At 34.1% G+C, this 72089-nt stretch overlaps 2 protein-coding genes and 4 long non-coding RNA genes across 7 annotated transcripts in view; 5 read left to right on the top strand and 1 right to left on the bottom strand.

The window, feature by feature from the left end:
- LOC147076570 (uncharacterized) overlaps window positions 1–4102 on the top strand; it is a 5517-nt gene extending 1415 nt beyond the window's left edge. Inside the window, exons 2-4 of the long non-coding RNA XR_015069652.1 lie at window positions 413–529; window positions 1348–1511; window positions 2520–4102. This is a non-coding gene — a long non-coding RNA (uncharacterized LOC147076570). The remainder of the gene's footprint in view (window positions 1–412; window positions 530–1347; window positions 1512–2519) is intronic.
- A 9025-nt stretch (window positions 4103–13127) lies between these two features.
- LOC147076569 (uncharacterized) lies at window positions 13128–19253 on the top strand. Its single transcript, XR_015069651.1, has 3 exons — window positions 13128–13348; window positions 13768–13891; window positions 16982–19253. It is a non-coding gene; the product is annotated as an uncharacterized LOC147076569 (long non-coding RNA).
- A 3727-nt stretch (window positions 19254–22980) lies between these two features.
- LOC147076568 (uncharacterized) lies at window positions 22981–32602 on the top strand. The gene is made up of 3 exons (XR_015069320.1): window positions 22981–23232; window positions 28190–28345; window positions 30617–32602. It is a non-coding gene; the product is annotated as an uncharacterized LOC147076568 (long non-coding RNA).
- A 1184-nt stretch (window positions 32603–33786) lies between these two features.
- Window positions 33787–50156, top strand: LOC147076567 (uncharacterized). Of its 2 annotated transcripts, none has more exons than XR_015069319.1 (3): window positions 33787–34007; window positions 35360–35506; window positions 39036–41164. XR_015069319.1 is itself a non-coding variant. In XM_085940336.1 (3 exons), the coding sequence occupies exons 1-3, from the start codon at window positions 33873–33875 to the stop codon at window positions 49747–49749; spliced, it is 423 nt and encodes a 140-aa protein (XP_085796462.1). In that variant the 5' UTR covers window positions 33787–33872; the 3' UTR covers window positions 49750–50156. The 2 variants fall into 2 exon arrangements, 1 of the variants encoding a protein (XP_085796462.1); XM_085940336.1 differs by lacking the exon at window positions 39036–41164 and adding an exon at window positions 49609–50156.
- LOC147076566 (uncharacterized) lies at window positions 49192–51512 on the bottom strand. The gene is made up of 3 exons (XM_085940335.1): window positions 50994–51512; window positions 50016–50112; window positions 49192–49574 (listed from the first exon to the last, which is right to left on the bottom strand). The coding sequence occupies exons 1-3, from the start codon at window positions 50996–50998 to the stop codon at window positions 49227–49229; spliced, it is 450 nt and encodes a 149-aa protein (XP_085796461.1). The 5' UTR covers window positions 50999–51512; the 3' UTR covers window positions 49192–49226.
- An 806-nt stretch (window positions 51513–52318) lies between these two features.
- LOC147076565 (uncharacterized) lies at window positions 52319–59977 on the top strand. Its single transcript, XR_015069318.1, has 4 exons — window positions 52319–52551; window positions 52971–53090; window positions 56354–56473; window positions 57723–59977. It is a non-coding gene; the product is annotated as an uncharacterized LOC147076565 (long non-coding RNA).
- The last annotated feature ends 12112 nt before the right edge of the window (window positions 59978–72089 follow it).

The following is a 72089-nucleotide window of genomic DNA, read 5'->3' as shown; positions in this document are numbered from 1 at the left end:
AGGTTGCCTTATTGGTAAAGTGAATTTCCGGATTGGGTAAATATGGCCGCTGCATTAGTGGTTACCTGTCTATTCCAAGACGTTGGCCATGACTCTTTATAAAGGTTTATACCAAAGTGAGGCGTTTTCAGATAATCTTTGTAATTCGCAGGATGTGGACCATCACAGTTGGTATTTGTGGGGACTTTTTGCAAACTAAGGTAGTTAGGAATGTATCTAAGTACATATAAAAAAACTTCTTCGTCATTAACATTTTCTAAAAATTACCGAGCGCTTCGGTTCATAGACTTTTCTATTCCGACCACTGCCTCCGTGATATTCTCACAAGTGTTTTACCCGGAAACTCGTCAAAATCAAAATAATATTTATTTTTCTGTTAAAAATACGATCTGTCTTCTGTTTGTTTTTCTAGGTTACCACCAGAAACGTTATGGCTAAATCGAATTTGTGTTTGTCAGAAGGAGAGGAAATTTACTCCGACATACACATTGATGAACATGACATTAAAAAGGAACTCGAAGAATACAACGTAAGGTTTACATTTAAGTACTTTTATTGCAAAATTTTCAAATTACAAGTACTGATATGATAGGTAATAATATGCATCTTCCTATAATCTATGACAGCGATGGGGAACCCTTTTATGCGTACGCGATAAGATATTCGTAGTAACGCTCCAGTGAAAAATCTATTTAAATACGATTATCATACATTTACAATTATTGTCACCTATGATCACCTAAAAACATTTCCTGGTGACAAACCATTTAAACCAAATGTTCATATTATTACAATGACGACCGTCCGGCCGACTCAAGTTCAATATTGCAAGTGTGATGAAGATAAATGAAAATATATTTTAATAATTTCATTTCATCTAAAATTCTTTTGCTTGCCATACGTTCGCCACCGTTGTTCTGGATCAGTGGTGCCCAACCTTTAGTCTATCTCGAGCAAATTAAAAATTTAAAAATTTTAGGCGAGCTACACAGAACGATGACCTTTTTTTGAAAAAATCAGCACAATAGGTGAAAGAAAACACAATAATATTGCACTACTACTGTTTAATACTACTTGTAATCTACTACAAATTAAAAAAATACAGTACAAACACTTTATCCTAAGCAGGACTTTAATATTTCAAAAATTTCCTTTACAAGTGGAATTTTTATTTCATTCACAAGTGTCCAAAAATAAGTTTGTGATACTCTTGTTTTTAATTGTAGATCAGATTGAAATCGAAAACGACATTTTTATTCAACACACTTGCAATCTTTTGTGTTATTTCAGAAGTATTCATATCATCGGATGGACTTAAAATGAATGAAACTATTGATTGAATTTCAGAAAATCTAATTAAACCATTAAAACGGTACGCGAGAAACGTGTTGCTTACGGGTTTTGAACCGCTGGTCTAGATAAATATACCTCACTATTTGCCATTTGATGGATATCGTTTCTTTGAACCAACTCATTCGTTAATGGGGGTTTATATTAGTATGATGCGGAAGGTAAGATAACAATTTTGAAAGTTACTATCAATGAGTAACAATGACATTGAGTAAGCAATTTGATGGAAAGAGGTGTGTTATTTTTGGAACGCGCCTTGGAAGAGAACGTTCTGCGTACGATTCGCATTGTCTTTTTAACTATGTAGGTGAATATAGTACTTTACTTATGAACGTATGTGTCACATCCCCAGTTTTTTCCAGAACTTTTGTAGTAGAACAGAGTAAAGTAGCAAAACTGCTCTACTATACCTGAGTTGGTATAGTATTTTCACGTTTACGTGCATATAATAAGTTGAGTCAAGTTATCAACCGTCAATTTTTTGTTTTTTGCTTGATTAACTACTGGTCAACCTCATCCAATATTTTTTAACGCGATAATAAACAAAACAGAAAATAGCCGTACACGAGGCGTCATTATAAACAGTGAGTACCACTGTGTCTTAGAAATCAACAGAAGGGGAATGCCACTAGCAAAGGTACCTACTCTTCCATTGTGCAATTTTTCTCTACTGTACCAAAATGTAGTACCAACTTTTACTCTACTCCCTTAGGGAATGGGGTGTTGGTTGAGTTAAAACAATAGTTAATTCACGCTAAACTACACTACGGCCAACTCAAATCGATATTCTGAAGGACGCCAAACACACTTAGGTACATGCAGAGTGAAACAAAAGGCTTCTTCACTTTGATCATTCGGATCAAAATCTTTTTTTTACTATGAAATGTGAACCATACGTAAATAGTCAAGGCCAATCGAGATCAAATTGAAATCTGAATTAGAGCGTACAACAAACAGGATAACGACATCCACGTTCTCTATTATGAAAACGACATGTATCTTAAAACGAAAGTTTTTCAAATTATTTTCGCATCGTTTAGCTCAACTAGGAATCTGCGTAACTTCAGTAGATAATTAACAGCATACATGTAATGCGGATGAAAGTTTAAAAGACGATTTCGCTGTGTAGATCGTGTGGTGCTAATTATTATATTATAAATGATTTTTAGGATAACGCAGCAAATCTCAAATCGTCCTCTATGTCGGAAGAAGAGAAAATTGATGACATCATACAAATCGACGAACAAGATGTTAAAAAAGAACTCGAGGAATACAACAAAAGGTTAAAAAAAACACGTGGCACTATTAAACCAAATGTTTCTAAATCATTTCCCGAATTAGTGGCTGTTATAGAGTTGGAAAAAAAATATTTTCATGTTAATAATTTTGTGTGCGGTATATGTGATAATTTTTTTGCATCGTTAGACTTGCTCGAGTTTCACAAAGTGTTGCATAAAAATGTTTTCCATAAAGTCACTAATAAGGATGTAAAACAATGTAAACGTAGTAAAAGCAATTTCTCTTGTCAAACGCCATTTTAAAGCGATGAATCTAATTATTCTAGTGACACGAAAATATTTAAATTGCTGAATACCGGAGAAAAGGTATTTCAATGTAATCAATGTGGTTATTCTTGTAAAACATCTTTCCATATAAAATCACACAAGATGACTCATTCTGGTATAAAGCCATTTAAGTGTGATCAATGTGATTATTCATGTACAAGATCTGGTAACATGAAACGACACAAAAAGAAACATACTGGTAGAAAGCCAATTAAATGTGATCAATGTGAATCCTCATGTTTATCTGGTAACATGAAACGACACAAAATGACACATACTGGTATAAAACATTTAAATGTGATCAATGTGATTATTCTTGTAAAACATCGTTCTACATGAAATCACATATTATGATGATTCATTCTAGTATAAAACCATTTAACTGTGATCAGTGTAATTACTCTTGTAAAAAATCTGGTTATATGAAAAATCACAAAATGACACATTCTGGTATAAAGCCATTTAAATGTGATCAATGTGTATACGCATGTATAACATCTGGTAACATGAAATTACATAAAATGACACATTCCGGTAAAAAGCTATTTAAATGTGATCAATGTTCCTACTCGTGTAAACCATCTAGTCACATGAAATTACACAAAATGATACATTCTGGTGGAAAGCCATTTAAATGTGAACAATGTAATTATTCATCGTTAACATCTTATAACTTGAATATACACAAAATTACGCATTCTAATGAAAAGCCATTTAAATGTGATCAATGTTCCTATGCGTGTAAAAGATCAAGTCAGATGAAATTACACGAAATGACGCACACTGGTATAAAGTCATCCAAATGTCATCAGTGTGATTACTCTTGTACATTTTCCCGTTATCTGAGAGTACACAAAATGACACATTCTGGTGAAAAGTAATTGAGATGTGATCAATATGATTACTTATGTAGTAGATCTCGGATCACATTACATTTAATGATACATACCGGTATAATGCTGTTTGAATGTCATCAATTTAGTGATATGTATAACATCTGGTAATACGAAATTTCACTAAATAACACATTCTGATGACAATCCATTTAAATGTGATATTTTAGTGCTTATTCTTGTAGAAAATCTTTTAATATGAAATCACACAAAATGACTCATCCTATTGAAAAATAATTAAACATGTTAATTGTAATTAAATCCTCTTGTATAACATCCCGTCACTAAATTTACCGAACATGAAACCTTAAATCTACTCATCGCGGTGAATGTAATTTTTCATTTAATCACATCTAGTCCCATGAAATCACACGTAATGAATTATTCTTGTGATAAACCATTTAACTACGGAGCATGCTAAAGATCATGTATAAGATCTAGATATACAAACTTACATAACATGAAATACTGGCGAAAACCCATTTAAATGTGACAATTTATCAAACTATTTTTTATTCAACGAAAAAAACATAATAATGTTACGTAAACATAAACAACATAACGTATGTAATAACAACATAACATACGTTATGTTGTTACATTATTACATACGTAACATAAACAACATAACAAGTATGGAAATAGCTGCGAATCAGTCAGCTGTATACAAACGCAAGTTTGTTAGTAGAATTTTATTGTTCTGTTGTTATTCCCGTCGAATTTATTATTGTCGGCAATTTGCAATTCCTTACGTAAACAAACGATTAAACGTCAGAGTGACAGTTGTTACTTTAAAAATATGTATAAACAACGAGAAATAACAAGTATATGGCGCCCCTATGCTATACTCTTGATCTATCTAGCCCCAACAGGATGTTACATATAATAATAATTTGATACAAATTGGATATCTCTATTGCGTAATGCTTACAATATAATATAATTATTATGGCAATACTATCATCTTTTGTCTATGGTAAAGCCCGTCATAGCGTCCCAATGTCAGAACTGTCAAAAGAATATCAACTGCTACCTGCACGGTTTTGATCTGCTACGATAATCCAACGTAGGTACGCTTTCGATTCGAAAGATGAACGTAAAACGCGAGCCGGGTGAATTCGAACTTGATGCAGAATGGCAGGTGCCCTTAAACCATCAAATTAACCCTGTGACCAATAATTATATAAAGCAAGAGATTACCGACGGTTCCAGCATTGCTTTTGAGGTTAGTTTTAGGATGTTCATGCTTTGATTATTTTTTTAAACTTAAATGTCAATTGTTTCTAATGAAGCAACTGCATCGTCTGTTAACCTGATAACCGCGAATGCTGCCAAAAGTTTAATGTTAATTATATTCACTCCTCCATTCTACACACTTAACAATAATATGCCGACCCTATGCAACTCATGGAATACCTAGCCCCACGTGGCGTCACCGGCACAGTTGCCTGATATAATAATAATTTTATACCCACAAATTGAATATCTCTGTTGCGTAATGATTATAATATATATGGCAATACTATCAGCATTTTTATCTATGGATAAAGCCCGTCAAAGTGTGCCATTGTCAGAACTGTCAAAAGAGTATCATCTGCCACCTGCACGTTTTTAGTCTGCTACGATAATCCAACGTACGCTTTCCATTCGAAAGATGGACGTGAAACGCGAGCCGGATGAATTCGAATTTAATGCAGAATGGCAGGTGCCCTTAAACCATCAAATTAACCATGTGACCAATAATTATATAAAGCAAGAGATTGCCGACGGTTCCAGTTTTGCTTTTGAGGTTAGTTTTATAAAGCTTATGTATTTTATAGCGCCTGTGCACGTCTATGGATTTACTTGCAGCAATAGTGGGTATTTTAAGTGCTGACTGTCTCTCCAATTTCATTCTTCAAGAATAAGCGAGACGCTGTCATTGTTTGGTACCATTTGACAGTCATAAAAATCGGTTGTCATTAAAATGACTCGCTGAGCGGTTTAGTTTGTTTTTTGCCGGCAGGTTCGCTACTATCGTTCTACTGCGCAGACGCAGATATCGAGCAATTCCAACTGTCGCGTGAAAATTCAGAAGCTTCTGAACTTTTTGATTCATGCATGCAATTTTGCAACTGCCGAATACTACAACATGTTTACACGTACATTTTCTTGTTATGGCCGTGATAATACGTACTGTCAGCAGTAAATCCATACACGTGTAAACGGGTTATGTAGGTATTCATTGGTTTTTGCTTATGTTTGCGGACATTGTCATTAATTTCGTACACGTATTTATTTATCTGTAAGCGTTGCAAAATTACGCGGACCTAGGTTAACTATATTAAACGTAGGTATCCAAATCGTTAAATAAATCCACCATCTACCTCATGGAATTACAAATAATTGGCTTGTGAATTCTTTTTTTTCTATACGAAAAGCTCAAAAAGTTAATCATATTATTTTGACATTAATTGAAATATTTTATATGCTAATATTTCAGTTCTTATTATTGGAATTTTGATAATAGCTGATATATATACTGGATTATTTTTTACTTGTTACTGTTTTAATGGTTAGGTACGAGGGTGGGTCAATAATTCCTTAGAAAAAAGCATTAAAACAGGTTTTTTTTTTGTATTTTTTTTTTATTTCTCAACATAATTTCCTTGGAGCTCAATACACTTGGTTAGACGTTTCTCAATTTTTTTTCAACCGTCAGAAAAATAAGTTTTCGGAAGGTCCTCAAAATAAGCATTTGTCCGATCGATGACTTCTTCATTTGAAAAAAAAACGTTGTCCACTTAGCCATTTTTTTAAGTTTGGGAAAAGGAAAAAGTCACTGGGGGCTAAATCTGGCGAATACGGTGGGTAGTCGACCAATTCGAACTTCAATTCTTCAATTTTAGCCATTGATCGTAAACATGTGTGAACACGGGCATTGTCCTGATGAAAGAGGATTTTTTTCCTGTTTAAATGAGGCCGTTTTTCTTCAATTTTGTTTTTTAGCTGGTCCAATAAAGATGCATAATAATCCCCTGTTATTGTTTTTCCTTTTTCCAAATAGTCAACGAAAATAATTTCACGTGCATCCCAAAATACAGTAGCCATAACCTTACCAGCTGATTTTAAGGTTTTCGCCTTCTTTGGACATGGTTTGCCTTCGCAATCCACTGCTTTGACTGTTCTTTCGTCTCGGGAGTATAGTGGTGTATCCATGTTTCATCTACAGTCACAAAGCGACGAAAAAATTCATCCGGATTGCGTTGCATGAGCGACAACAGGGCTTTAGAGGCCACCACCCTACTGCGTTTATTGTCGACTGTGAGCAAACGCGGCACCCATCTTGCAGAAATTTTTTTCATGCCCAATTTGTCATGTAAAATAGAAATGACGCTACTTTTTGAGATCCCTGTAACCTCAATTATCTCACTCAACTTTAATCTTCGGTCACTTAACACCATATCGTGGATTTTATTGATCATTTCTGGTGTAGTCACCTCTACAGGACGTCCTGAGCGTGGTTCATCCTTTATTGATGTACGACCACGTTTAAATTCATTTAACCAGTTATAAATAGTTGCAAGTGAAGGAGCAGATATGCCGTGAACTAAATCCAACTCATTTTTTATTTCCTTTGCTGTTAACCCTTTTATATTAAAATGTTTAATAACAACTCTAAACTCAATTTTCTCCATTTTCCATTTTTCCATTTTCCACAAGCAAATTTTTTTTTTTAAATGTACGAGAAACACACAACAACCCGACCAATCTGATTGAAACTTCGCAGCATACTGAATCGGTAGTGCCGCTGCATGAAAACAAACCGATTGCAGTACTAGTCGCGCCACCTGTCGGCTTTTCTAAGGACTTATTGACCCACCCTCGTATATGTAATGTGTACCTATCTATCGATTGCGCGAAGACAAACATATTATTACTGCACTGATCCAATTCATCTAAATGCAGTAAACGATATTATTTGACAGATTCCAACCATTTGGTCAAGGCTGCTCTCGTGGTGCAATGTGTAAGGCACTGGTTTTCTATCCGAGAGCTATGTGTTCGATACCTACCCGGTGAGGACACCATTTGTGTTGTTTGTGATTACTGAAAATTACTAACAACTACCTTGTACGAAAAAACAATGACATACCTACAGTTATTAATAATGATTACAGAAACATAATATATATATTTGGATAGCATTGTTTGGGGTTTTAAGATAACAGTGTCCTATCTACAATAACATAGTTTTGAGATAAACGCAAATAAAGATTTTATTACCATGTAATTCATTAAAAAATAAAGAACACTTTTCTCAACTCTAACTTGTAAACGGATATATGTACAGCATCGAGCTTAAGAAACCGTGTTGCAGCTGGGAAATATTGGTTCTCCGATGAATATACTGATTATTATAAATCATATAAAAGTGAGTTATATTCCATAAAGTAAGCTAGATTTAATGAAATAATAATAAGTTTTTGTTTTTTTCAGAACCATCAAAGAAGAGACATGGTAAATATAAAATCGGAACCCGAATTTCAGCGAGTGGACATCAAGAAAGAGTTTATTGAAGATACAATGCCCCCGTTTAATTATAAAGTTCCTCAACCAAGTTGTTGCTATTCAGAATATAGCCTAGGAAAACAGGTAATACTATTATTTGAACTATATACCTATACATACAAGTTTAGGTACCTACCTACTTAACTGTTCCTATTCATCTTAGTGCAGTCTTCGCAACTTCAGTAGATAATCAACAGCATACATATAATGCGGATGAAAGTTTAAAAATGGTTATGCTGTCTAGATCGTGCTGTGCTAATAATTATATTATAAATGCTTTTTTAGGATAACGCAGCAATTCTCAGGTCGTCGGAAAAAGAGAAAATTGATGGCATCATACAAATTGACGATCAAGATATTAAAAAAGAACTCGAAGATTATAACAAAAGGTTTAAAAAAACACGTGGCACTGTTAAACGAAATGTTTCTAAATCATTCCCCGAATTAGTGGCTGTTATAGAGTTGGAAAAAAAATATTTTCATGTTAATAATTTTGTGTGTGGTATATGTGATAATTTTTTTGCATCGTTAGATTTGCTCTAGTTTCACAAAGTGTTGCATAAAAATATAAACCATAAAATCACTAATAAGGATGTAAAACAGAGTAAACGTAGTAAAAGCAATTTCTTTTGTCAAACGCCATTTAAAAGCGATGAATCTAATTATTCTATTGAAATGAAAAAACTGACACATACCGAAGAAAAGCTATTTAAATGTTACCAATGTGATTATTCTTGTAAAAGATCTGGTTTACTGAAATTACATAGAATGACACATTCTGGGGAAAAACAATTTAAATGTGGTCAATGTAATTACTGTTGTAAAAAATCTGCTCATATGAAATTACATATAATGAACCACACTGGTATGAAGCCATTTAAATGTGATCTATGTGATTATTCTTGTAAAACATCTAGTCATTTGAAATTACATATAATGACACATACTGGTATAAATCCATTTAAATGTCATCAGTGTGATTACTCTTGTAAACAATCTGGTAACATGAAAAAACATATAATGACGCACACTGGTATTAAGCCATTTAAATGTCATCAGTGTTATTACTCTTGTTTAACATCCCATGATCTAAAAGTTCACAAAATTACACATTCCGATGAAAAGCCATTTAAATGTGATCAATGTAATTACTCTTCTAAAAGATCGGGTACCATGAAAATACATATAATGACACACACTGGTATGAAGCCATTTAAATGTGATCTATGTGATTATTCTTGTAAAACATCTAGTCATTTGAAATTACATATAATGACACATACTGGTATAAAGCCATTCAAATGTAATCAATGTGATTACTCGTGTATAAAATCAGAAAACATGAAATCCCACAAAATGACTCATTCTGAAGAGAAGCCATTTAAATGTGATCAATGTGGTTACTCGTGTATAAAATCTAGTCGGATGAAGTCACACAAAACGACTCATTCAAGTGAAAAATAATTACGTGTTATGTTAAATGCAATTAAATCCTCTTGTATAACATCCCTTTACTGAATTTACTGAAAATGAAACGCATCCCGGTGAAAAACCTCTTAAATTTTTCAATATTATTTTTCATTCAACCATGAAATCACACTAAATGATTTATCTTTGTGAAAGACCATTGATTTACAGTGAAAATCTAGTTATACAAATTTACATAACATGACCTGCTGGCGAAGACCTATTTAAATCGGACAATTTAATATATTTAACTATTTTTTTTATTCTACGAATGGGACACAAGATTTGAGAATAGAACTTTCTATATATTGAAATAAACATAATTTGAAAATACCTCATGCATATAAACACTAGAAAAATCATTTTGTACTCAAACCGATAGCCAACATTATATAACGCAATTCGATAAGCGTTTTATGTAACAACCACTAGTTAAAAACGTCGTAATTAACTAAGATGCCCGTGGCTGATTGGAAAAGCATACTGGCGGGAACCCAGGAGATACAGAATCAAGTCCCGCGGGTGTAGTATTTTTTGTTTGAGAAATAATGAAATACATATTATAACAATATACGAAAATGAACTAAATGCACATATTTACATGTATTTGTATTATCAAAATGATTTTATAAATTATGTATTTGCTGATATACCTATACAATATACGTAACAAAATTATTATACGAAAATAACTAATTAATGTGATAGATGAGCTTGTTTCAATGAAAATAAAAGTATCACATTTAGCTTTATATTTGAAAGAGCAAGTTGTCCGTCAAGACTAGGGCTTCTAATTAACCTGAGGAAAAATACTACCCGGTTAGCGATTATTTTACGAATAATGAACCGGGTAACCAGTTATAACCTTCGTATTTTAAAAAAAATGAATTTTCAAATATTGTCGATATTATTTTTTTGCTCCTTTTTTTCTTTGACTCTACAATTAGACGTGCATTTTAGCCACCTCTCGATCAATGAGATATAACACAATATGTTATCCCCTTGCTGAATATACGTCCATGTCCATGCTCTGGATCCAAACACAAATGTTGAAAAAAGATCATGTGACACGTTATCACTCGCTCATGCGGGTACATAATATAAATAATTTTAATTATATTATTTTATTGTTGTAGACCTAAATATAATATTGTTAAGTAAAAATAATAAAGTTTTGAATGATTTGAAGTAAGTATTATTTTTGACATTTGATATTGATAGCATTTATGTGCTTATAAATGGATGGAACTCTAATAATAATGTTGACAATTGTTTGATAATGATTGCCCAAAAGAAGACCATTTTCATGACAAATGGGACATTGAGGATTTAGCTGGGATGATAAAATACACGATGTGTTGTTTAATTTATAACAAATACATAAAGTTACAGAATGAAAAGGTAGAGTAAGGTAGATCTCTGCATTCTGATGCTAGAGAGTGGATAGTTGATCACAGCCTACTTCAAATTGGACATGCCTGGAAAATTAAGTCGTTATAAACATTGCCTACTAATTGTTCATTTTTTTAAATAAAATTGTTTGGAATTTTAATGATCAATAATTCACAGTAAGTCAGCAATTAATACTATAAAAAATAATTATTAACAAGTGGCTCTCGTGGTGCAGTGCGTACCCGTGGATACTTGGTTCGATTCCCGGTAAGGACACAATATTAAATTGTATTTTTCTCATAGCCTTTGTGTTTGTGATTGTTTATAATAATATAAATAAAAGTTATGTTATAAATAACATCCATCATAATCAATGGGAAGGATGAAATTGTTTATGTTGAGACAGATCAACATGATTTGGTTTCCTGATTAAGTTTTTGGATTTCATTGTTATAGTTATTGGACACCCGGTCGATATCTGAACGCATACCAAGAGCTAATCAAGTGAAATTTTGTAAATAAGCTCTTTTATACAAACCATTAAATTTCACAAACTTTCATTAATACCAAATAAATTTAAGCAATCACAGTAACTGTACAGGGTGTCAAGTTATTAAAAAAACATTAAAATCTGTTCAAATAATAATCGGACACACTAACTTACCTTTAGGGATAATTTTCGAGCTGATAAGTAAATCTCAATGAATATATTATATATTTTGTAGTCCCTCGCACGTCCCTGAGAAGTTTCTTCCCGAAATACACAAAACTTGTAAGTAATTAATAAAAAAAATACCACCAAAAGTTCACTGCTCCTTAAAGGAAGTGATAATACAAACACGTGTTTTCGCGATTTTGTTGTGACTTCAACTAAGAATGACATTTTGTAAGTAGTCCCAACTAGCGATGGAAAAAATAAACTGCAGTCATATAAAGACGAAATGACCGTATCGATCTGTCTTATTAATACTTACAGACATGTTTAGGTAATCTTATTATGGGAGTTTAAAGTTGAGGTGTCCCATAAATAAACCTGGCCAAATACTGTAGCAGTCACCCTACGTTGTATGTAAGTAGGTACTATAAATAATATGAAGACCTGAGAATGCAAACTGAACAAAGACCAAATAGTGATTTTTACAGGAGAGCCTATAAGTTGATTTAAAAAATATGTCTGATCCTATCGTTCAAAAAGTAAGTGGTTTTGAACATCTTATAATAAAAATAATTAAATATTTGCAGAAAAATATATTTTTATCAATTAAAATTGTGTTTGGTCTTTATCCTGTTTTCAATATCATTTTTTTTTAATTTTATTTTTACTGGAGAGCCTATAAACTGATTTAAAAAATATTTGTGATCATATCTTTCAAAAAGTTAATGTAACGTGAAATTTAAAATAGTTTTGAATATTATAATAATAAAAATAATTAAAGATTTGCAGATACATATTTTTTTATCAATTAAATTGTGTTTGGTCTTTATCCTGCTTAAAATGATTTTGACACGCGTTTAAGTTTATCCTATATTCTTCCACACTCGAGATCGTTTGCTTGTGACTCTACACCCGTTAGGTAGGTACCTATTTCAGTTCCAATTATTAATTCTGTCTTACATTATATTACTAGGTACATACCTACAATATTTTTGTAATAACTAAATTTCGTAGGTAGGTAGGCACCTTCATTTATTTTTAGGCGTACCTATGGCTTATTTATTTGTTGTGAAACAATAAATTCGTAATTATCAATCTTTGTTCTCGTAAAATAATATGTCTTAATATTTTGAAATGCCAGAATATATACATTTTTTTTAACGTTGGGAAAAAGTGCCATTTAGCTTGTGCCTACAAACATAACTGCCGTATTTTTGTGAATGCCAGTGGGCAACACTGCCCCTAACCATAGATACTACACGTTAAATATCGACACGCTTTTGTTCTGTTACGATAATATTTCTTAGTATAAGTAATTTTACGCTTTCAATTAGAAAAATATGGACGTGAAAACCGAACCGGATAAATTCGAATCTGATACAGAAAGGCAGATGCCCGTATACCATCGATATAATCTAAAAACAAATACGTATATAGAGCAAAAGAATTCCGACGGTCCCAGTTGCTCTTTTGAGGTTAGTTTGTTTTTTTAACTATAGTCTTAATTGTTGTTGGCATTTTTTTGCATAGGTATTGTCAAACCAAATTCTTGTAATTTACCTAGTGCCATGATATATAATAATGCATGTAGGACGAATCCACAGATACAAGTGTAGGTAAGTAACTACGGAACTGTTTTTAGTCATCTGAGTGCAGCGAGGCGAACCGATATTTGACAGGTTCCAACCATTTTGTCAGTAATTGCAGCTGGGAAGGAATGCTTTCGCGATGAAAAGTCTACATGTGAGGCAATAAATGGCCCACGCGAAATTATGTTTAACGTCAAAAAAGTTCGACTTTCTCTCACATAATATCTCTCTATCTAAAACTGGTCAAAATGAATATGTATATATTTTTTTATAAATACGATCTGTCTTATGTTTGTTTTCTTTAGGGTAACGCCGCTAGCACCGTTTCGGCTAAATTGAACTTATGTACGTCAGGAGCAGAGGCAATTTACTCCGCCATACACATCGATGAAATTGACATTAAAAAGGAACTCGAAGAATACAACGAAGGTTTACAAATAAATATTTTTATTGAACAATTTTAGTATTGTAAGTAGATACTGATATGATAATATGCATCTTCCTATAATCTATAGCAGCGATGGCGAACCTCTTTATGCATACCTACGCTCTAAGATATTTGTAATAACACACTAGTCAAAATCTATTTAAACACGATTGTCATGCATATACAATTAAAACCTATGACGACCCAAACACATTGTCTGGTGACAGACCATTTAAATCAAATGTTTGTTTATTTCCTTACAATGACGACCGTCCGGCAGACTCAAGTTTATTATTGCAAGTCTGATGAAGAGTAGGTAGCCAATGTCCTCTAGTAGTAAATGATAAATTAATATTTAAATTGATTTCATCTTAAATTCTTTGCGTACCAGATAATTAGTACTCCTCACCACCTGCCATTTGATGGATATCGTTTCTTTGAATCAGCTCTTTTGTTAATGGGGGTTTAAAAAAGTGTGATGCGGAAGGTAAGATAAAATTTTTGAAAGTTACTCTTATTGAGTAACAATGTTTCGTTTGAAATTTGATGGAGAGGTGTGATATTTTTGGAACGCCCCTTAGCAAAAGCGTTCGCGTTGTGTTTCTTTAACTATGTAGGTAAATATATTACTTTTCTGGTGTACGTATGTGTCACATCCCTAGCTTGTTCCTGAACTATATATTATGTATTAGATCAGAGTACTACTGCATTACTGCATTACTGCTCTACTATACCTGAGTTGGTAAAGTATTTTCACGTGTACATGCATTTAGTCAAGTTAACTTATCAACTGTCAATTTTCTGTTTCCCGCTTATTGTTTCGTCCACCTCATCCAATTCTTTTAAACGCGTGACAATAAATAAAACAGAAAATAGCTGTACACGTGGCGTCAACATAAACACAGTAGGTACGACGGTGTCTTCGAAATCAATAGAAGGGGAATGCCGGTACGGTGTCTTCGAAATCAATAGAAGGGGAATGCCGGTAGCAAATGTACCTACTCTTCCATTGTGCAATTTTTCTCTACTGTACCAAAATCTACTCCCCCAGGGAATGGGATGTTGGCTGAGTTAAAACAATAGTTAATTCACGCTAAAGTAAACTACGGCCAACTCAAATTGATATTCTGAAGGATGCCAAAAACACTTAAGCATATACGGAGTGAAATTAAAGAGCTACTCTCCAGTGTCCTTAAAATTCACTTTGAACATCCGGATCAGATTTTTTTATGAAAAGTCAACCATTGGTACAGTGCCAATCGAGATCAAATTGAAATCTGGATTCGAGCGAACAACTAACAGGATAACGACACTCACGTTCTCTATTATGAAAACGACATGTATCTTAAAACAAAGTTTTTATAATTGAAGATCTTGGCATAAAAACAGCAAATGTCACAAAACACTTTTTTTTCAGGAGATGGTAAAAACATAATATCTTGGTTGTCAAAAAAAAAATATTAATTTGACAATGAGAAATTATAGAGAAACCGTATATATGCACTATATGAATGTAAAAAAAATATTAAATTTATTTCGGTTAAATAGATATTTAAAAAAGAATGAGTGTGACATTTGCTGTTTTTACACAATTTTTGGACATTTGTAGTTTTTATTGCAAAATTGAAAAGATCGAAATGTAAATAGTATGACTAAAACTATAATTTTATTAAATAAAATAAAGAATATATATTTCTGTTATTTTTTAATCATAATACAACTTTTAATAAGGTTTGGACATATTATTTACCTATTAACAAACGACTTCAATGTTTCTAAAAAATCAAGAATTAAATATTTGAAGAAATGTTTTAATCAAGTGCGGGCTAATACTGATTAGCTTCATATTATTATTATTGATTTTATTTAATAAAACACATTTTTTAGTATCTACTTATTCCACTTTTAATAAATAAATCTGGACCGGTTTCGTCCGCCTATGTTTTTTTGCCAACTGTTTTCAACACTCAACAGTTGAAAATGTCCCTCTAAGGAGGACGAAACCTATCCAGATTTATTTATTAAAAGTGGAATAAGTACAAAAAAGTGTGTTTTATTAAATTAAATCATTAACACAATGGATTTCCACCATGAAATGATAGTTAACACGAAAAAAGAAAACCGATTAGCCTCATCTGACACCTTCACTATCAGCAAAATAAACGATACATTTATTGGGTTTTGTAAATATTTAGCTAATTTTAAAATATTTTTTTATTTAGCTCCTTTCAATGGAACTAATCCACCATATTATGTTGTTTTAAATGCAATCGTGACTTGCATTTGATTTTTATTCACTACATTGAATCTATCCCACAGCCTAGAGAGAAACTGAAATGTTCGCAAAGCACTTCTCCCGTTTTCGCAAAGCACTTCTTCTTTTTACCGAAAAATGCCAAAGTTTTAACCTATATTTCGTATTAAAAAAATTTTTTCTCCGGTCTCTTTAGATTTTATAATGAAGGGCCCAGAATTTTCCTTATTGGATCCAACTGAACAATAATGAAAGTCACCGTTATTTGGTAAAAACGTTGCATGGTTTTGTTATTTCTTCTCTTTCGAGACGTTTCAGATGTCTATGCTAGTAATATTCATGATAAAATATAAAAACAATCATAATAAAACGTTATAAAAAGCAATAATTAAACGAATTAAGGATAATTTGACAGCTCAGACACTAAATTGTATGGAATGTATACTAACATTACTAACGCCGCCTGGTGATAAAAGTGTAGAACTACTGGACCTTTGCTGTTTTTACACAAAAATGCCTGGACTATTGCGGTTTTTAGAAAAGTGGCATATTTTTGAGAGCAGATTTGAGGAACTTATGATTTTTTTTTAAAAATACATCTTTGCACAGTTGTATGTAATCATACACAGGGAATATAGAAATGCAATAAAGTGAAAATGGAAAAAAGTGGACATTTGATGTTTTTATGCCAAGATCTTCAATTATTTTCGCATCGTTTAGCTCAATTAAGGAATCTGCGAAACTTCTGGCATACATGTAATGCGGATGAAAGTTTAAAAGATGGTTACGCTGTCAAGATCGTGTGGTGCTAATAATTATATTATAAATGCTTTTTTAGGATAACGCAGCAAATCTCAAATCGTCGGAAGAAGAGAAAATTGATCACATCATACAAATTGACGAACAAGATGTTAAAAAAGAACTCGAGGATTACAACAAAAAAACACGTGGCACTATTGAACGAAATGTATCTAAATCATTCCCTGAATTAGTGGCTGTTATAGAGTTGGAAAAAAAATATTTTCATGTTAATAATTTTGTGTGCGGTATATGTAATAATTTTTTTGCATCATTAGACTTGCTCGAGTTTCACAAAGTGTTGTATAGAAATATAATCCATAAAATCATTAATAAGGATGTTAAACAATGTAAACGTAGTAAATGTAAAGTCTCTTGTCACACTCCATTTAAAAGCGATGAATCTAATAATTCTATTGACACGAAAAAAATTAAATTGCTGCATATCGAAGAAAAGCCATTTCAATGTGATCATTGTGATTACTCGTCTATTACATCTAGTCACATGAAACGACACAAAATGACACATTCTGGTATAAAGCCATTTAAATGTGATGAATGTGATTACTTTTGTACAACATCTAGTAACATGAAATCACACAAAAACAAACATTCTGATGTAAAGCCAATTAAATGTGCCCATTGTGATTATTTTTGTAAAACGTCGGCCCACATGAAATCACATATGATGACTCATTCTAAAGTAAAACCATTTATATGTGATCAGTGTAATTACTCTTGTAAAACATCTGGTTACATGAAAGAACACAAAATGACACATTCTGGTATAAAGCCATTTAAATGTGATCAATGTGAATACGCATGTTATTCATCTAGTAACATCAAATTACATAAAATGACACATTCTAGTAAAAAGCCATTTAAATGTGATCAATGTGATTACTCATGTATTACATATAGTAACATGAAGCGACACAAAATGATACATACTGGGATAAAGCCATTAAAATGTGATCAATGTGATTTCTCATGTATAACATCTGGTAACATGAAACGACACAAAATGACTCATTCTGGTATAAAGCCATTTAAATGTGATCAATATGATTTCTCATGTATAAAATCTAGTCACATGAAATTACACAAAATGACACATTCTGGTGAAAAGCCATTTAAATGTGAACAATGTGATTACTCATGTAAAAAATATGGTAACTTGAATATACACAAAATGTAACATTCTGATGAAAAGCCATTTAAATGTGATCAATGTTCCTACTCGTATAAAACAACTGCTCAGAGGAAAATACATATAATGACACATACTGGTATAAAGACATTAAAATGTGATCAATGTGATTTCTAATGTATAACATCTGGTAACATGAAACGATATAAAATTACTCATTATGGTATAAAGCAATTTAAATGTGATCAATGTGATTTCTCATGTATAACATCTGGTCACATAAAATTACACAATATGACACATTCTGGTGAAAAACCATTTAAATGTGAACAATGTAATTACTTATGTATAATATCTGGTAATTTGAATGTACACAATATGACACATTCTGATTAAAAGCCATTTAAATGTGATATTTTAGTGCTTATTCTTGTAGAAAATTATTTAGTATGAAATCACACGAAATGACTACCGTTGATGAAATTCTCATGAAAAATAACTAAACATTATAATTTTAATGAAATCCTTTTGTATAACGTCCCATCACTAAATTTACTAAAAATGAGTCCCATGAAATCTCACTAAATAATTTACTGTTGTGAACAACCATTTAGCGACGGCGCATGCCATTACTCATGTATAAAATCTAGTTACACAAACTTATATAACATGACATACTAGCGAAAACCCATTTAAATGTGACAATTTAATTTGTTTAACTATTTTTTATTCAACGAATAAGACGTAATAATATTTAAGAATGTCACATTCTATATACTGAATATTGATCATTTATTTTGATAACATTTCATGCATACACATACTATAAAAAATCATTTTGTACTAAAACCTAAAAACTAAACATAACGCAATTGGATAGGTAATCATTTGATGTCACAACTACTAGTTAAAATCAGCGTAAACAACTAAGATAACCGTCTCTGAACTGCAAAAACATACTGGCAGAATACTGGAATCCAGGATCAAGACCAACATAACGCAATTGGATAATATTTTGATGTCACAACTACTAGTTAAACTAAAAGAACTGCAAAAATATATAGGCGGAATACTGGAATACAGCAGATAGAGGAGCACGTCCTGTAGGTTATAGTATTTTTTCCACTAAATGATTTTTACTAGTAAGTGTGTATAATATGCATGCGATCTTATCAAAATATGTATATTCAATTTATTTTATCTTGTTTGACATCCTCTGACTTTAAAATGCACAAAGTGACTCATTCTGGTCAGAAACCATTAAAATGAATGCAATGTCTTGCATTTATGTTTTTAGATAAGTTCTGTGTTTTGATATTTTTGTTATATACTTATTTGGAATGTATGCTTTTAAAATTCAATCATCCGTTCACTAAAATATGACTTGATCTTTGATATAATAAATAAAAGCTATTTCTTCAAACCCATTGTGTTATTATTTTTCTGTTACACATTTTCCCATACTATTTTTTATTAGTAATATAGTAAAATTATAGGTGCAGTTATAAAGGGCGAATAAATAAGAATTAATAAATTTGTGTATGGGTCAGAATATGGACCTATTAGGTTGAGCAAGTGGCTGACATCCATTTCTCGTAAAAAACAAAATCTGTAAATACAAACCTCTAGTCTGTGGAGGCCCATATTATGATCCTTTTAGGATCGGACATGGTCGGAAAAAAATGATATTTAAACATTTTGATTAATGAATACTAATGCTCTGGTTGCCACAAAGATGAATTTTATATCGTTTAGAAAATTTGTGGCGTCATACTGCCAAAGTGAAGAGATATTTACTTAGAATGATTGGAAGTTTTGTATTAGCTTGAGTTACTACAATATTTTTAATATTGCCTCATCGTAAATGCTCATCTCTCCCATGGAAATAATTTTGAAAATACTTACTTCTTTCTAACCAAATAGAAAAAATCTTTTTGAAAAAAGTGAAACACCTCGCTGGAATCGAACCTGTATCTCTCGGGTATTGCGCCCAAGCAAATTGACTACAATGCTAAAGGAGTCTAATTACGACAAACTTTAACTAATGGTTTTTAATACTAACTGAAGCGCTTTCTAAATAATAGAGCTATGTACTTACTTTTTTTCTCATAAGTGTTTTCAATATTATGTATGTTCAATAATTAGAATGCTAGGTACCTACATTCTTAAATCTTGTGAATTAATCGTTCCATAAAAAAATAGTTAATTAGGTAATATTTATTCATTATTAATAATAAACAAAACGTACCTAATTGGTTCACACAGTGAAGGTTTTACGTACGTGGCAGGGTTACTATATTTTGACGATGATAAAAAGAGAACATATTTATTTCAAAATTAACAGTTGCCCCATAATCCAGTGCCTTACCTCTAGGTTTGAACTCGGTGATCCATATAGTAGACTCCTCCATTTCCAAAGGCCAAATTGTCTATTTTGTTTGGCTTGAAGATATTCACGAAAAATGTGTATGGAACCTCTAATGAAAAAAATCTAGTTTTTTTTATCAAATTGGATTAAATCTACTATTATGATTGTGGAATAAAAAAACCATATCAATATCATATACCACAGTTTTTAAAATATTTAAACATTTGTCATGGACAAGATAACTTTATTTTGACACAGTTTTTTGGACTTGATGCATTTTGGAAATGTTTTTATGGACAAGGTGCGTTATGGTAAAACGTGTATGGATCATCTACAAGAAAAGAAACATTTATGTTTTGTTAATTAATTAAAAAAATAATATATTATTATGCTTGCGATAAACACATCGTTTTCTAAAATATCATACACAGTTTTTGAAATATTAAAAGATTTGTCATGGACAAGATGACTTTTGACACAGTTTAATGGACAAAACGCATTTTGAAATTGGATGCTGTTTTTCATCCGTTATAGGTGCTGCAAAAGACTACTATAGGAATAATTTTTATAGAATTTGTATGTGCTCATTTGAATAAGCAATATAATAGCATATTAGGTTAATTTTTGGTCAAAACTGGACACGATGAATTTTGGAAATGGGCGACTTACTATGTACATAAATGGGATTTTCTTTATTATTCTGAGTCACACTACTTTCAGACATTCTGCTGTTTCATCACATTACCATAAACGGGCGTGAGACGTTGATGGATTTCGAAAGGGTGGGCTCCCTTCTGGTTGAGAAAGCGAATGGTTGAACGCACCTCGCAGGCGGCGGGATTCAATAGTAAAGCGTCCATCTAAAAGAGTAGGTACCTACCTTTCAAAACTACAAACAGGTGCATTCGATACCTGCACAAAGATAATAATATTTTCAAAATACATGAAGAATGTATAGTCTATTCTGCTCTGTCGGATTTAGCTGTGCAACCTTTATCCAAGATCATATTATAGACGGAACAGGATAGAGGATTGGATCAGCATATTATTTACTTAGACAAGGATACGATGGCTGTGCCAACATGTCTGATTACCTATATTATTATAAGTTGGGTTCAAATAATAGTATGGGATTTATATTCAAAACCTAAATTCTTTCATTGCGCAGGTCACCGTTAGCAAAATGTTTTAATTAAATTGATTTATTATACTCTTATTTCCTATATTATATAATAGGTATTATTATCAAAAAAAGTTTTTGAGCCGAAGGATGTGCACTTGCACCACCTTGCAGCACGCTGCCGGTGCCCATGTAGCCGATACTAGGTATGTACTGGTTTATATTGTTAGTTCAGGTTAGGTTTTCATCCTTGAATTCACGATTTTTTTCAAAATAGGTTACATAAATTGAATTAATGTTCATATTGTACAATAAACGGTCATTTCCGATAAAAAAATTACAGCGAACTGTGCTATGGTGAATTAATGTTTTACGTACAATCTACAAGTGAGTACCTTGGTATCAAAGTGGGACATACGCCACCTCCCACTAAATTCATGTTTTAATTGATTATGGTAGTGCAAGTCATGCTCTTTTCAAAAAATCCACCAAAAGTATCAAAAACGGTTGTTTTTATAGAGATTTTTGAGTTTAAAGTTGGTAAGTTATATGAAAAACGGTCACTTTTCACACATGTTTGTGAGTCTCCTGTAAAATTTTGTAAATGGCTTATGTCCCACTTTGATACCAAGGTACTCAAGTAACCGGATTCATGAACATATGATTCAGCGCTCGAAATGGAAAAGTTGGTTTACGAAACGGAGCGCTCGACAAATTTTCTGAAGATATTTACATAGTCATCAAATCGCATGTGTATTTATAAAAATAAGTGTGTCAGATTTTATATTCTATGGCCTATCAGACGGTCAACATATTTTTTCCACGAGACCGAGCGATAATTTTACAGATTTTACGAGCCGGAACGGCGCTCCGGTGCGTTCCGTTCCATTTCGAGCCCTGATATTATTACGTATTTTTCGATAAAAATAAAAAAAAATGATACCGGACACGGACATTGACCTAATGAAAGACGACTTGTCCGGGTAACAGGACCCTGGGAATCCTAGCCTATGTTGATCTGATAAACCGTCATTACAATATGGATTACAATGGGAATATTAAGTATTACAATACCTACAATAGTTACGATGTCAGGATGTTCAAGCTTTGATTATTTAAAAAGAAATAAAATCTAAAATGTCAATTCTTCCTAATGTAACGACTGCTGCAACGCCTGAAAACGGTGAATGCTGCCAAAAGTTGTAATGTTAATTATATTCACTCCTTTATTCTACACAATTTACTATTATATGCCGACCCTATGCAAGTCATGGTTTACCTAGCCCCACGTGGTGTCACCGGCACAGTTGCCTGATATATTATTATAATAATTTTATACAAATTGAATTTCTCTATTGCGTAATGATTATAATATATATGGCAATACTATCGGCATATTTTGTCTATGGTAAAGCCCGTCAAAATGTTCCATTGTCGGATCTGTCAAAAGTATATCATCTGATACCTGCACGTTTTTAGTCTGCTGCGATAATCAAACGCACCCTTTTGATTAAAAAGATGGACGTGAAACGCGAGCCGGATGAATTCGAACTTGATGCAGAATGGCAGGTGCCCTTAAACCATCAAATTAACCCTGTGACCAATAATTATATAAAGCAAGAGATTGCCGACGGTTCCAGCATTGCTTTTGAGGTTAGTTTTATGAAGCTTTATAGCGCCTGAACACGTCCATGGATTTACTTGAAGCAATAGTGGGTATTTTAAGTGCTGACTGTCTCTCCAATCTCATTCTTAAAGAATAAGCGAGACGCGATGTTGTCATTTTATGGTACTATTTGACAGTCATGAAAATCGATTGTCCTTAAAATGAGTCGCCGCTCGTTTGTTTTTTGCCGGCTGGTTCGCTACTATCGTTCAGGCCATATTCCATTGGCAGACGCACAGACCCAACCCGATCCAACGATCGACGCCAACCGTCGTCGCTAGCTATTTGCAATTACACGCAACGATTCAATCTCGTTGGTCCTTGTTTTGATTGGTTAAAATAATAGTAGTGTTGCTATTATTAAAAATATAGGTTGAGTGAAAACTAGATATTTCTTAGATTGGTGGCTACACTGAGCGCATTCCCGCGCAATTTTACGTCAACAAAACTGAGCTGTCAGCTGTCAAACATAGCGAGCATCAGATCTGTTAAAATTTATGCGGCCGTTTGACATTTATAGAAAGTTTGTATACTTATTGTTAATTTACATCATGAATAACTGGGCGAGCTTGAATCTCCAAACCAATTGAGTAATTCGAATATCGAAATCGAATAATCCAAAGACTAATTTATTGTAGCAAGTATGGCTATATTTTAACTGGCTCAGGCGGTCAGGACTCGCCGTAAACGAAAACACTGGGTCAAAAGTTGGCTAACTGAAGAACAGCGTGATCGCCATTGAATATGGCGGGTTTTTTACGTTCCACACTATATCTTTGGCGTGTATTTATTCGACGAGGACTGTGTCCTCGGTGATACTCCATATATATTTTTTAAGTTTTCGCCATCTTGTAGTTGTACAGTTGAAATCGACCAGTAGAATGAAATGAACGACCGTTTGCATGACTCAGGCGCATATTCGGCTATTTTCGTACGCTTTCGGCAATCTTCGCTTGATAATGAAAGGATCGCACGACGGATAATAGAAAATTTTCCACTTTCGACCCGATCGCTCACGATCCTTGAAAACCATAGAGAATAGAGTTTGACAGTCGTGGCAGACGATCGGGCCAGACGCAATCTGCCAATGGAATATGGGCTTTCTACTGCGCAGACGCAGATATCGAACAAATCCAACTGTCGCGTGAACATTCAGAAGCTTCCGAACTTTTTGATTCATGCATGCAATCTTGCAACTGCAGGATAGTAAAACATGTTTACACGTACATTTTCTTGTTATGGCCGTGATAATACGTACTGTCAGCAGTAAATCCATACACGTGTAAACGGGGTAGGTAGGTATTCATTGGTTTTTGATTATGTTTCGTTGCAAAATTACTCGTACCTAGGTTAACTACATTAAACGTATCCAAATACATAATAAATCCACCATGTACCTCATGGAATTACAAATAATTGGCCTGTGAATCCTTTTTTTTCTATACGAAAAGCTGAAAAAGTTAATAATATTATTTTGACATTAATTGAAATATTTTATATGCTTATATTTCAGTTATTATTATTGGAATTTTGATAATAGCCGATATGGGTACTGGATTATTTACTAATTACTGGTTTACTGGTCAGGTATATGCAGGGCTTTTTTTTAAAAAAAAAAGGTGCCGGAACTCACTTCATGTCAAGCTTTTTACTAAATAAAATTATATTCAAATGTCACTTAAATGAAATTTAAAAGAGCTATGCCACGAAGCGAACAAAAAAAGGTTGATTTTTACGATAATTTTTTATTTTAGTCAAAACAAAGCTACAGAAACAATAAAATACATATATTATATTTGAAATATATTGTACAAATACGGCGACGCGTGGTATAAAACATAAAGTTTACCAATAAATGATTTGAATCTATTGATCCCTGAAATTTTTTTTACAACATCACTTACTGATAATTCTAATCTGTGATTAGTACAATGCCAAACTATAATTGAAGGAAATTTTTCTGTCAGCAATTTTTTCACTCCATTTTTAGAACCTAACATCACAGCAGCGCCGTCGCATGCAACCGAAACTAAATATTTTTTTAAATATTCTTCTGTCATCCCATATAAATCAAGAGATTGGAGTAATGATTCAAATATTCCTTTTGCCGTTACGTCTTTAAGTTCAATCAAATCCAAAAACAAATTAATTGGTGAATTCATTCCAACACTTTCGACACAGCATCGAACATACACAATGAGGGTGGTTTTTTGGCTTATGGTGGTAGACTCATCAATTATCAAAGAAATTATATTTTTCGATTGAACAATTTCTTTGAAAACATTTTTTCTCATTTCATCACATATATGATTTACAATGTTAACACATGCGTTAGTGGAATGGAGAATATGACCCATTTCGATCCCATTTAGTTCTTGGAGATTAATTTCACTTTCAAACATATTGAATGATTGATTTTCCTTAGCTACTTTATATGCAGTTCGAAAAATGTTTGCTGTTATTACTTTTTCGCGAGATAACGATTTTAAAAAAGTATTTTCAATCTGCTTTTTTTTGGCTTCAGAAATGATTTTTAACGCTGCTTTGTGTGCAATAGATCCTCTGTGATCGAAAATTCGAATCCCAGAATACGTGATTTCATTATTGGCCCATTCTTTGGATATTTTCATTCCCATTGTCGTTTCAGTTCCAAGAGTTCCAACGTTTCTGCAAATTGTGCAGCCAAGTTTCATTTTGTGTACGTTCAACCATTCGTTTTTTGAGCAAAAATCGTTTTTTTGATCTAATGACCAGCAGTCTGGCCAATCGTTTTGAGTTCGACCTTGATCCCCGAGATCAGCTAGAGATGATTCAGGAACATCTACATGTACCGATATTTCCATATCTTCTGTCATCGTTTCTGTTTTGAGCTTTTTATTTGCGGAATCGGCGCCGCTGCCGGTGGTTGAGAAGTAACAGGAAATTTTTTTCATATTAAAACTTGGGGTTGCACTAAATAATATATAAAATAGTTGCACAACACGTAATCGTAACACAAACTGACTAAACAAACGTAAATAACAATATACGCAGATGCTGCCATGCGATAAACGTCAAACTGTCAAAATCATAATACGCAGCATACGTATGAAGCTAGTTACATACGCATGTTTGCTATTTAAACTATACGGTTACTTCACTAACACTAACACGCCAACATTCAAAATGGCTTCCACCTGTACCTTATTTTATCATTTTAACGAATTATTATTGTAATTACTTAAGCGCAAATATTTTTTCGTTTAATTGATTTTGAAATAAAACCGTGAAAAAAGGTGCCGGAACGCCGTTCCACCGCGTTAAATGGAAAAAAAGCCCTGGGTATATGTAAATGATAATAATATGTATCTATCGATTGCGCGAAACAGTCATATTGCAGATCCAATTCATCTGAATTCAGTAACCGATATCATTTGACAGATTCCAACCATTTGGTCAAGGCGTGGTGCAATGTGTAAGGCACGGGTTTTCTATCCGGGAGCTCTGGGTTCGATACCTACCGGGTGAGGACACCATTTGTGTTGTTTGTGATTACTCAAAATTACTAACAACTACCTTGTACGAAAAAGCAAAGACATACCTACAGTTATTAATAATGATTACAGAAACATAATATATATATTTGGATAGCATTGTTTGGGGTTTTAAGATAACAGTGTCCTATCTACAATACCTACGTATGTACATAGGTGGTAATAATGTTATTAGCGAGAAGGATGCAATTGATTTTTAGAAATAATTCTGTCAAAACACGGCTCTAAGTTGATAAACAAACACTTAACTCCTAATCTACCATTTGCAACCGCTCTCGTTTTCTTGATTTCATTTCCACGAGCGCTGAAAAAGAAAGTCCCCAAAGATACGACGATCCAAACGGCAACAGAGATTTAATTATTGGTGTCGTAGCTAATCGAGAATATTGACTCCAAAGCGATATCCAAAATGCTGACAACTCTATCTCAGAAAATGAGGCATTGTTGCATAGGGTTATTTTTTTAGATCTACCTACTTATTAAAATTTCCTCCTTTGTTAGTGTCTGGTGTGAACCGTCGAATCTTGCGAATGGATTGATGACCCACTGGTACATTATTTGATAATCAAGTGATGGTAAATGACGCGGAAAGGAGTAAGTTTTAATGTCCTCTGCACTTCTGGCAAAATTTTCGATTTGTTGTTGGGAAGCAATCAAGCTGTGAGTTTTTAACTTTTCTGGTCCACAGGTCTAACTTGTCTCAGTGAAAGATTTTAATTTTCCTGTAATTGTTGACATTTTCGTTCGCTCCTTGCAGGTTTCAATTTAAAATGTACAATTTCTCAAAAAGATCATTAAGAAATGTTACTTCCAGGCACTCATTGCCCTCGTGAAGAAAATCATAACCCATATTCTCTGCATCGAAGAAAGAAATTGTTTCTGCTCGCCTCTTTGCGATAGTACTTTAATCTTGATACCTAGACTTTTCCTTTTGAGACCCCAACGTAGGTACTTCAGTATGAAGCAGTATACACTTAAAATCAGAATCCACATTTTCACAGTGAAAGTGAAGTGACAAATAGTTATTACTTAATATTGTAGATGTTGAATTAATTTAAAATTGAAGAAAATTTATAGGCAAAATGAACAGTTAGGAGGCGTCTTCTTTCGCGGCACACCTGAGACGTCTTGCGGCGCACATTATAGAATTTGTACTATATTTTTAGTCCGCGTGCTATGTACGGTATTTAAAAGGTACCTAACATAGTTTTGAGATAAACTGCAAATAAAGATTTTACTACCATGTAATTCATTAAATAAAGAACACTTTTCTCAACTATAACTTGTAAACGGATAAATGTACAGCATCGAGCTTACGATACCGTGTTTCAGCTGGGAAATATTGAGTGAGTGATATTCCATAAAGTAAGCTAGATTTAATGAAATAATAATAAGTATTTTGTTTTTTCAGAACCTTCAAACAAGAGACATGGTAAATATAAAATCGGAACCCGAATTTCAGCAAGTGGACATCAAGAAAGAGTTTATTGAAGATACAATGCCCCCATTTAATTATAAAGGTCCTCAACCAAGTTGTTCCTATTCGGAATATAGCCCAGGAAAACAGGTAATACTAATATTTGAACTATATACCTATACATACAAGTTTAGGTACCTACCTACTTAACTGTTCCTATTCATCTTAGTGCAGTCGAGGTTAACCGATATTATTTGACAGTTTAAACCATTTTGTCAGTAACTGCAGCTGGGAAGGAATGCTTCCGCCGTGAAAAGCATATGTGTTTGGCAAGCAATGGCCCCTGCGCCCGTAATATGAGGCACCAAGGGCAAATGGCATTTTATCCTCGCCATCTGTAGTATTCGTGTATATATACATATTAAAGAAGAGCCTGCAGACTTTCGTCAAGGTTCTAAGAGAAGAAAGAAAGAAAAATAACTGAAAAGATTGGGATTTACAGTAATTTCTGTATTTCTGTCTTTGTATGAACATAACGTAGATTTTGTTTCGATAGCGTCTCGACGCTATCCGACGCTGACCATCTGGCAGAGATTATTTTTACATATCTTGTTAATGAAAAATTTGTCGGAACGATTTTGCGAAAATTTCATAATGTAACCGTTATGCAAATTTTAGGACCCTAAACGCCGGACAAAGTGATACAATCATCCCTAATCGAATAAAAGGGCCGCATTTTAAAATTCTATATGCAGTTTTCAAACGTTCTCAGAGATCGTCTCAGCAATACTCTGTGGCGTGACTTTTTCGCTATTCTCAATACAAAAATCTTCTCGATTTTCGTAATTTCGTAGTTTCGTAAGTCGTGAGCTGTAGATTCTGTCGGATAGAATCTCGCCACCATCTCGAGTCACCCGCCATGGCTCAGATACCTACTGCTTAAAACCTAGTGCAATACCTAACCGTCACCGTATACCTATCTGTCACTTTGACAGTTGGCGGCGCGCATAGTTGTTAACAGAGTTGTCTTCGACTTTGTAAATTTTTGGACCCGGCTCGCAACCTTTCACATCAGTGCCCCGGGACTCGTGCAATCTCGTCTATTTTTTTTATTAATCAATATGAGATTTATTTTAATTCTTTAATTAATTGTGAATACTGACTTCGGGATTAACTTATATCGCGAGTTTTGAAGTGTACATGGTGTTTTTTATTAATTTTTATATTATAACTTCTTGGTTACTCCACATCGATGAACCTCCACTTCCAACTCCAGAGCTAGCGCAGGAATTCGGAGGCCCCTCAGTACACTACGGCAAACCCAAATCGATATTCTGAAGGATGCCAAACACACTTAGGTACTTGCAGGGTAAAACAAAAGGCTACATCACTTTGACCATCCGGATCAGAATCTATTTTGTACAATGAAATGTGAACCATCGTAAATTGTTAGGGACGATCGAGATCGAATTTAAATCTGGATTAAAGCGAACAACTAACAGAAGGCCAATTCTTGAATGAAGCAGTATTACCGGTTGCACAACCTAAGCGCAAACCTACTACAACGAAGTATATTAAATGTCGACCGGTGGTGTCGAGTACAGTATGCAATTTAACTATACACGCTTTGCCGGTAGAGGCGCTAATAACTCTCCATTTGACTTTGACATATTATTAAACGTCAAAAATTTATACGTAGTGAGCAGGCTGTTATTTTATTTTTTCTATCTTTTACACAACCATTACCGCTGAAAGTATTAGTTTGTGTTTAAATTCTCACTTAAATATTTATTGTGATTTTGTAATACAGAAACACACATGCTTGTTTGCAAAATACAACGGAAATTCCGTGTTGTAATATTGTTAAATTGGAGACGTAACTAGCTTATTTAAAGATTAATTGGCTACGTACTTCAACAATGAATGATTTAATCATGCAACGTTAACGGTAAGTACTGATTAAATATGTAGTCATTACCAAAATGGATAAAAATGTTATTTATTTTCTTTGAAATTCACCAACGGTTCGTTTTGGCATGTTTACTTTCTATCTTACTCTAACGCATGGATATAAGGTATAAGCATGCTGAATGCTTTCTCACTCGCACGAATGCATTTCGTTCGAAGCTCTTAACACACAATATCTCCTGTAAAACTAAAAAATTTACGTGCTTCATTAAAGCAGTGTTTTTTACTGCTTCATTCAAGAATTGGCCTTTAGGATGACGACATCCACGTTCTCTATTATGAAAACGACATGTATCTTAAAACAAAGTTTCTATAATTATTTTCGCATCGTTTAGCTCAACTAGGAATCTGCGTAACTTCAGTAGATAATTAACATGCTGATGAAAGTTTAAACGATGGTTACGTTGTGTAGAAACTGTGGTGCTAATAATTATATTATATATATTTTTTTAGGATAACGCACCAAATCTCAAATCGACCTGGTTTATGTCGGAAGAAAAGAAAATTGATGACATCATACAAATCGACGAACAAGATATTAAAAAAGAAATTGAGGTAAACAAGAAAAGTTTTAAAAAAACACGTTGCACTTTTAAACGTAATGTTGATAAATCAATACCCGAAAAAAATAAATTCCACGAAATCACTAGTATGGATGTAAAACAACTTAAACGTAGTAAAAGCAATTTCTCTTGTCAAACGCCATTTAAAAGCGATGAATCTAATTTAAGTGACACGAAAAAACTTAAATTGATGCACACCAAAGAAAAGCCATTTCAATGTCATCAATGTGATTATTCTTGTAAAATATCTTTCCATATGAAATTACACATGATGACTCATTCTGGTATAAAGCCATTTAAATGTGATCAGTGTGATTACTCATGTATAACATCTGGTAACATGAAACGACACAAAATGACACATAGTGGTATAAAGCTATTTAAATGTGATCAATGTGATTACTCATGTATAACATTTAGTCAAATGAAACGACACAAACTGACACATTCTGGTGCAAAGCCATTTAAATGTGCCCATTGTGATTATTCTTGTAAAACATCGTTCTACATTAAATCACATATTATGATGACTCATTCTAATATAAAACCATTTAACTGTGATCAGTGTAATTACTCTTGTAAAACATCTGGTAACATGAAACAACACAAAATGACACATTCTGGTATAAAACCATTTAAATGTGATCAATGTCATTACTCTTGTATAACATCCCGTGATCTGAAATTACACAAAATGACACATTCCGGTGAAAAGCCATTTAAATGTGATCAATGTGATTTTACATGTGTAACATCTCTTAGGCTGAAATCACATATAATGATACATACCGTTATAAAGCCATTTACATGTGATCAATGTGATTACGCATGTAGAACATCTGCTAACATGAAATCACACAAAATGACTCATTCTCGAGATAAGCCGTTTAAATGTGAGCAATGTGATTATAATTGTAAAAGATCTAGTCAGATGAAATTACACAAAATGACGCACACTTGTATAAAGCCATTCCAATGTAATCAGTGTGTATATTCTTGTACATTTTCCCGTAATCTGAAAGTACACAAAATGACACATTCTGGTGAAAAGTAATTGAGATGTGTTCAATATGATCACTCGTGTACAAGATCTCCTCGGATGAAATGACATTTAATGATACATACCTGTATAAAGCTATTCTAATGTCATCAATTCGTGACGACATGTATAACATCTTTTAATATGAAATCACACAAAATGACTCACTATAATGAAAAAAAATTAAATGTGATCAATGTAATTACTCATGTATAACATCCTGTCACTAAATTTACCGAAAATGAAACTTGAAAATGAATTTTTCATTTAAATGACATCAAACTAAATGATTTATTCTTGTTGTTCTATTGTTTAACTATTATTTATTCAACGAATAAGACGTAATAATATATGAGAATGTCACATTCTATAAACTGAATATAGATAATTTGAAAAAATATTTTTGTACTAAAACCGATAGCCAACATAACGCAATTGGATAATCATTTGATGTCACAACTACTAGTTAAAATCAGCGTAAATAACTAAGATGCTCGTCTCTGAATTACTTGAATCCAGCAGGTAGAGGATCAAGTCCTGTCGGTTATTGTATTTTTTCCACTAATGATTTTTATTAGTGTGTATATGCATGCGTTCTTTTCAAATTATGTATATTTAATTTAATTTATCTTGTTTAACATCTTTTGACTTTAAAATACACAAAATGATCATTAAAATGAATGTAGATAATGTCTTGCATTCTTGTTGTTAGTTACTAGTTAGTACTGTGTTTGATATTTTTGTTATGTATTTGGAATATATGCTTGTAAAAATAACTCATCTGTTCACTGAACTATGACTTGATCTTTGATGTAATAAATAAAATCTATATCTTCAAACCAATTGTGTTATTATTTTTCTGTTGCACAATATTCTCCACCTATTATTTTTTATAAGTAACAGTTATTTCAACATTTTGTTAAACGATTACTAAAGCTACACATTGTCTAGGAAGAGACGGTTTGGTAATCTTATTGGCCAGCTCCTCGAGATCATTACACCAGTCAATTCTTGACTAGACATGGCGGCTTCGCTGGCAGGCTCTATGAGATTGGTCTTGTTAACCGTTCAACATGTCCTGTGGCGGAGTAATATAGGATTCAAACCGCATCCTCTGGGAGTGTTCTTAAATGTCTACGGAAAGAGAAGAGTTGCTCAAGTCAGTTCAACCAGCTGTGGACCTATCGGACCGTCTGAACTGGTTGCCACAAAGATCAATTTAATTTCGTTTAGAAAATTTGTGGCGTCATACTGCCAACGTGAAGAGATCTTCATTAAGAATGTCTGAAAGTTTTGAGCAACGATGGATTTCAAGAGGGTGGACTATCTCCCGGTTGAGAAAGCGAATAATTAAACGCACCTCGCAGGCGGCGGGATTCAATAGCAAAGCGTCCATCTAAAAGAATACCTTTCAAAACTGCAAACAGGTACAATAATTCGATACCTGCAGAAAGATAATAATAACAATTTCAAAATGCATAAAGAATGTAATTATAGTCTATTCTGCTCTGTCGTATTTAGCTGTGCAACAGGATATTGGATTGAATCAGCATTTTATTCTGGTTATTCAATACGATGGCTGTGCCAACATTTTTGATCATAATATTATTATAGGTGGGGTTCAAAAAATTAAATGGGATTTATACCCAAAAGCTATGTTCTTCCATTGCGCAGGCCATCGATTGCAAAATGTTTTATTTAATTTGTTTTTTCCACTCTTAAAATGATGTTTTATCTGTAGAACTTGCTTCAATATATAATGTTCCTATACCTATTATATAATTATTATCAAAAAAAAAGTTTTGAGCGAACGGTGGTCGTCTTGCACCACCTTGCACCTCACTGCGTGCCGGTGCCCATGTAGCCGATATAGGTAGGTACTGGATTATTTTTGTTAGGTCGGGTAAGGTTTTCATTCTAGAATAAAATTTTATACAAATTGAATTTCTTTTGCATAATGATTATAATATAATGGCAATACTATCAGCATGTTTCGTCTATGGTAAAGCGCGTCTGTCACTGTCTGTATCTGTCAAAAAAATATCATCTGACACCTGCACTTTTTTAGTCTGCTGCGATAATCCAACGCACGCTTTTGATATAAAAGATGGACGTGAAACGCGAGCCGGATGAATTCGAATTTGATGCAGAATGGCAGGTGCCCTTAAACCATCAAATTAACCCTGTGACCAATATTTATATAAAGCAAGAGATTGCCGACGGTTCCAGCATTGCTTTTGAGGTTAGTTTTATGAAGCTTATGTCTTTTATATCACCTGTACACATCCATGGATTTACTTGCAGCAATAGTGGGTATTTTAAGTACTGATTGTATCTCCAATCTCATTCTTCAAGAGTAAGCGAGACGCGATGTTGTCCGTTTATGGTACTATTTGACAGTCATAAAAATTGGTTGTCCTTAAAATAAGTCGGCGTAGTTCGTTTTTTTGCCGGCAGGTTCGCAACTATCGTTCTACTGCGCAGACGCAGATATCGAATAAATCCAACTGTTGCTTGAAAATACAGAAGCTTCCGAACTTTTTTGATTCATGCATGCATGTAGGTAAAGCATTATAAACGTGTCAATGGTGTTTGGTTATGTTTGCGGACATTGTCATTAATTTCCTACACGTATTTATTTATTTGTAAGCGTTGCAAAATTACGCGTACCTAGGTTTACTATATTAAACGTATCCAAATTTTTAATAAATCCACTATGTACCTCATGGAATTACAAATAATTGGCTTGCGTATTGTTTTTTTCTATACAAATAAGCTTAAAAAATGAATAATAATATTTTGACATTATTGAAATATGTTTTATCCTAATATTTCAGTTCGTATTATTGGAATTTTGATAATAGCCGATATAGGTACTGGATTATTTATTGTTTACTGGTTTACTGGTTAGGTATAAGTAAATGATAATATGTATCTATCGATTGCGCGAAGACAGACATAGGTTGATCTGCTGATCCAATTCATCGGAATGCAGAAACCGATATTATTTGATAGTTTCCAACCATTTGGTCAAGGCAGTTCTTGTGGTGCTGTGCGTAAGTCACTGGCCTTCTATCCGGGAGCTCTGGGTTTGATACCTACCCGGTGAGGACACAATTTGTGATGTTTGTGATTGCTCAAAATTACTAACATCTACATTGTACGAAAAAGCAAAGACATGGGTATTAATAATAATTTACAGAAACATATAAGTATATATTTTGTAACATTATTTGGAGTTTTAAGATAACAGTGTCCTATCTACAATAACATAGTTTTGAGATAAACGCAAATAAAGATTTTACTACCATGTAATTCATCAAATATAGAACACTTTTCTCAACTATAACTTGGAAACGGCTATATGTACAGCATAAAGCTTTATTTATAATTACGGCATTATCGAAACCGGTACTAAATCAAAGCATGCACTTTTTGTAGTCAGGCGCCTGTGATCTTTAGAAATAGTACTGCAATGGGAAATAATGCTTTTGCGATGAATATACTAACTATTATTATAAATCATATTAAAGTGTGTGATATTCCATAAAGTAAGTTTGATTTAATGAAATAATAATATATTGTTTTTTTCAGAACTTTCAAACAAGAGACATGGTAAATATTAAATCGGAACCCGAATTTCAGCGAGTGGACATCAAGAAAGAGTTTATTGAAGATACAATTAATTATAAAGATCCTCAACCAAGTTGTTCGTATTCAGAATATAGCCCAAGAAAACAGGTAATACATTTATTTGAACTATGTACGTACTTTACAATGTAGGTAGAAACATGAAGATATTGTGTTTCTTTCTCGTATCTAGCCTATAAAAATGATGATTACAATAAAACAAATAGGTAAACAAATAGTGGATGATATCATTTAGTGACATAATGTGTCATGATAATATTATGCATGCAGGAGCAGCTCTGCCTTAAAGGTTCATAGGGACCATTCCCACATCGTTATCATGTGGAGAATGCGTAAAAAACTTCCGAGATTTTTATCATTGTCATATTATACCTATTTGATTAAATAAATTATTTAATTTATTCCATCTATCTAAACCCGTCGAAATTTTAGAGATATATTATTATTATACTAATAAATAAAGCAATAATTATAAATTATGTAATAACATCATAATGATTACGCGGTATTAAAATATGCATGTTGGAAGAATACACAGATACAAGTCTAGATACTTACCTACTTACCTACATAACTGTTCCTATTCATCTTAGTGCCGTCGAGGTTAACCGATATTATTTGACAGTTTCAAACCATATTGTCAGTAATTACAGCTGGGAAGGAATGCTTCCGCGGTGAAAAGTGTATTTGTGTGGCAATTAATGGCCCATGCGCCCATAATATGAGGCACAGAGGCCGTATAGCATTTTATCCTCGCCTTCTGTAGTATTCGCGTGTATATACCTGTTAAGGAAGAGCTCGTAGACATTCGTCAAGGTTCTGAGAGAAGAAAGAAAGAAAAATAACTGAAAAAAATGGGGTTATAAAGTGATTTCTCCTACGAAATGACGGAATCAGCACCACAAAATATTTTATTTGTTATAGCTATGCAGACTATCTTTCATCTCTTACTCATTATTTTTGTTAGCCCACCGTGCTATTCCCTCCCATGAGCACATTATGGTGACCTCAGTTTTAGGTATCGGATCCTCAGACATGCTCAGGCTTAAAAAATACTGATGCTTTACATCCAGACGTAGAGCCCCTTGATTCCTTTCGATTATGATAGTGTGTGGTGGGGGCAGCTTATTTCGAAGTGTCTATGTTTGTGTTGACGCTGGAGACATAATTTGACTTTACTTTGTTTATTTGTCCGTTGTTAGCGTTCCAGTTAGCAATCTGCAGAGTTGTTGGCTGTGTGGTGTTAATAACTATAGTGGATTTTGTATGCTGTAACTTAGTGGAGCAATTCATAGCTTTGGGCAGGGGTAGCTCTGAGTTTCTCAATGAGTGCCTCGCGGGGTTAACACTTTGGGAGTAATTGGGAGAGGTTGCCTTATTGGTATAGTGAATTGGCGGATTGGGTAAATATGGACTGGGAACGAGCCGCTGCATTAGGGGTCTGCGATTAGTGGTTACTTGCCTATTGCAACACGTCTCGGCCATGACTCTTTATAAAGTTTTCTAGCAGGGTGAGGGGTTTTCGGGCAACCTTTGTAATTCGCAGGATTTGGACCCTCACATTTGGTTCAACGGCTGGTCCCATATGTAGGAAATTTTTGCAAACTAAGGAAATTAGTACAGACGCTCGTCATTAACATTGTCTAAAAATTACCGAGCGCTTCGGTTCATAGACTTTCCATTTTCAACCACTGCCTCCGTGACATTCTCACAAGCGTTTTACCCGGAAACTCGTCAAAATGAATATATTTATTTTTCTGTTATAAATACGATCTGTCTTCAGGTTTACAAATTAATACTTTTATTGCAAAGTTTTAGTATTGTAAGTTCTGATATGATCATACTTGCAGTAACAGCCGGCGCTGCCCAGGAGTAGAATGGCTTAATATTTAAAAATAAAAATTCCAAATTTAATAGGTCGAGTGCAAAGGACGAATTAAAAAAAGTATGATTTTTATTTTTAACATAATATAGTATAATTTTGAACATATATTGTATTTAAATATCGTAAAAAGTAGTTCGTATTCAAATTATTATTTTAACCCTTTTCTATATTATATAAATATCCAATCCATCATTGCAGGGCTTTTCGATATACAATATTTGTGGCTTTTCCATTTGGTGCCAAAATATATAGATTTTTACATCTCCCTAATCGTGATGCGGCTACATACAATTATCCGTGAGTGAAGCGATCCGATCTAATATGGAAGCACTGCGTTGCCCGCGCCGCGACGGCTCGGTTGGCTTCCGATTAGCGATTCTAATAACACAATTATTTGTATCCAACTTTACCATTTGACTTCCGATCGTGCTGAAATAAATGCCAATATTTTTTTAATGTACGCGTTCTAGCGACATTTTTAATAAAAATGGGGGGTGCAGCATTAAATTCCGCGAATCAAGGCCATGTATGCGGCGGCATTTTCCGCAAAAACCGTAAAACTGTCCCGGGTTGCAACGGGTTAAATCTGATTCGAGACCACGACCACGTACACCGGCTCGTCGGACTCCGTCTGTTTCTTGTCGAAATCTGACTGCGCGTGTGGATTTGTATAAAGAAAAACTGACACGACGGTAAAACAAATATATAGATGCATCTACCTATAATCTATGGCAGCGATGGCATACCTTTTTTTGCTTACGCGCATAGTATTCGTAATAATGAGTGGGGTATGTATATTTTTTTAAACTAGATTAGCCTTAGGTTAACTAGTAAAATCAGTCACAGAGAATAGGTAGATAAATTATAATTTAGTATAAAATAATATGTGATGGTCCACAAACAGCGGACACAAATAGCGTAACTAATGAATCAAATTAGATCAAATATTAGGCACAGCTGCGATGAACATCATTGGATATCGTTAAAAAAGAAAAATACATTGTTAGTATTCGTATAAACATAAAGTTGGTAAATCGATAATTTTGGAAAAGTTATTATTCTAACTACTATACCAGAGTTGGTTGAATACATACACATGCATTTTAATTTGAGTCAAGTTATCAACTGTCAAATTTCTCTTCGGTTGATTAAGTGACATTGTTTCGTTCACCGCGTCCATCTTGAAACGCACGATTATAAGTTAAACGGAAAATAGCCGTACACATGGCGTAATCATAAACAGTACCAATGGGTCATATAATTCAATAGAATGAGAATGCCGCAAGCAAACGTACCTACTATTCCATTGTGCAATCTTCATCGAATGTACCAAAATGTAGTACCTTTTTTTACTCTACTCACTTAAGAGATAGGATAATGGTTGAGTTAAAACAATAATTAATTCGCCTAAAGTACAATACGGCCAACTCAAATCGATATTCTGTACAATGAAACGTGAACCACAGTTACTCAGGGCCGATCGAGATCAAATTGAAGTCTGTATTAGAGCGAAAAACTAACTGGATTACGACACCCACGTTCTATATTATGAAAACGACATGTATCTAAGAACAAAGTTTTTAAAATTATTTTCGCGTAGATAAGCTCAATTAGGAATCTTCGTAACTTCAGTAGATAATTAACTGCATACATGTAATGCGGATGAATGTTTAAAAGATGGTTACGCTGTCTAGATCGTGTGGTGCTAATAATTAAACTATAAATGTTTTTTAGGATAACGCAGCAAATCTCAAGTCGTCGGAAGAAGAGAAAATTGATGACATCATACAAATCGACGAACAAAATATTAAAAAAGAACTCGAGGAATTCAACAAAGGCTTTAAAAAAACACGTGGCACTATTAAACGAAATGTTTCGAAATCATTCCCCGAATTAGTGGCTGTTATAGAGTTGGAAAAAAAATATTTTCATGTTAATAATTTTGTGTGCGGTATATGTGATAAATTTTTTGCATCGATAGACTTGCTCGAGTTTCACAATGTGTTGCATAAAAATATAACCTACAAAGTCACTAATAAGGATCTAAAACAATGTAAACGTAGTAAATGTAAAGTCTCGTGTCACACGCCATTTAAAAGCGACGAATCTAATTATTCTAGTGACACCTATAAACCTAAATTGCTAGATACCGGAGAGAAGCCATTTCAATGTAATCAATGTGATTATTCTTGTAAAATATCTTTCTATATGAAATTACACATGATGACTCATTCTGGTATTAAGCCATTTAAATGTGATCAATGTGATTACTCATGTATAACATCTGGTAACATGAAACGACACAAAATGACACATACTGGTATAAAGCAATTTAAATGTGAACAATGTGATTACTCTTGTAAAACATCTGGTAACATGAAATCACATATAATGACACACACTGGTATGAAGCCATTTAAATGTAATCTATGTGATTATTCTTGTAAAACATCTAGTCATTTGAAATTACATATAATGACACATACTGGTATAAAGCCATTGAAATGTCATCAATGTGATTACTCGTGTATAACATCTGGAAACATGAAATCACACAAAATGACTCATTCTGATGAAAAGCCATTCAAATGTGATCAATGTGGTTACTCGTGTATAACATCTAGCCGCATGAAATCACACAAAACGACTCATTCTAGTTAAAAATAACTACGTGTTATGTTAAATGCAATTAAATCCTCTTGTTTAACATCCCTTCACTGAATTTACTGACAATGAAACGCATCCCGGTGATAAACTTCTTAAATTTGTTAATTTCATTTTTCATTCAATTACCCCGGGTCCCATGAAATCACACTAAATGATTTAACTTTGTGAAAGACCATTTATTTACGGTGCATGCCATTACTCATGTATAAAATCTAGTTATACGAATTTACATAACATGACATGCTGGCGAAAACCCATTTAAATCTGGCAATTTAATATGTTCAACTATTGTTTTTATTCTACGAATGGGACACAAGATTTGAGATTGTTACTTTCTATATATTGAAATAAACATAATTTGAAAATACGTCATGCATATTTACACTATAAAAATCATTTTGTACTAAAACCGATAGCCAACATTATATATAACCCAATTCTATAATCATTTTATATAACAACCATTAGTTAACATCGCCGTAATTAACTAAGATGCCCGTAGATTCATTGGGAAAGCATACTGGCGGGAATCCAGCCGATACAGATTCAAGTCCCGCGAGTGTCGCATTTTTTGTTTGATAAATAAAGAAATCCGCCGCCTGAATAATATCTTCAAAAGTGACCTCTCACTGTGCCTATAGCGCAAAGTGTTCAACCAGTGTGTGCTTCCTGTGATCATGGCGTGTGAAACATGGACCCTAAGTAAAAGAGAGATCCAGAAACTTAGAGTAGCACAACGTGGTATGGAGGAGTGCATGCTGGGCATAACGCGAAAGGACAAAAAGAGAAATGAGTGGATAAGGAAGCAGACAAGGGCTTGCGATGTAATAGAGTTTATTAAAAGCCTTAAATGGAGATGGGCTGGACACATAGCTCGAAGAAGAGATAATCGTTGGACAAATCTAGTCATCCAGTGGTATCCAAGAAGTACAAAACGTCCACAAGAAAGACCTAGAGGCCGCTGGATCGATGAAATGATAAAGTTCTGCGGAAGTACGTGGCAACGCAATACACAGTACCGAGAGAAGTGGAAGCAACTTGAAAAGGCCTTCATCCAGCAGTGGATAGATTCAGGCTGATGAAATAATGAAATACATAATATACATAATAATGCACGAGGAAGAACTAAATGCACATAGTATTTACATGTATTTGTATTATCAATATGATTTTATAATATTATGTATTTACTGATATACCTATACAATATACCTAACACAATTATTATACGATAATAAATAATTAATGTGATAGATGAGCTTGTTTTATTAAACATAAAAGTTTCACATTGAGCTTGATATTTATTTGAAAGAGCAAGTTGTCCGTCAAGACTAAAGCTTCCAATTAACCGGAGGAAAAATACTACCCGGTTAGCGGTTGTTTTGCGAAAAATTAACCAGGTAACCAGTTATAACCTTCGTATTTAAAAAAATTAATTTTGAAATATTGTCGATATTATTTTTTGCACATTTTTTCTCTTTGACTCTACCATTAGACGTGCATTTCAGCCACCTCTCGATCAATAAGATATAGAACGAAATGTTACCTATCCCCTTTGCTGAACCCACGTCCATGCTCTGGATCGTCATATTGAAAAAGATCATGTGACTCGTTACCACTAAACTTACCAATCGCTCATGCGGGTACATAATATAAATAATTTTAATAATATTAATTTTATTGTTGTAGACCTAAATATAATATTGTTAAGACATAATAAAGATTTGAAGTGAGTATTAATTTTGACATTTGATATTGATTGCATCTTTGGTGCCTAAAACTTGTGTGGAACAAAATGGGTGGAATTCTAATAATAATTTAGACAATAGTTGACAATGATTGCCCGAAAGAAGACCATTTTCATGACGAATGGGAAATTGAGGATTTAGCTGGGATGATAAAATACACGACGTGTTGTTTAATTTATAACAAATACATAAAGTTACAGAATGACAAAGGTAGAGTGTGGTAGATCACTGCATTCTGATACTAGATAGCGGATAGTTGATCACAGCCTAATTCGAATTGGACATGTCTGGTAAATTAAGTCGTTATTAACATTGCCTACTAATTGTTCATCTTTTTAATAGAATTGTTTGGCATTTTAATAATCAATAATTCACAGTAAGTCAGCAATTAATACTAGAAACAATTAATTAATAACAAACAACTCTCGTGGTACAGTGAGTAAGGTACAGGACACAATATTTATATTGTGATTTACTCAAAGCCTGGGAGTTTGTGAAGGTTTGAAATTACTAACCACCTTGTACGAAAGAGCAAGGACATGGTTATTAATAATTCAAAAAAGGGTATGTAGGTACTATCACGTCTGAAAGGAGGGTATGTAGGTAAGGTGGGAATTGTGACAATTAATCAGATTGTAACGTAGGGAAAAGAGGAGTGGATTGGAATTGGATGGGAAATATATAGGCAGGTGAGCCTGGGTACGGGGAGCGTGGAGGCGGTATAGGAGTGCGGCAGAGCATGAGACTAGGGGAATTGCAGGGTCGTGGGTGGTTTGACATTACCTCTAAAACCTCAGTTACCTGTCCGGTTACTTCACTCATTCGTGTATGTTCCTGTAATATAGAATACATAAAATTGCAATGATAAATATCTCGGTTTTGAGCGCCACTCTATGAAATGCATACAGACAATAGTGATAAAAGGTAATTTAAATAAAACGCGTGTAAAGAATTTTAACAGAAGAATAATTAATATATATAAAATACTATCGGGCGAGAGTGTATAAAGGTGTAAATTAATCAAATCAATTACGAGCGCCTAACGTAGTATAATATTCAGACAATTTAGAATACAAATAAAATGCTAGTTCAGTGGACCGTAACGTAATGAAAATATTAATAAATACCACGAAACAAATATGCTCTTCAGCTCATCTTCAAAGGTTTCGAGACCATGGGCTTCCTTTGATCTCCTGGCCTGAGAGGGACGTCCTTCAATTGGCCATAATCATCGTCTCCAAAATGTCAGGAAATCAAAGCCATGGGCCCCGGTCCGAGGGCTCGGAACTTAACCGCGGACTTCAGGAGGTTAACATATTGTCAAATTGATTCGAATTGATTAACAAGCAACGAGGATAACATGACAGTACCTAAGACTTTAGGTCATTATTGTCAAATACCTACCCTACCTGTCATATTTAATAGGTACCTATGATTATAATTTCGTACCTAAATGACAGATACAAAAAACGCTTGTAGGTATACCAGGTACTAATTTATTTAAAAACATATTACCACTTAAATAAAAAGTGGTTTATAATTTTAACCAGTTAACCGCGTGAAATTTCCCGGTTATCGGTTAGTTTAGAAACCCGCGGTTCGGTTAAAACCGGTTTGGAAGCTCTAGCCAAGATCCTTCAAGCACGGCCGCCTACAATAAAATTTTAATAAGAACTAGGGCTGAAAACTTTACGAAGATATTCTTTATTAACATCTCATGGAAGATCGACGAAGTTTAGTTTTAGCGTCCTGTCGTTCCTCGATTCAACAAATTCCTCTCGAATTTGTAGGAAAAGTGCTTTCATAGAATTTTCGGCATTGGTTGCAAAAGGATTTAGAATCCAATCGTATTGCTGTTCCAGATGCTGTATCGTTGTGCCAGGTCCAAATTAATTGCTTGTCTTCAATCGTGATCTGGTAGATCGTTAGGTACATTTGTCCTAGGTAACTAATCATTGTCTTAACTCCTCCTGCCAAAGTTCGAGCTTATTTTTGAATCCTCATAGGTATTTTATCGGAGCATGTCAATATATTTTCATTCCTACCGTGCATTTTTTTATTATGTTTATTCATGTGCTCAAACATATCAGCCTTATACACAACTTTGGCGACCTCGGTGGCGAAGCAATCTAGCCAATGACATTAATATGGACGAATCATCTGGGAAATAAAATGACACTCACTTTATTGTCGGGTCTGCCGAATGGCATTAACTGTTCTAACGCCATTACAATATGGGTGATATTGTTATAAATTCCCGAGGTTCTTTGTCGGGTCTGCCGAATGGTTCGGTTCGAACGGGTTCGCTCAAATGAACACTTAGGTACACTAGAAACACTGTTCTAACGTCATTACAATAAAGGTCATATTGCTATAAATTCCCGATGCGCATCGCATAATGGAAATTGCGTAACGTCTACCTATACATGCGAATTTACTTGCTAGCTACTGTATTAACACTCCCGTTGCCACGATGGTCTCGCAGTTTAGAAATGACCTTAAATCATAGATACCCCACTTATTATTATGTATATAAACGTCTACTTTTAGCTATTTGTAGATAAAATATTTAGGCATAAAAAGAAAAATATATAGGTGGTTGAATTGAATGTTTTATATGTAAAATTAATCATTTTTCGAAAGTCTAATCAATATTTTGATAAGACAGTGATAGGGCTATCGAGAAAGATATACGTTAGAGAAACGCGCATAATAGTAATGTAAACATGAGACACTATTTTAAAATGTCATTTGTTAGTCAGAGATAGAAATGTATGTCTTTGTTCAACATAATTCTGTGAATAATGCAATCAGTTATAGCCTCCCATAATATATCGAACCTTGAAGTATACATTGTTCAAATACATCTGACGATAAACGCCAAAGCAACCCTTAACGCAATGTTATTAGTGTTCATTTTACCGTGTTAACTTCGCTACATGTGGCGTTTATTCATAAACAATTGACGAAAAGGATCCAATGCTATTGACCATTGTCTAGTCAAGTCATAAAACCTTTTTTCCCGGATTTAGAAAACAGACCCTTGCTACAAGGTTTGTAAAGATTACATCAGTTTGTGGGACATAGGCAATTGAAAAAAATTCTCGAGCGGGCTAAATAAAAACAGCACAGCATGTGGCGTGGCGTATTCACATGTTCTACATGTTTATACTATTATCATATTAGGCAATGCAATATGTTAAATATTGGCAAGGGTAATATTATTTCATTCTGTTTTAGAATTTTAGGAAAATAATACAATGCGATAAATTTCATAATATTGATGTACCTACCCATTCAAATGTTGTATTCAAACCCAAATATTAAACCCGTTTAAATAAATACCCTGCATTGAAATCAGACAGCTACAGAAAATGTAGGTATGTTCTAATGACTAGCATCAATAATAATATATTTGTATCTATAGTTAACTGTAGCTTTGTAAATTGCGGTGCGGTGCGGTTAATACGATATTCTAAAATATCCTTTTTTTGACGATATTACTAATACCTACCTATATTAGTTTTTTTTAATTATAAAAGATTATAAATGAGACATTATTTTGTTGGTCCATGGTTGAACCGTAATAAATTGTATTGTCGTCGTAAATCACTAATAATAGCTTTCATCCGAAAATAATAATGAGTCAGCAAATGCAATTCAAGTGCAACTAGGTAGTACACGTGGAGTTTCTTTTGTTTATGAAGTAGACATACAGTTGCAAAAAATATTTTATAGTGTTTGCAGCATTTTTATCTTTTAATTTTACAAGTACCAATAATAAAATTATAAAGTAGGTACCTACTTACATACCTAATATGTAAATAAATAATCATAGTGAACCTGTTGTGTTTACATGATATTGTGTTATAATATTATATATTATTATTAACTATATATAATAATATGTCCATAATATCGGTGGATTGTATGTACGTACAAGAAATTCATATTAAGATTACTGAATCATTCTAATTTCATAAGTACTTACCAAATAATATTATTATATAAATAAATATTATCATACTCAATCTGATGTAGGTATATACATAATAATATACTATTATATTATTTCTCAGTGGTGAAGTGTGGAGGTAGACTGTTAAGATCCGACATAAATAGTGCATTGTGAGTCATACGTACCTATTTGTTTTTATTGAACTAATACTACAATAATTTACATAATATGGTGTTATATAGTTTTTAAAAATCAGATAAACCCAGGCCGAAATAAAACCATAATAGTTTCGGTACGCTTTGGGCAATCCTACAATTTTGTGCACTCTTTTTCATTCATACTTCTCTTTTCGTTAAATATAAAATACATATTATTATTACACGTCATGTTGTTGGTATTTTTTAACTCTTCAAGTGAAGCGCCTAGTTTCAGAAGCCTAAAATGGTTTTCATAAAATTTTGAGTTTGATATATATTTAGATATATGTTTTTGTCCACTATATATTGGACAAAATGTAAGCAATAAAACTTAATGTGTTCATTAAAATATATCGAAGCCAATATTATTTCATAATATGCTAGGTATCTATTATTTTATGTGGCGAACGTAATAACGAACGCCTGCACACGTGTTATTCTACCTTACAACACCCTCGTCCGCTTCGGATGAATTAGCCATCCCCACTCTCCGTGAAATGACAGCGTGTGTTCGTTGTTCCATTTAAAACAGATCGAGACACACCGTGGTTTGGCTATGACGTACATTTATCGATGTCCGATTATTATACACGATTATAAGATAATTGCATGTGATATACACAGAATAACATGTTAAACGATGACTAAATAGTATTTAAAAACATACTTTACCTTTTGAAGCAATCAATTAGCTTTTAAAATGCCTTAAAATGCCAAATTTCTAGCGGGACACTGAGTGGACGGCATGGGAACGGGCGTATTTTTTTACCATGGTAAGGGAAAGGTTAAGTGCGTTGTCCATTAATAATGTCATTGAATCTAGCCAAAACTTTGCCTCGGGATGGCCAACGTACTTTTGCGTACTTACCTAAAACAATACGGATTCATATTCCGATCCCATTTCCGCTCAGACAATTTTAAAATATGGAGTCCTCGTCAACAAAACGTATACTTACCTAATAATTATTAATTGTGCTCGGCTTTTAAAATCTGTTGATTTAACGACTTGAAGTGCAAATTTTTCAGCCATTATCAATTTTGTAATCAATGTTCTCAGAATATCACTAACCAAAAATCGTCTATACAACTTTTAATAGTATCTATCAGATGACAATGGAACTTTACTCACTTCCTTGGCTTTGTTAGGCCCATGACATCGAACAATTTTCATACATGTCGGCTTAATAAGTATTTTACCTAGTATATTGTGATTTTTTCTATATACGTATTTACTTAGTTTACACACATTTTTTTTAATTTTGGAAAAATCTGCCATTTAGCATGGGCGTACAATACTATCTAAACTAAACCATCGAATAAAAAAAAAACAGAAAGCAACGTACTGATTTATTGCAGTATAAAACGGGCAACTAAATTCGCCATCTTGGAAAGCGACGATTTTTCGTAAACAAATACCTAGGTATCACGTAGACTGTACGTGTAGGTACCTACGTACGGTAAATTTCGTATGCGTTTGTAATTTTGTGTAGGTAGGTACCTACCTACCTAATTTATGTTTGTGTATCACCCAATAAAGGCCTTATTTGCCAGCCTTTCTGATGACCGTGATTTGTACATTATGCTCAATCCTTCTTTTTTTTAAGTGTCTATCTGAACCTACCTATATGTCATTGAATAACATCATGACGTTATCGATGCTATCTCTGTCATATATTTTGTATCAGTGACAGTTGGCAGCTCTCCTCCTAACCACAGATAATATACGAAAATTATCACGTGCCAGCGCCATCTTTAGATTGATTCAGTGCTCCCAGCCGTACTATAATTATAGTATTTTTACTATAATTTTTGTCCGCGTACTATGTACGATATAAAACAGTTATAGGACGCCCAAACTACTATAATTTTGAATATCGGAAAAAATATGTAAAAAGTAGGTACTAATATTTCGATATTTCCGTTTGACAAATTGGTGCAAAGTACTATAATTTCACAATATAAGAAGATTTTGGAGAACTTAGAAAAAAATTGCTCGGATAACGTAAAAAAATCCCTTGAATGGTAAAAAAAAAAAATTTCAAGATTTATTCGGTAAGCAGTCGGAAGAGGCACCAACATAAAAAAGGGTCCTGGAGTTACAGAAAGAAAGTTAGAGAAACAAAAAAATCTATACACTTTCAATAAATGACAACGCGTACTATATTTTTTCCCAAAAACTATAATTTTGGAGGCTCTGTGGAATTATACACTTTGAAAATATGGCAACACTGATTGAGTCGGCTAAAGCCAGCGCTCCATTGGCGAGCCAAAAGTCCGACGACAATAAGTCTTCAGATTTTTCTACGTTCTGCTACTGGCCAACAGACGTTCAACGAAACGAGTATATAATTAATTTGACGAGTAAAACAGTCGACTTTGACAGCATAGATAATATACGTATATCTGACAGTTAAATCGTGATGGCGTTAAATGATACCGACGTTTTATGTTTTTTGGGTTATTGGGTGGCAGATAATGTAATAACGAAGCAAAGGGTACACAAATACTGGGTGAAACATTGGATAAGGAAACGAACGACATTATCCCACACAAATTTAATACGAGAATTGCGTTTGCAACCGAGCGATTTCCGCAATTATTTGCGAATGTCGGAGGATGTATACACAGAACTGTATAATTTGGCCTCCCCATTTATTAAAAAAAAAAATACTATGATGAGGGAAGCTATTTCTCCTCATGATAGATTATGTGCAACCCTGCGATTTTTGGCTGCCGGCGGAACATTCACTGACTTGCATTATAGAACTGCGATTGGAAGACAAACTCTGGGCAAGATAATTCCCGAAACTTGCCAAGTCATCATTGACGTTTTGAAAGGAGAATATTTCAAGGTGTGTATTATATTATACGTCATCTAATAAAGTTGGGCAAATTTACAAATATATCATTAACAAGTAGACATTGGTTGGTCTTATAAAGTGAACGTTTAGTGGATTGTTTTACCTATATAAATCATAGACGGCAACATCATAAGAATGGCAGACAAGATGCATTTGAGATAGGTATATATATAGTCACAAATAAGGCCATCGTTGACATGCTAAATATTCAATAGACCATTAGAATGCTGTACCTAGCCAGGACTCTCCATATAGGCTGTAAGCAAGCTGCTTAATTATTCCTGTTGAATGTATTGTAATACTAGTCATATTCTTCGAAAAGCAAGCATGGAATTTGATTTCTAAATGAGGCCACATAATAATATAGGTTTGCTAACATAGCTCAAATACTTACCATTTGTTGTATCGCTTAAGCTAAGGTTTATAGGCATAAAAACAAACAAAAAAACAAATATTTTTACAAGATATTTATTCATACAAAAAACATTAATTTATTATACCGGCTTTTGTACATTTTTGCTTAATATACGATAAACTGGTTGAGTATGAACAGTAGTTGCTGGCATTATTTTGTCACTTTGTCCCATAAAGGCAACTTCATGCATCAGCTTCTCGGCCAGCAATCTTTGTCCCTGTGACATCGATCGTAGTTTCATGGCCATCATTTTGCCAAAAACATCAAATTCATCTTCAGTCTTGCTTAGTTTGTCGGTGATTAATTCTAACACTTTGTTGGCGCTATCATTCGATTTTTTTCGTTTGAACGATGGGGGTTTTGGTGCTCTATTGAGATTCGACCTTGGAGTAGTCGACAACGTGGATGTTGAAGGCGAATATTCTATCTGTAAATAAAATGTTGATTATTTTTTGTTGCAGTTCCCTGATACGCACGAAGAAATGGAGACGATTGCAGAAGAATTTAATAGTAAATGGCAATTTCCAAATTGCCTGGGCGCAGTTGATGGGAAACACATTGCAATCCGTGCCACCTGCAGGCGCCGGCTCCCACTTTTATAATTACAAACATTTCCACAGCATTGTTTTGGTGGCGATTGCAAATGCTAATTATGAATTTATTTATGTTGATGTTGGAACAAATGGACGTATTTCTGATGGAGGCGTACTGAGAAAATCTGATTTTTTCAAACGTTTAGACGAAGGCAGATTAAAAATACCTGCACCAAAAAAATATTTTAATACTACCGGGGCTGTCACATGGCAAGAAAGTATGATAAGCAATAGATAAATTAAACCAATGTAACAATTTAGTTAAAATGTTTTACCTCAATACAATCTTCGTTGTTTAACGAGTTGGAGTAACTCTCATCAGGAGACATGTTTTCCAAATCGTCCACCATGCTGGATATTGAGCTCGATTCTGTAAAACAAAATGTAAATTGTTAAAATACAACATAATACTCAAACTTGTTTTTTATTATCTCTCCCCTAAGTACCCATTCCTTCATACGGTTAATATTGATATTGGTATAATTGGTGTAATCCAGTATATCGGGTATTTTCAAAATGTGTTTTCCGCTGTATTCCTCATAACCAAACTGTACCATTAATTTTGATTGATGATTGACGATTTATTGATTGTCTCTGAAGGAACCTAACTCGAGCGATTTTTGATTTTATGATCATTTCTTTTCTTCTTCTTTCGACCATGTCCGATCATAATATGGACCTCCACGGAGTGGAGGTTTGTATTGACAGATTTTGTTTTTACGAGAAATGGATGTCAGCCACTTGCTCAACATATTAGGTCCATACTCTGACTCATACACAAATTGAAATTCAATGTGTACTTGTCAGACCCAGGATTTGAACCTGGGACCCGACCACGACTCAATAAGCCGCGCTTCCACCGCCATGATCGTACCTATATATTATTATTTCTTACCTACCTCAGCAAAGAATAAGTAATTTTATTGTGACTAGAAATGATTCATAGCTGTATGTTTTAATTGCTTAATAGTTGCTAATCTAATGCGATGTCACTTTCAGAGCTACGACAATGTCATAGTCTGCACGTGTATAATAAATAGCTTTAAAGCATTCCCTCGTACCTATATATTATTATTATTTATTACCTACCTCAGCAAAGAATAAGTAATTTTATTGTGACTAGAAATGATTCATAGCTGTATGTTTTAATTGCTTAATAGTAGCTAATCTAATGCGATGTCACTTTCAGAGCTACGGCAATTTCATAATCTGCACGTGTATAATAAATAGCTTTAAAGCATTCCCACGTATCTTCCATTTGGTCGTTCAAGAACTCCAAATTTTTATAGTACCACAGTTTGGGTAGATATACTGCGTCTGTGCCGGCTCCGCTTCGATATGATGTCCTTACTTTATTTCTCTCCTTTCTGTAACCCGACCTCAATGTCTGTATTTTCTTTTTGACATCGTTGACCGTTGCCTGCGGCTCCACTTTGATTAATATTTCCAAAAGTTCCGCATACGCCAAGGACTTGGCATCACGATTCTTGTATAGTGGGCTGGTCGTCTTCCACAACGACGGGTTGTCTTTAAAACAACTAATAAAATCTTCCAAGAAACTTTTCGAATGCACTCGTAGATCTATCTACCATTGTTGTTTTCGATGTCCGAACACTTTGAATGACAGTAAAATAATGATGGCGCTCATAGACTAATATATGGCGCTGTCGTCCGTCGGCATAGATATAAATAATGTGACGGTAAAGCGTGGTGAACGTACGAATTTCAGCGGCTCGGCGAGTAAAATATCAAACATGTTTGAAATCCAACGAGCCTGGTCTGCGGATTAAAAAGTCCGCAGACCTGGGGTGCTCCACGCGAAAAAAAAGTCCGAAGACTGTAAATCGTCTGACTTGCGTGCCAATGGAGCGCCGGCATAAGTCAGCTTTGCACGCAGTGTTGCCAACCGTACTATAATTATAGTATTTGTACTATAATTTTCGTCTGCGTACTATGTACGATATAAAACAGGTATAGTACGCCCAAAATACTATAATTTTGAGAAATCGGAAAAAACGTTCCCAATAGAAGAAAAACAGCGCCAAAATAATCCGTGAGAAGCAAAAAAAATAATCCTTATGTCTAAAAAAAGGTGACTTTAATTACTTAAATAGCGATTTCCAAACTGGGAGGCGCGAAAAGTTTAACACAATTAATGTAGCCACAGGTTTGCAGTTTGCAAATGCATAGTTTATAGTAAAACGGCCGCTAGTTATAAACTACACAAAAAAACAGTCCTATAAAAGGTTGTTTGCAAACCTTTTTGCAAATATTTAGACTTATTTTATAATCCCTCACTTCTATACTATTGTCAAGCGCAATGGCTATCTCGTAAAAAAATAAATAAAATGGTCAAATTAATCACAATGTTGAAATTTGAGGCAAATTTGTTTATGAACGATAATTTTGTTGTTAAACTTGTCTATTTGGTTGAAATTTAAAAAAAATGAGTGAATAAATCAATCCAAGGACCACTAATGTTTAATTTTTTGAAAATGCAGAAAATTATTGGTCACTCAACGCGTACTATATTTTTTGCCGAAATACTATAATTTTGAAGGCACTGTACTATAATTCCAGTTTCAAAATATGGCAACACTGTTTGCACGTCCACGTTTTTATTCTCCTACGAAAATCTTTCTCAGAAGTATGTAACCACGCTTACAAGTCGAAAAAATGGACGTGAATCGGGAACCGGATAAATTCGAATGTGATTCAGAAAGGCAGATGCCCGTCTACCATCGAAATAACCTGAAAACAAATACGTATGTAGAGCAAGAGAGTTCCGACGGTCCAAGTTGCTCTTTTGAGGTTAGTTTGTTTTTTAACTAAAGTCTTTTAATTGTTGCTGGCATTTTTTTTCGTACCTATTGTCAAACCAAATTCTTGTAATTTACCTAGAATACACAATAATGCATGTTGGACGAATACACAGATAGGTACCTACAAGTTTAGGTGCCTACGGAACTGTTTTTGTCATCTGAGTGCAGTGGACGCGAACCGATATTTGACAGGTTCCAACCATTTTGTCAGTAATTTCAGCTGGGAAGGAATGCTTCCGCGATGAAAAGTCTACATGGGTGGCAATCAATGGCCCACGCGAAATGACGTTTAACGCCAAAAAACTTCGACTTTCTCTCACATAATTTCTCTCTAACTCAAACTGGTCAAAATGAATATATTTATTTTTCTGTTATAAATACGATCTGTCTTATGTTTGATTTCATTAGGTTAACGCCGCTAGCACCGTTATGACTAAATTGAACTTATGTACGTCAGGAGCAGAGGAAATTTACTCCGCCATACACATCGATGAAATTGACATTAAAAAGGAACTCGAAGAATACAACGTAAGGTTTACAAATAAATATTTTTATTGAAAATTTTTAGTATTGTAAGTAGGTACTGATATGATAATATGCATCTTCCTATATTCTATGGCAGCAAAGGCGAACCTTTTTATGCTTACGCGCTAAGACATTTGTAATAACACAGTAGTGAAAATCTATTTAAATTGGTACGATTGTCACAAACACATTTTACTGGTGACAAACCATTTAAAATAAATGTTTGTTCATATTATTACAATGACGACCGTCCGGCTGACTCAAGTTTGATATAGCAAGTGTGATGAAGGGTACCTAGCCAATGAAAAATTATTTTATAAAATTGATTTCATCTTAAATTCTTTTGCGTGCCAGATAATAATTATTGGGTACTCTCACCATCTGCCCTTTGACGGATATCGTTTCTTTGAACCAGCTCTAAGTGTGATGCGGAAGGTAAGATACAATACCTCATTGAGTAACAATGTCACGTTTGAAATTTGAATGAAAGATTTGTGATATTTTTAGGTAGGTAGGTGAATATATTACTTTACTGATGTACCCACGTATGTGTCACAACCCCCGTTTATTCCTGAAGTATATCATTCGTCCCTTAGCATACTATTAGGTACGTAGAAAACAACCCCGCTGATTAATCAAGAATACCTACGTCCGTGTGTTTTTGCTAAGCCCTTTCTTGACTACCAGATCAAGGGAATGTTTAGGCTATTTTTTTTAAATTATCCAAAAAAGTACCTACCTACTTCAGGTATAGGCCCGGAAGTACGAGGACGTGTCACTACCTACCGACATATCAGTTCAAACATGATTGTCTTCACTGCTGATTTTGATAAAAAGGTGCGTCACATGCGACTGCGTTAAATCAGGTATTGAAAAGATCATAAAACTTGTCATAAAAAGCCAGAATATTTAACTAGATTTGCCACAGAATACATAAAATAATTGAATTCAGATAGGCAAAACCCAATAGGTACGTACGCTACATTTTGAAGCAGGGTTTGGAATGTGTGAGTGTCAAACGAAAATGAAACGCATTTTCTATAGACGTGCAATAGAGTGTGTTGCAACATTAAAATAGGTAGGTACATTTTTTGTTGAGCAAAGGAATTTCGCTAAAGTGGGGGAAGAACACACGTACGCTCTCTAGGTCTAATGCGACTTTATAGTATCTGTCTTGGGTTGGGCCTTACAAAATAAACATTAAGGACCTACGTGATAACCTAATTCATTCATTCGCTTTTAATCGTACCTACCTGTGCTTCATTTATGTGTTGTGAAACAATAAATTCCTTATCAGTCTTTGTTCTCGTAAAAATAATATGCTTTATCATTTTGAAATGCCAGTTTATAGATATTTTGTTTTAATTTTGGGAAAATGTGGCATTTAGCTTCTACCTACAATCATTTTCTGACGTAATTTTGTAAATGCCAGTTGGCAACACTGCCCCTAACCAGGCTTTTGTTCTGCTACGACGATAACTTCCACAGTGTATAATTTACGCTTTCAATTAGAAAAAATGGACGTGAAACGCGAACCCGGTGAATCCGAATCTGATTCAGAAATGCAGATGCCCGTCTACCATCGAAATAACCTGAAAACAAATACGTATATAGAGCACGAAAATTTCGACGGTCCCAGTTGCTCTTTTGAGGTTGGTTTTTTTTAAAAAACTAAAGTTAATTGTTAATTGTTGCTGCCGTCTTTTGTGTATTGCCATTAAACTGACCACATCATAATTATTTATCTTAGTGCAGTCGAGGTTAATCGATATTATTTGACAGTTCCAAACCATTTTGTCAGTAATAAATTGCAGCTGGGAAGGAATGCTTCCGCAATAAAGAGTCTACGTGTGTGGCAATCGATGTTCATGCGAAATGACGTTTAACGTCAAAGAAGTTCGACTTTCTATTTCATTATACATAGGTATAATATGAAGCACTAAAGCCAAATGGAATTTCATCCTCGCCTTCTGTAGTTTTTGCGTGTGTATACCTACTTATTAAGGAAGAGCTCACGGACCTTCGCCATGGTTCTGAGGGAAGTAAGAAAAACTATATCTGGCAAAATAGGAGTTATACAATGGTTTCTCCTGTGAATTGACGGAGTCGGTACCGCAAAATACTTATTTTATGTATCTATGCAGACGGAGAGCTAACTAAATGGCACCTCTTTCATGTCATTATGTTGTTAGCTCATTGTGCTCCTCTCTCCTATGGGCACTTTTCATTACAAAGTCTCTGTAAACTCAGTCAAAGCACAATAATTAAGTGTGTGGTGACCTCATCTGCTCCTGAAACATTCCCAGGCGTAAAAATGCTGATGCTTCACAACTACACGTAGAGCCTCTTTATATGCTTGTGTGTGGTTCGGGGCTGTTTAGTTTCGAGGTGTCTATGTTTGTGTTGACTCTGAATAAACAATTTGTCATTATTTCGTTTATTAGTCCTTTGTTGGCATTCTAGTACGGAATCTGCAGAGTTGTTGGCTGTGTGTGTGGTGTTAATAACTATAGTGGATTGTGTATGCTGTAACTTAGTGGAGCAATTCATAGCTTTAGGCAGGGGTAGCTCTGAGTTTCTCAATGAGTGCCACTGCCGGTTAAAACTTTGGGAGCAATTGGGAGAGGTTGCCTTATTGGTTAAATGAATTGTCGGTTTGGGTAAATATGGCCGCTGTATTAACGGTCTGCGATTAGTGGTAACCTGCCTATTCCAAGACGTTGGCTCTTTATTAAGGTTTTTAGCAAGGTGAAGGGTTTTCGGACAACATTTGTAATTCGCAGGATGTAGACCCTCACAGTTGGTATAACGGCTGGTCATATATTTGTGGACTTTTTGCAAACTAAGGTAATTAGGAATGTATCTAAGTAGACTATCCTTCATTTAACCTTGCCATTGTACACAATGACGAGTATTTGTGTGTATACGCAACCGTATAAATGTATTAGTAAAATCCGGGCACTCGATAGGTTCACACACGTACGCCGTATAATTGCATTAGTATATTCCATGCACTCGATTGGTTAATTTACGTTTTCATTCAAAAACATCTATACCAAATGGCAAGGTTACGTGACATAGAGTCTACATATAGAACAACTCGCTCGTCATTAATATTTTCTAAAAATTAAATAGCGCTTCTGTTCATAGACGTTTCTGTGCCAACCACTGCCTTCTTGACATTCTCACATGCGTTTTACCCGGAAACTCGTCAAAATGAATATATTTATTTTTAAATATGATTTGTCTTCCTTTGTTTACTTTAGGTTGACACCACTATCACTGTTATGGCTAAATCGAACTTATGTACGTCAGAAGCAGATGAAATTTACTCCGACATACACATTGATGAACATGACATTAAAAAGGAACTCGAAGAATACAACGTAAGGTTTTCAAATAAATACTTTTATTTCAAAATGTTAGTGTTGTAAGTACAGATGTGATAATGTGCATCTTCCTATAATCTATAGCAGCGATGGCAACCCTTTTTATGCTTCAATCACAGAGAATAAGTAGAATAATTATAATTTAGTTTAAAATAACATGTTCTGGTCCCAATAACAGCGGACACAAATAGCGTAAATAATGAATCAAATTAGATCAAATATTAGGTATAGCTGCGATGAATATAATCGGATATCGTTAAAAAAGATAAATACATTCGTAAGAACATAAAGTTGGTAAATCGATAATTTAGAAGAGGTTATTATTTAAACTACTCTACTATACCAGAGTTGGTTGAATACATGCAGATGCATATTTTATTCGAATCAAGTAATCAACTGTCAAATTTCTCTTCGGTTGATTAAGTGACATTGCTATGTTCACCACGTCCATCTTTAAACTCGCGATTATAAATAAAACGGAAAATAGCCGTACACTTGGCGTAATCATAAACAGTAACAATGGATCATATAATACAATAGAAGGAGAAAGTCGCAAGCAAATGTATTTAATATCCCATTGTGCAATCTTCATCTACTGTACCTACCTACCTAAATGTGGTACCTTCTTTTACTCTACTCACTTAGGACATATGACGATGGTTGAATTAAAACAATAGTTAATACACGCTAAAGAACACTACAGCCAACTCAAATAGATATTCTGAAGGATGCCAAACACACTTAGGTACATGAAGAGTGAAACAAAAGGCTACTTCACTTTGATAATCCGGATCAGAATCTATTTTGTACAATGAAAAATGAACCATACGCAAATTGTCAAGGCCGATCGAGATCAAGTTCAAATCAACAGCCCGATTTCCTAACTATCGTCTCGTGTGGCACCAGACGATAGTTAGGAAATCGGGCTGCTGGATTAGAGCGAACAACTAACAGGACAACGAAATGTATCTTAAAACAAAGTTTTTAAAATTATTTTCGCATCGATTTGTTCAAATTGAAATCTGGATTAGAGTGAAAAACTAACAGGATGACGATACCTACTTTTTTGTTATGAAACATTATGTATCTTAAAACAAAGTGTTTACAATTATTTTCGCAACTAGGAAATCTGCGTAACTTCAGTTGATAATTAAAGGCATACACGTAATGCAGATGCAAGTTTAAAAGATGGTTACGCTGTCTAGATCGTGTGGTGCTAATAATTATATTATAAATGCTTTTTTAGGATAACGCAGCAAATCTCAAATCGTCGCAAGAAGAGAAAATTGATGACATCATACAAATTGACGAACAACATATAAAAAAAGAACTTGAGGAATACAACAAAAGGTTTAAAAAAACACGTGGCACTATTAAACGAAATGTTTCTAAATCATTCCCCGAATTAGTGGCTGTTATAGAGTTGGAAAAAAAATATGTTCATGTTAATAATTTTGTGTGCGGTGTATGTGATAATTTTTTTGCATCGTTAGACTTGCTCGAGTTTCACAAAGTGTTGCATAAAAATATAATCCATAAAATCACTAATAAGGATGTAAAACAATGTAAACGTAGTAAATGTAAAGTCTCTTGTCACACTCCATTTAAAAGCGATGAATCTTATTATTCTAGTGACACGAAAAAACTTAAATTACTGCATACCGGGGAAAAACCATTTCAATGTAATCAATGTGATTATTCTTGTAAATCATCTTTCCATATCAAATCACACAAGATGACTCATTCTTGTATAAAGCCATTTAAATGTGATCAATGTGATTACTCGTGTCCCAGCTCTGGTGGCATGAAACGACACAAAATGACACATTCTGGTGAAAAGCCATTTCTATGTGATCAGTGTGGTTACTCATGTATAACATCTGGTCAGATGACATTACATCTAAAAATGCATTCTGGTATAAAGCCATTTAAATGTGATCATTGTGATTACTCGTGCATAACACCTGGTAACATGAAAGCACACAGAATGACTCATTCTTCAGAAAAACCTTTCAAATGTAATCAATGTGATTATTCTTGTAAAACATCTTTCCATATGAAATCACACAAGATGACTCATTCTGGTATAAAACCATTTGAATGTGATCAATGTGATTACTCATTTATTACATCTGGTAACATGAAACGACACAAAATGACACATACTGGCATAAAGCTATTAAAATGTGATCAATGTGATTACTCATGTGTAACATCTAGTCAAATGAAATTACATATAATGTCACATACTGGTATAATGCCATTTAAATGTGCCAAATGTCAATATTTTTGTAAAACATCTAGTGACATGAAACGACACAAAATGACACATTCTGGTGTAAAGCCATTTAAATGTGCCCATTGTGAATATTCTTGTAAAACATCGTTCTACATGAAATCACATATGATGACTCATTCTAGTATAAAACCATTTAACTGTGATCAGTGTAATTACTCTTGTAAAACATCTGGTAACATGAAACGACACAACATGACACATTCTGGTATAAAGGCATTTAAATGTGATCAATGTGATTACGCATGTATAACATCTGCTCACTTGAAATCACACCAAAAGACTCATTCTCCAGATAAGCCGTTCAAATGTGGGCAATGTGATTATAACTGTAAAAGATCTTGTCAGATGAAATTACACAAAATGACGCATACTGGTATATAGCCATTCAAATGTCATCAGTGTGATTACTCTTGTACATTTTCACGTAATCTGAAAGTACACAAAATGACACATTCTGGTGAAAAGTAATATAGATGTGATCAATATAATTACTCATGTATAAGATCTTGTTTCATTCCCAAATGGTCTCCATTTGGGGATGTCTCTGTGAATCTGGAGAGGCCCAAATCGACAAATAGTAAGGGTTGGTTACGAAAATAAATAATAATAGGGCCAGCAATACAGTAAATCCCAGCCGTAAAAAATATTTGCAACGTTGCCGTTTTCAACAACGCTTCTCGCGGGAAACGAAACACAAGATGGCGGGTAATACGCGGCAGACGGCGAAACAGTTAACATCGTTAACTCGCGCTTCATATAAAAAAAATGTAGCCATTAGTATATATTAAACGTCTCGTACATCTCGTTGTTTCCACCACAATTCCGGTGTGTTCTTTGTCCACCTCCAAGTCTTGAATCCAGACGAAAATCCATACCAAGAAACAAAGTGACAGCGTGCCTTCCACTTTCGAAAATGGAGGGAAATGAGAATCTCCTCGGATGATGATTGATGATACATACCGGTATAAAGCAATTTGAATGTCATCAATTTGTGACGACATCTGGTATTATGAAATAACACAAAATGACTCATTTTGATGAAAATCCATTTAAATGTGATATTTTTGTGTTTATTCTTGTATAAAATCTTTTAATATGAAATCACACAAAATGACTCGTTCTAATGGAAAATAATTAAATGTGATCAATGTAATAACTCATGTATAACATCCTGTCATTAAATTTACCGAAAATGAAACTTGAAAATGAATTTTTGCTTTAATCATACTCAGTCCCATGACATCAAACTAAATGATTTATTCTTGTTGTTCTATTGTTTATAATAATACATAATAATATATTAGAATGTCACATTCTATAAACTGAATATAGATAATTTGAAAACATCTCATGCATACACATACTAGAAGAAATTATTTTGTACTTAAACCGATAGTCAACATAACGCAATTAGATAATCATTTGATGTCACAACTACTAGTTAAAATCGGCGTAATTAACTAAGATGCCCGTCACTGAATTACTTGAATCCAGCAGGTAGAGGATCAAGTCCTATCGGTTATCGTGTTTTTTCCGCTAATGATTTTTATTAGTGAGTATATGTAAAAATAAATTTCTCTTTTTTTAATCAAATTGAAATAAATATAATATAATGCTCGTGAAATAAAAACACATATCAATATCATACACAGTTTTTTTTTTAAATATTTGACGATTTGTCATGGACAAGATGACTTTTGACACAGTTTTATGGACAAAACGCATTTTGAAATTGGACGCTGTTTTTCAACCGCTATACGGGCTGCAAACGACTACTATAGGAATAATTTTTATAGAATATGTATGTGCTCATTTGAATATAACTTAAATATAACTGCATATTCAGTTAATTTTTGGTCAAAACTGGACAAGATGAATTTTGGTAATGGGCGACTTACTATGTGTTATATGTGTCTACATAAATGGGATTTTTTCTGATATTCTGGATTTAAACAGGGTGGACTCCCCTCTTGGTTGAGAAAGCGAATGATTGAACGCACGTCGCAGGCGGCAGGATTCAATAGTAAAGCGTCCATCTAAAAGAGTAGGTAAGGTGAGTCGGGGTAAGTGTAGCTACTAAGATATCTCAGTATCTACTACAAATTGGATGATACCATCTATGAAAAGGTAATAGCAAAGTCACCGATTTATAAAAATAATCAGAAATGGTGTCGATACCATGTTCTTTGAGGTGACTACATGGATTATTCTCCAGACGACATTTTGAAGACGACGAGTGAGATGGTAGCTGTTACTAAAATATTTTTATTAACACGGAAATCTGCACATTGTGGTTGTAAAAATTGGTGAGTATATGTGTTTTGATACGCTGCTTCACGTGGTGCTATCGTTTTACTGAATTATAAGCATTTGAAACCTTTAATCGAGTAGTCACACTTCCCCCACGAAAGTAAACACGTGGGGTAAGTGTTCCTTTGTATTGTGTCACACTTCCCCCATATATTTTCTATGAATTTGCAAAGTCAATATTTTAACTAGTGATGGGACATGACGCATTATTTATATCGATCGAAGTATCGAAGATCGAAAATGTTCGTAATTGAAATATAATGTTTATGTGTAAGAATTTATATAGCAGTATTTAACCTAGATAATTCGAAATCCAATTTGATTTCGAATTGCAAAAATCGCTATAAATTTAATTTTATGAAGAAGAAAAATCGCCAATTTGTATGGGGATTGTTCGACTCAAAAATGTTCTTCTAAGCCTATAATAATTCTGGATTGCGAAGTTGTTCAATTACCAAATAAAGAAGTTACCGAAAGTTTAATAGAAATACCACTGTAACGAAAGTTTCCTGCAGAAAATATAGAAAAAAATTTGAAACACTTTTGCTTAATTCTATCAGTTGTAAGGCGCATATAAAGAATAAGAGAAAAATAGTTGCCCCCGGAGCAGAAGTGATTACATATTATGATGTTATAGAGCGAATGAAAAATAATGTCCCAATAAAAAAGAAAATAAAGCCATTGCAAGACAAAACTAACATGCAGAAGAAGGTATTGAAACCGATAAAAGTACACAAAAACAAAAAAAAAACACGAACCCGAAGCGAAGATAATATTAATGATTTGCTCGGCGATGAGGAAAACGATCCTTCAATTAACATGCTTAATATATCAATGTTTGATCAGTTTGATGATACTGCAGTTGCATCTAATTAAGAAATGTTAGAGATTGGAAAATGGATTGTAGTACAATTTGATACATAAAAAACTGTGAAACATTTTGTCGGAGTTATAATAAAACTTGAGCATGATGACAGAATTCTGACAAAGTTTGCTCGAAACCTTAAGACGATTAAAAAAGAAAACGAAACTATGTTTTCATTTCCGAGAGTAGAAGACATTTACGAAGTGAAAGAAGAGGATGTCATCTGCATACTGCCTCAACCATCAACTGGACGAAGAGGCGAAATAATTTTCAAAACAAAAATCTCTGGTTACAATATTCAGTAGGTACCTAGTCATGCAATTTCAAATATTGCAATTCGAAATAATTAAGTTAGAATAAGTAGTTTTGTAAGTAAGCACTTAACTTGAATTGTAAGTACAGTAAAAACGAAAGAATGATTCGAGAATGAGATCCAAAACGTTACTAGAGTTTTAATGTTTTTGTGTATTAATTATTTACTTACAGTGGGTTCCTTCTGTACATATTAATCGTAATGATATTGTAGATCATATGGTAAAGTTTTCAACTGTTTAAAACATACTTATTCATCATGAACCAGGTTGAAATTCATCTCATTAAATTCTATGTCACACTTAACCCGACTCACCTTACCTTTCAAAACTATAAACAGGTACTTACAATAATTTGATACCTGCACAGAGAAAATAATAGGTAACATTTTCAAAATAGGCACATGAATAATGTAAGGTCTATTCTGGTCTACCGGATTTAACCGTGCAACCTTTATCCAAGATAATAATATTATTATAGACAGAACAGGATACTCGATTGGATCTGCATTTTATTTTAGTTAGACAAGGATACGATGGCTGTGCCAACATGTCGGATCATATTATCGGTGGGGTTCAAAAAATATTAAGTATAGGATTTATGCCCAAAAGCTGTTCTTCCGTTGCGCAGGTCACCGTTAGCAAAATGTTTAAATTAAATTGGTCTTTTCTACTCTTAAAATGATGTTTTATGTGTAGAACTTGCTTCAATAAATAGTATTCCTATATAATATGATAATAATTATTATCAAAAAAAGTTTTTAAGCTGGTGCACTTTCACCACCTTGCACCACGCTGCCGGTGCCCATATGGCCGATATAGGTAGGTACTGGATTATTTGTTACTGTGGTCAGGTTAGGTTTTAATCCTCGAATTCACGAATTTTGCAAAATCGTATTTCGATTGAATATTGTCGATAGAATAATATTTTTTCATCTAGGTATTATAGTTTGGATTAGGAGGGCAATGAATTAAAAAAAAATGAACCAACAATATTTGTAATATGAATACGTGTATTAATTAAGGCTCTAAGTACCAAAAAGTAGTATTGCCTGTAGTTACAAAATACCGAGTCATTGTATTAAAATGTCATGAAGCAGACCTTTTGAAAAATGTGGTTTTACAGTGTGAAGCAATCACGGCAGCTTCTATGATTTTAGGTATTAATAACTCGCAAGTGTCAACACACCATCGTCAGCCATTTTATATTGAATGAGGTTGACCACTGTAGTGCTATTTACACCATTATAAATAAAACAGGCCAACGGACTCACAACGTCGACAGGTTTAAATATTTTGCTGTATTTTTTTGACTTGCTTGAGGCACTTAGACCATAGTTGAAGTTATTGGCGTTAGTATGTAGAACACTTTTCTCAAAAATGTCAGTTTTTTTGTTTTTGGTACTTAGCGCCTTAATTAATACACGTATTCATATGTATTCTTAATATAACGAAAACAATGAAGTATGGATAAAAAAGTGTGCATAATTTTGTCGTATCGCCCAAAATATACCAAATTTATTAAGGTTTGGTTTAGGCAGGTCTTCATTGATTTTTAACAACTAACCAATACCATATTATGTAAATAATTGTAGTTTTAGTTCTATAAAAACAAATACGTATGACTAACAAAGTTTAATGTGCACTTATTATGGCGGATCTTAACAGCCTACCTCCACCCTTCGCTACTGATGAAAAGATATAGCTGCGAATCAGTCAGCTGTATACAAACGCAAGTTTGATAGTAGAATTATTGTTCCGTTACGTTAACAAATTTACTATTGTCGGCCATTTGCAATTCCTAACGTAAACAAACGATTGAACGTCAGATTGAAAGTTATTAATCAAGAGCAAGTCGAAGAGTTAACTCGAAACTTCTGTTAACTCCTAGTCGCTATAGGATTGGTTTCTATAAAAATGTCAGTTTTTTTTGTTTTTGGTACTTAGCGCCTTAATTAACCCGTTCAGACCTGAATTAATTCTGAGAGGTAAAAAAATTATCTCTATGTTGATTCCGTGTTATATGGACCCAAATAAGACAAAAATATTTTTATTTTATTTTTTTCATTGAATTTTCCTAGTTTTCCAGCATGTGCATAATTATGCACATTTGGTCTCAAGCGTTGCAAAATTTGTACTCGAAAGTATTGCAACACCAATTAAATTTTTGCCTGTTATGTTAATTTTAAGGCTATTTATTAATATATTCAAAAAATAAAAAGTACAGTAAATACTTAACATATTATATTTTATCGAAATTTAAGATCTAGAGACATAAATGTTGACAATTAATTATGTTTTTCTGTGATATGTTTCTAAACAATTTCTCTCCTTCTTTATGCATAAATGAATATTACTCTTATCATAGTAAAAATGTGTTTTTTTTCTATTACATAGGTATATTATTTTTACATCTTTTCGCTTCTTTACTCTGGTCCAGATGTGGCATATGATCAATGCGGTCATACTGGACTTCAGGAATCGGTTTTACCTCTTCGTTTGGTTTCCTAGCCTTTTTTCGAGGCTCATTGTAACTAATATCACTAGGGCGGCCAGGTTTTTTTATTTATAGTTTTATTGGCCTTTACCATTGACCCTGATAGCCTCATGCGGAAGCGGTACAAATCCATCTCATCTTCGCCATCGTTTTCTAATGGCATTATATATCGGCCAAACCTTGAAAACTCTATCGGTTTGTACACGACTTCTCGACGGTACCACAGGTGTTGGGATATCTGCCAGTTCATCATCAGACAAATCAAGCAGTCTCTCATCACACCGAGAGTGAAGAGGCGACGTTGGACCTGGCTCGGCTACGTGCTGCGGATGCCAGAAGAGAACCTCAACCTGACTTGCCTGTTCTCCAAACCGACCGGATTCCGGCATCCTGGAAGGCCGCTAAATACTATCTATAGAGTGTATATAGCAGAGTTACGGGATGCTGGTTTGACATGGAATGAAGCAAGAAGAATGGCAAGCGATAGGGATTCTTGGAGGCACCGCGTGGTGTCCATTTGCTCCAACTAAGGGGCGGATATGGCCGAAGAAGAAAAACTTTTGTCCAACATCTCCAAAAGCTTCTCCATATCTTCTTCATTGGTAGGATCATACATTTTTGCTGAAATACGGTGTTTTATACCGATATAGAAATATATAACACTTCTGCATTCGGCATATTATATAGTGACGTTGAGACCAATTGTGCATAATTATGCACATGTAAATTCGAAGGTCTGTGAAATATTCTTTTACTGATATTTTGTTTATTTTATGTTTTCAGCATGTCGTTTATATATATTATTCCATGTATTAATTGATATCTAATGCTTAACGATGCCTCAACTTGAGTTTATCATAATAAAATGTACTAACCTCGAACGCTGTTCAATGTCAGTGCAGAATAGGTTTCATATTCGATCATTGTCAGTTTATCATTCATAGATGGAGTTAATTGTTCCATTTATAACAAAGAGTATTAATTGATCGAAAATCACATAGATGGTGAAGTTTTAATAAACGAAAAATGAATATTTTATGAAAGTTTAAAATAAGTGTGCATAATTCTGCACATGGGGTCTGAATGCGTTAATACACGTATTCATATGTATTCTTAATATAACGAAAACAATGAAGTATGAATAAAAAAGTGTGCATAATTTTGTCGTATCGCCCAAAATATACCAAATTTATTAAGGTTTGGTTTAGGCAGGTCTTCATTGATTTTTAACAACTAACCAATACCATATGTAAATTGTAGTTTTAGTTCAATAAAAACAAATACGTATGACTAACAAAGTTTAATGTGCACTTATTTTGGCGGATCTTAACAGCCTACCTCCACCCTTCGCTACTGATGAAAAGATATAGCTGCGAATCAGTCAGCTGTATACAAACGCAAGTTTGATAGTAAAATTATTGTTCCGTTACGTTAACAAATTTACTATTGTCGGCCATTTGCAATTCCTAACGTAAACAAACGATTGAACGTCAGATTGAAAGTTATTAATCAAGAGCAAGTCGAAGAGTTAACTCGAAACTTCTGTTAACTCCTAGTCGCTATAGGATTGGTTTCCCGAATATCCGTTTTTGCAGAAATCGACCTCTGCAGATTGTATCTAATTGGACGAGAACCATCCCTTTCTTTAAATTACTTTGTAATGTTAATGAATACATCATTCATATTAGGTATGCTGTAAAAACAACAATTTATTTAAATATCTCCACGTATTTAAATATAGGATTATGAAATTTATTTTTCGTCTCCTGAACATATGGTCTATTCGGGAAACCAATCCTACAGCGACGTCTGTTAACTCGAAAACAGCTATTATTGTCAACAGTAAGTTGTAGATAATACTTACCTATATTATTTACTCCTTCATTCTACGAACTTTATAATATGCCGCCCCTATGCAACTCTTGATCTATCTAGCCCAACCGGACGTCACCGGGGACAGTTGCCTGATATATTATACCTAATAATTGTATACAAATTGAATTTCTCTGTTCCGTAATGACTATAATATAGGTATATGGAAATACTATCAGCATGTTTTGTCTATGGTAAAGCGCGTCAAAATGCCTATTGTCAGAAGTGTCAAAATAATATCTGACACCTGCACGTTTTTAGTCTGCTACGATAATCCAACTTACGCTTTCGATTCGAAAGATGGACTTGAAACTGGAGCCGGATGAATTCGAATTTGATGCAAAATGGCAGGTGCCCTTAAACTATCAAATTAACCCTGTGACCAATATTTATATAAAGCAAGAGATTGCCGACGGTTCCAACATTGCCTTTGAGGTTAGTTTTATAAAGCTTATGTCTTTAATAGCGCCTGTACACGTCCATGGATTGCATGAATCAATAGTTTGTAATTTTAAGTACCGACTGTCTCTCCAATCTCTTTCTTCAAGAGTAAGCGAGACGCGATGTTGTCATTTTATGGTACTATTTGACTGACAGTCATACAATTGGTTGTCATTACAATGAGTCAGATGAGGCAGATTCGCAACTATCATTCTACTGCGTAGACGCTGATATCGAACAAATCCAACTGTCGCGTGAAAATTCAGAAGCTTCCGAATATTTTTGATTCATGCATGCAAACTTGTAACTGCAGGATAGTACAACATGTTTACACGTACATTTTGTTATTATGGCCGTGATAACACGTATGTCAGCAGTAAATCCATACACGTGTAAACAGGGTAGGTAGGTATTCATTGGCGTTTGCGGACATTGTCATTAATTTCGTAGACGTATTTACTTCTCTGTAAGCGTTGCAAAATTATGCGTAGGTACCTAGGTTAACTATATTGAACGTATCCAAATCCCTAAATAAATCCACTATGTAGGTAACTACCTGTTGGAATTATAAATAATTGGCTTGTGAATTCTTTTTTCTAAACAAAAAGGTCAAAAAAATAATAATACTATTTTTACATTAATTGAAATATTTTTATGCTAATATTTCAGTTCTTATTATTGGAATTTTGATAATAGCCGATATAGGTACTTACTAGATTATTTACTGGTTTACGGCTTAGGTATATGTAAATGTTAATATGTATCTATCGATTGCGCGAAGACAGACATATTGCATTGATCCAATTCATCTGAATCCAGAACCGATATTATTTGACAGTTTCCAATCATTTAGTCAAGGTAGTTCTCGTGGTGCAGTGCGTAAGGCTATCTATCTATCTATCTATCCGAGAGCTCTGGGTTCGGTACCTACCCGGTGAGGACACAATTTATGATGTTTGTGATTGCTCAAAATTACTATCAACTACCTTGTACGAAAAAAAGCAAAGACATGGTTATTAATAATAATTACAGAAATATATTTGGTTGACATTATTTGGGTTTTAAGTTACCAGTGTCCTATCTACAATAACATAGTTTTGAGATAAACGCAAATAAAGATTTGACTACCATGTAATTCATCAAATAAAGCATACTATTCTCAACTTTATCTTGTAAACGGCTATATGTACAGCATAAAGCTTTATTTATAGTTACGGTATTATCGAAACCGGTGCTAAATCAAAGCATGCATTTTTGTAGTTAGGCGCCTGTGTGAAGAAAACGTATTGCAATGGGAAATAATGCTTTCGCGATGAATATACTAATTATTATCATAAATCATATAAAAGTGGGTGATATTTCATAAAGCTTAATTGAACGTAGTTATGCAGAATGTAGCCAGTCCACAATAATGTCGAGCTGAGATAATGGCACTTTAGCAACAACATGATATTAAAAATGGAGGAAAGTCATAGGTCGATGAGTTATTGTTTATATTATAGGTATAGCTATAATTTAATCTTATTTATTGTTTTCTATGGATTTTATCCCACAATTTTCGAGATATTTTAGATATTATTGGCTTTTATTTTATTGGATGTGATAAGGTCAAGAGAAACCAGCGGTTAAAAGGGTATTCAGTTTAATATTTAAAATAATGACATATTTTTATTACGAAAAAGTGAAATAACAAAAGCAAAAAGATAAATATATTAATCATGAAACTTCACATCGAAATCCAACACTTCCTAGTATCCATCTACCTACGTCCTCTCGGTCAGTAGTACTGCTTTGTAAACTAGTGTAAAATGATTTTGCATCTGAGAAGGTATGAGATGAAGCAGTGACTTCAAATCTTTGATTTTGGCCGGTGCAATCGGCTTATCCAAGAGCTACAAAAGTACCAACATATCTTTAAAATTAGGTGTTGTTGTTGCCGATCTTCCTCTTGTCCTAGGACGTAAGTCAACTTTCATGACATCACCATCAAAATCAGTCTTCAAATTAATAAAATACAGTTCATCAACCAAAAGCATTATTTCCTGATATTAAACCAGTTAACCTTTTGTCTGTCAACACTGACATAGTTTTCTGTGGACTATGTGATTTTCTAATTTAGAAGTAGGTACCGAAAAAGAAATCTTTTTTCATTTGTTTTACCAACAACGGTTTTTTCTTTTTGCAATTTTTTATTTCACAAATATAATCTTCGGGTGTGTACAACCGCTGTTGGTGTTTTAGTGCACTTTCGATATCACTAAAATCTCTATCGTAGGCAAAAAGCTATGGCCGGAATATAGGAATTTCAATGTTACCAAATTTAATGTTGGATACGACTAAAGTATTGACATTATTTATCAAAGAGTTAGTTTGATATTCCTGTTCTGGCCGCCGCAGGAGTCTGATCATAAGACTAAGTGACGAACATCAGATGATACTTTTTCATTGAAGTGTTTCATCAAACAAGAACCGATCTCTTGAGAACCATTACCAGCTTTCCCCTCAGGCCATACGTAGCAATAACCTTGGTCTTTCTTAGCACTGTGTATTCCAGTGCTATACAACCACAATTGCCTTTTATAAAACACAATATTTGTGGGTATTCTTGGTAATGGCAGAGGTTTTTCCATATCAAAAGTGATAAATTTAATTTCTTTATTTTCTTTAGCCAAAATTATATCACGTTTAAGATAACGTTGACCCTTTTCTGCTAAGGCAAGGCGCGTATCGTGCTTTACTTTAAGATCTATCTTTTTATCTTGGTCCATTTCATTCACAACTTGTATTTTGAGTGTTTCTCATAGATTACAAATATCTTTTTTAGCATTTTTGTCCTCAGTTTAAACGAAGTGTAAAAAATTCTTTTAAATTAAGCAACACTTACTGCGTTTTCTTCTTCCTCGTCTTTGTATAGTTCAAATAACTTTACCAAAGTAATTTCTGGAGGTAGAAACTTTGCCTCGGAGGTTTCTCTACAGTAATGCGATTGGTAGGTACAGGAATCTGTTTTATAAATTTTATAACGGACTGCGTTACTGTAAGTGGCAATTTATTAAATCCTCCCTGGTTGATTCCTCGCTGATCTTTGAGCGGACCACGTGAAGAACATTTTAAAAGGCACGTGTGAACTCTGCCAGCAGAAATTTGTAATGTCTGACAAAACATCGGACGACAGACTACAGATGAACCTAGTGTGTATGTTCGTGAAAATTTTCTAATAGGTAATGCTATTAGTCAGAACGTACCTACTGGTTTTACTACTGGTGTTACTTTGACTGGTTTCTCACTTACTTTTACAGAAATGTAAGCTGTAGATAAGTCGGATGAGGAAATAGAGGATTTCTACGATGCATTAGAAAGCACATACAACAGTTGCCCAAATCACGATGTGAAAATAATACTCGGTGATCTAAATGCCAAAATAGGACGGGAGGAGATCTACAATGCCATTGTCGGAAAACATAGTCTTCACAATGAAAGTAATGACGATGGTACCCGACTAATTAACTGTGCAGCGTCACTAAATATGGTTATTGGTAGCACAATGTTTCCCCGTAAGGATATATATAAGGGAACTTGGAAATCCCCGGATGGGTGCACAATAAACCAAATAGACCATATTTTGATAGACAACAGGCACAGATCGGATCTAATGAGCGTCCGGACATACAGAGGGGGTAATGTAGACTCAGACCATTTCATAGTGTGTGAAAAAGTTAGAGCAAAGATCTCAAACACCAAAAAGGAAATGGGAGCAAGAGCAAAACCCTTTGACACAGAGAAACTGAAGATTCCGCAGGAACTGGCTTGGTACCAGGAGAGCTTGAACACTCACCTGAGCGACAATGTTGAGGTTGGAGACCATGAAGAGGTGAATCAACACTGGGAAGAGTGCAAGACTGCCATAGTATCCTCAGCTAATGATACCTTAGGACGCCGAAAAACAGGTGAACGATCAGAATGGTTTGTGGTGGATGGCCGCGAAGTCACTACGAGAAAGAATGAGGCTTACTTAATGATGCTACAGAAGAAAACACGGGCATCAGACGATGAGTATAAAAAGCGCCGGCGTGACGAAAAGAAACTACACAAGAAAAAGAAACGCGATTATTTAAAAAAGGAAATGATCCTACTCCAAGAACACTATAAAGCCCAAGAAAGTCGGCTGTTCTATAGAAAGATAAATAATGTTAGGAAGGGTTTCAAGCCTCGTATCACAATGTGCAAGGATGACAATGGCATGATACTCACAGAAAAGCACCGTATTCTTGCCCGGTGGGTGGGTTTCTTTGATCAATATTTAAATATCCCCCATAATGATGCCGGCTACACTAACATTAATACTCATGACCAGGAATCAGTACAAAGTGGCATGGATGATAACGAAGAACCACCGACATTAAATGAGGTAAAAGGTGCCATGTCAAGGTTAAAAACAAACAAATCGCCTGGAATAGATAACCTACAGAGTGAATTAATAAAATGTGGGGGAGAAAGCCTGTTCAAACATTTACATAGCCTAATCCACCAAGTATGGACTTCAGAAATGATGCCAGAGGAGTGGAAGGATGGGCTGATTTGTCCCCTGCACAAGAAAGGAGACCAACTAGAATGTAGTAACTACAGAGGGGTGATACTCATTAACTCTGCATATAAACTGTTGTCGATTCTGATATTCCAGCGGCTGGAACCCATTGTAGAAGGAATACTCGGGCACTACCAAGGAGGCTTTCGACGGGGGAGATCATGTGTTACTCAAATATTCACTCTAAGGCAGATTCTAGAAAAGACCACTGAATTCAATATTAACACGTATCACCTGTTCATCGATTTTAAGGCAGCTTATGATAGCATTAATCGATACCGGCTATACGAAGCAATGCGAGAATTTGAAATTCCGACGAAAATAATTAAACTTAAAGAGATGACAATGACACCAGTACAATGCCGGGTAAAGCTTCAAGCAGAAATATCCGAGCCATTTGTATCACTGAATGGCCTAAGGCAAGGTGACGCTC

This window comes from Rhyacophila brunnea, unplaced genomic scaffold (genome assembly GCF_057557595.1).
Source record: "Rhyacophila brunnea isolate RB1 unplaced genomic scaffold, BYU_Rbru_1.0 scaffold_13, whole genome shotgun sequence".
Classification (NCBI taxonomy): domain Eukaryota; kingdom Metazoa; phylum Arthropoda; class Insecta; order Trichoptera; family Rhyacophilidae; genus Rhyacophila; species Rhyacophila brunnea.
This window is presented reverse-complemented; position numbering and strand designations above follow the sequence as displayed.

What these genes read in the sequence shown, in the direction of transcription:
- LOC147076566 (XM_085940335.1), bottom strand. An exon ending in ACAACGAAGATTGTATTGAG is followed by an intron (nt 49,575 to 50,015) that starts GTAAAACATTTT and finishes TTTTATTTACAG; the next exon opens with ATAGAATATTCGCCTTCAAC.
- LOC147076567 (XM_085940336.1), top strand. Translation starts at nt 33,873, where the DNA reads ATGGACGTGAAACGCGAGCCGGATGAATTCGAATTTGATGCAGAATGG. An exon ending in GTTCCAGCATTGCTTTTGAG is followed by an intron (nt 34,008 to 35,359) that starts GTTAGTTTTATG and finishes TGTTTTTTTCAG; the next exon opens with AACTTTCAAACAAGAGACAT. An exon ending in AATATAGCCCAAGAAAACAG is followed by an intron (nt 35,507 to 49,608) that starts GTAATACATTTA and finishes TTTTTGTTGCAG; the next exon opens with TTCCCTGATACGCACGAAGA.